Raw genomic sequence first — 72,089 nt, 5'->3', positions numbered from 1 at the left:
GCACTGAACACTGATAGCAAAACACCTGATGAGCTGTGGGAGGGCATCAAGAACATCATTCAAGACAAAATCTAAAGTTAATAAAAAAGACAAGAAATAAAAGATCTAAGTGCATGTCAGAAGAAAGTTTGAAACTTGCTCATAACTGTGAGTAGCTAAAGCAAATGGCTTCATCAGAAGCCAAAGAGGTTAATGGAAAATCTCAATGTGAGGTTCTAGAAGACAAAGCCAAATATTTCAGTGAAATGTGTAAGGACCTAGAATTAGAAAGCCAAAAGAGAAGAACCTCTAAGCATATCTTAAACTGAAAAAAATATTTTTTTAATTCAAGCCTCAAGTTGAAAGATTGAACAATTCTACAGGCAAGATGTGAATGATGTAAGAAACAGCAAAAAAGATAGAAAGAAAACACAGAGTAACTGTGCCCCCCAAAAATCTAATCAACATTTCATCTTTTCAGGAAGTAGCATTTGAGCAAGGACCAGTGATGATGAAAGATGAAATTCAAGCTGCACTGAAAATATTAGCCAAAAACAAAGATGCAGAAATTGATAGAACACCAATTGAAAAGTTTCAACAACAAGCTAATGAAGTACTGAAAGTATTCATTTGTCTATAGCAGGACATTTGGGAAGACATGTACTTGGCCAAGTAATTGGAAGGGATTCATATTTGTACCCATTTAAAAGAAAAATGACCCCACAGAATGCTCAAACTATAGAACAATATCACTGATGTCACATGCCATTAAAATTTTGCTGAATAACATCGAACAAAGGTTGCAGCAGTACCTTGGCAGAAAGCTGTCATACCCAAGGTGAATTGGCATGAGGCAGGCATGGAGTGGAGACCCAATGTCCATCTGTAGCTAATTGGATATCCCCTCACAGAGGGGTCACAGGGAAGAGATGAGTCAGTCAGGGTGCAGAATAGCACAGATGAAACACACAACTTTCCTCTAGTTCTTTGATGCTTCCTTCATCCCACTATCATGACCTCAATTCCGCCTTACAAATTTGATTAGACCAGAGCATGCACACTGCTACAGATAAGAGCCCGCAACACAGGGAATCCAGGATAGATAAACCCATCAGGTCCAACAGTGAGAATAGAGATATCAGTAGGATTAGAGGGTAGGGGACAGGGAGAGAAAGGGGGAATTGATCACAAGGATCAATCTAGAACCCCTCCCAGGGGGATGAATAAGAGAAAAATGGGTAAGGGGCAACAGAGGATGGTGTAAGATATGGAAATAATAATCTATAACTTATCAAGGGTCTGTGTGGGAGAGTGGTTAGGAGAGGGAGGTTAGAAGAAATGGGGAGATGATATCAGGGGCTCAAGTGGGAAGAGAATACTTTGAAATGATGATAGTGGCATATGTGCAATTGTGCTTGACACACTGGATAAATGTATGGATTTTTATAGGAGATGTAAGAGCCCCCAATAAAAGTATTTTTAAAAAGAGCCCCCCAAAAAGATTTGTTTTAATCCAGCAGGATTACTATTTAACTGGGGACATGACCAGGGAGATTGTAGAGAAATGGGAAGTTAACATCAATGAGTATGATAAAAAAGAAAAGGTTTTGATTGCTCACCTCTTCTTAATATAATTGAACTGTTATATACATGAAATGTGAATTAATTCCAATAAAGCTATTAAAAATAGTGGTGGTGGTTGAACAATATTATGACTATAATTGATGCCACTGAATTTTACACCTTAAATGGTTAACATCGCAAAATCTTGTATATTTTACAACAAATAAAATGTGAAATCAGAAAATAAATAATTTGGAAATTACTTTTCTTTTAATAGTTTTAGTTGTTCTAATTGTTAGATGCCTTTGAGTGGGTTTCTACGCACAGTGAATCACATGGCAGGAAACCCCATGGGGTTTTTCTAGGCTGTAATCTTTAGAGGAGCTGTTACCCTGGTCTTTATCTCAAAGAATACCTAAGTGGATTTGAACTGCCAGCCTTTCAGTTAACAGTCAAACACATAACCATTGTGCCACCGGGATCCTTTAAATAGTTCCTAAACTAGAGCAAATGCCTGATGAGTTCTTTAAAACCTTTTTGTTTTGTTTTTTAATGAGGAGCTGATACCAAGGCCTCAGGTAGAAAGAAAATGTTTTGAGAAAGATAATGGCAATAAATGTACAAATGTGATCAACACAATGGATGTGTGTATGGATTGTGATGAGAGTTGTAAGAGCCCCCAATAAAATATTTTTTAAAAAATCAAAAACTCTTTAATCATTTAATTGGGGACTCTTAAAATCACAGTCCACACATCCATTGTATCAAGCATATTTGTGCATATGTTACCATCCTTATTCTCTAATCATTTACTTTCTATTGAGACCTTGACATCAGTTCCTCTCCCCACCCCCACCCTCATTACCCCTTGATAAATTATAAATTATTATTATTTTCATATCTTACACTGACTGCTCTCTCCCTTCCCCCATGGTTTCTGTTGCTTGTTCTCCTGGGCGGGGTGGCGGGGGGCGGGGAGGCAGAGGAGTATGTGTCTATCATTGCAATTGGTTCCCCCTTCTCCCAACCTTCCCCTTACCCTCCTGGTATTGTTACTCCCATTCCTTTCCCTGGATTCCCTGTGTTGTGAGCTCTTATCTCTTATGTGTACCAGTGTACATGCTCCGGTCTAACCCACCGTGAAAGGCAGGACTGGGGTCATGATAGTGGGGGCGGGGTGAGTGAGGGGTAGCCTCAAAGAACCAGAGGAAAATTGTGTGTTTCATCAGTGCTCTACTGTGCCCTGGTTGACTCATCCCTTCCTTGTGACCCTTCTGTGAGGGGATGTCCCATTGTCTACAGATGCATTTTGGGTCTCTGCTCCTACCCCCTTCGTTCTCAGCAATATGGTTTTTGTAAGTTTGTTTGTGGTCTTCTGATGCCTGTTACCCAATCCCATCAACACCCCATGATCACACAGGCTGGTGTGCTTCTTCCATGTGGGCTTGTTTCTTCTCTGCTAAATGGCTGAGTGTTTATCTTCAAGCCTATAAGACCTCAGACACTATATCCTTTGATAACCAGGCACCATCAGCTTTCTTCACCACATTTGCTTATGGGTAAGGTTTTGACCTATATACATATATTGTAATACACTGAGGTAGTGGACAGATTATGGGCTTCTGCTCAAGCCCTCCCTCAATGCAAGAACATTTTGTTCTAACAACCAGCATTCTGTGATGTTCTTTAAAATGTCTGAGAAACAGATCATCCCTATGACAGGGCAAATATTTTGAAGCATTTAAAAACATGTAAACTAAAACCCGATCCCCCCAAAATTCTTTTTTAAGAATGACTATTAGTACTACAACTACACTTACTGTTCCACACACATACTGCAACTACACACAATTTACTACTACTACTACACACATGGAAGCGTATATACAGCTTTATAGAGAAGGAGGAGGATAGATTTTTGTCAAAAGATTTACAGTGAAAAAATTAATTGGAGTTTTGCTTTGTTTTTGTTTTTCCTAAAGGAAGTCAGAATCTCCAGTTGCTTGAAACCGTGAATCCGGGCACTGATATTCGGTGAAAGCAGATAGGCAGATTCAGGAAGCAATAGAAAATTACTGGGAACGAGATACATTTCAAAACTGAAAATGGCCATACAGACAGCTCTCAGTAACTTTTTGGCTGGAAACATATCCCTTTTCCCAGAGGCGATTTAAATGATTGGGAACCAACTTTTATCAGAACTGACTCATGACAGAAATGTTGGAACAAACCCTGTTGTAGTTGGGGACTACCTGTACTTGAAAAAGGGAAACTTAGAAGGCTTGGGAAACAATTCTACGTAATATAAGTGAAGCTTTCAAAACACAAGTAATGAGTTGCAATTCTGATGCATGGGGGCCCGTGTGCGTCAACATTGAACTGTGCTCTATACAGGTTGTAAAAACTGCATTTTTGCAAGTCATTTGCCAGGCCTCTCTACCACGTAGCTTTCTCAGGGGAATCAAACCTCCAACCTTTTGGTTAGTGGTTCCTCATGTTTACTATTTTCACCACCAGGACACTCTATATACATTGAGTCTCTACAGAGCTGCTCCATTTATTCCATTAATCCAAGAAGAAAGAAACAAATGAGAAAAATCAGTAGCTATGCAGATAACACTGTGGTCAGATTTCATGACTATAATCTCTATGGGAACAGATTGTCTCTGTCCTTCTCCGTGTAGCTGTTGGCTTTTGTTCAAATAATCAACCGTAACTATTGCATCACCGGAGCTCCTAGATATATATATGGCACACACTTCTCTGTCAGGCATTTGCGGACTACCCAAAAGACACTTCCTCCCCTTCTCAGCCTTTACCTTGCTATCTCAATGGACTTTGTTCACCTGCCTGGTTATTGCTTGATCTCAGGAAAAGTGGGCCTGATCCTTGAAATATAGGTAAGTTAATAACACATTCTGAGATGCAAAATATAAGTGAGGTATAAGAGGAAGTCTGGTGGCACAGGAAAGCCTTCTGTAAAATAGCCTGCATATGACGTAAGCATAAGAGGAGTGTCTGGCTTTGACATGATGCTTGGAGCTATTGTGGCAAACTTGCCGCCATAAAGCGGACACAGCTAATCATGGCAACAGCAACAGCACTAATCAGGGCCCAGACATGGGTGAGCTCCTAAACCAATGCTAGAAGAGCCCTACATTTGATATGTGAAAAAGAGGAAGGAAAACAGGCGGACATGTTGCTAAGTGCATGCGTAGTAAAGCAACTTCTCAAAGTCTAAAACATGACTGATACATTTCTCTCCATATGACATAATAAGATCTCATTGCTTGTGAAATAAATCCTGGTTCCAATGAGTACAGGGGGAGTATTTTTAGAAAGCTGGGTACTTTCCCTGAAGTCCTGAAATTGTATGACTTTTCCTAAGTTACTTAGGTTACTAACATCATTTTTCGGTTCGCAGGATATGTGTTATATAAACAGACCACCAGCATGGAGGCAAACCTGCAGAAATATTGAAAGCTCTTTACAAATAAAAATATAAAAAGGAAAAAATAACAAAAATAAAATTATGCAAATGCTGGCCACATACTTGACTACGTAAGCTATGCCTGCAGTGTAGAGAGGATATTCAACATTGTCAGAACTCAGGAATAGCTCATTATCACCACCAACACCATCCCAGGGACAAACAACTCACCTATTGTTCAGTCTAAGATCCTCTTATTAAACAAAGTTCATGCTTTTCATGAATCCTACTTCCAAAACGTCTTAGCCAAGTAAACTGTATCTCTGGCTGGAATTCTATTCCAGCTCGCTGCTATTTTAACCAGAAATTTGAATGTGGATAAAATATGGCACAGCAAAAACTATAAAGGTGTAATAAATCATTCTGAAAGCATGATTCATTAAAAACATGCCTACATGACCATTACGCCAGTAATGTACCTGTGGCTGTTCTTAATGGGTCGACAGTATTTCTGAAGGATTTGAAGAAGAAAGCTAAAGACTGACTCATGCTAACCAAGTCAGCTCAGCAGCTAAGTGAACAGTGAAATGCACCCACAGAAGAGTTATCACAAGTAAATCAACTATGGTGATGCCTAGTAATGCAAATTATACAAATCATGTGGCATGAGGACAATCATTCCCATTGAGCAGACACTATTATGTTTTAGTCCAAATTAGACATACCCACAAGCAGGCACATACACATACACACACACCACGTAAACCCACTGACACTCAAGGTAAAACTTATATGTATAAAATCCTAAGATTAAGGAATGTAAGTTGGAGTAAGACCTGACTATTCCATTGACTTTATTGTATTACATTTTAAAAGTCACCTCAACACTTTATTTCCTCTTCTATTTTCCTGAAGTATTTAATCACATGTAATTTTTTTACATATCTGTGCTTTTATCAATCTACCCCAGTAGAAATATGAGGAAGAAACATAGGGATATCTCTCACGTAGCACAGGATATGGTAGTGACTCAATGAAAATAATGAATAACTTAAACATTATTTTAAAAATCATTTTATTGGGGTTCTTACAGTTCTCATCACTATCCATACATACATCCATTCTGTCAATTTGTACATATGTTGCCATCATCATTTTCAAAACATTTTCTTTCTACTTGAGCCCTTGGTATCAGCTCATTTCCCCCCTCACCTACCCTCCCTCCCTCATGAACCCTTGATAATTTATAAATGATTATTTTTCATGTCTTACACTGACTGCTGTCTCCCTTTATCCTCTTTTCTGTTGTTCATCCCCCTGTGATGGGGTTACATGTAGATCATTGTTATCGGTTCTCCCTTTCACCCCCTACCTTTCCCTTACCCTCTTGGTATCACTACTCTCATTATGGGTACCGAAGGGTTTATGTGTCCTGGATTCCTTGTGTTTCCAGCTCTTATCTGTACCCATGTACATGCTCTGTTCTAGCCAGATTTGTAAGGAAGAGTTTGGGTCATGATAGTGGGGAGAAGGAAGCATTAGAGGAAAGTTGATTGTTTCATTGGTGCTATACTGCACCCTGACAGGCTCATCTCTTCTTTGTGAGGGAATCCACTTGTGTACAGATGGGCTTTTGGTCTCCTCTCTGCACTCCCCCTCATTCACATTGATAAGATTATTTTGTTCTGGTTCTATGATGCCTGATACCTGATCCCATTGACACCTCATGGTCACACAAGCTGGTGTGCTTCTTCCATGGGGCTTGGTTGCTTAAATATTACTAATGAAACTTATGATTGTTTTAAGAACTGAATGAGAGTACAGCTGTTTTCTAAAGAACTGGAAAAAAACGAACATTATTAGTCACTCATGTGTTTAAATCAATTCTTCCCACTTTACAAAGTATAAAATGAACTCTCACTAGTTCTATTACTGTACATAAGTCACTGAAATTCTTTAAACCATTGCTGAAATATCCTTAAATCGAGAATCCTATCTTCTGATGCTGTGAGGAGAGCATGAAATAATGCAGGTACAATCGGCTGAACTGAGGAATGTGACCTGAATATGACCAATGGAGTTCTGCCTCTAAGATCACTAACAGAGTTGAGGACCCTCATATGTGGTCATTATCCTGGACTTTCCGGGTTGGCTTGAGGTAATCCTAGGTATCTTGTTAATAGAGACACCAAAAAAGATATGTTGATGAAAGAGATTGAAGTTATATACCTTGAAGAGGTGGGGAAGGACCACTAGTCATTGAGAAACTAAAGGCAGACACTAGACATTAAAAATGGTAAAGTTTGGGCTTTCCTTTTTGAGCCTCCAAAGGAAACAGCCTTGCCAATATCTTCACTTTAGCCTAGTGAAACTGATTCCAGACTTCTGACATGCATAATTATAAGACAATACATTTTTATTACTGTAAGCAACTAAGCTTGTAGTTGATTTTAACTATGGAGCACTGTATGGTAATATTATACAAGGGTTTTAGATGCCTGGGGAACAGCTTAATGGGGTCTCTATTTCCAAAAGAGCAATGCCTCAGCTACTGAACTATTTAATATAATTGTAAAGGATTGAATGCTTAGACCTTTGAAACTGTTAGAACATTACTACAAGGACAATTTAAATCTCCACCTCTTTGAAAGTGGCCTTTTAGAATTATAAAGAAGGCCTCTGTATGTTTTCCTGCATGTATTTTGCACATCGGATCACTGAACTCTTACAACATCCCTTGTGGTCGGTATAATTATCCTCATGTCATATGTAAGAAAACCAGTGCAGAGAGATCAAGCAACTTGCTGAAGATAAAATAAGTCTATAAATAGTAGGACAATGACTGGAGAACAAGTGTGTTGGTTGTAATTTGATTTTGGAATTAGGAATGCTTCTACATATCAAGCTGAAAACCATAGAAAAGGCTGCTTTGTCCCGCTTCCTGCTCTATCGTTGACTATAAAGAGTCCTCCTGTGCTCTCTCCCTACAGTACCTTAACCAAATGGAATTGGATTTCTGTCTTGAATCACAGAGGTTCACTACAAAGTGTCAAAGATTGCAGATCTCTCTGTAATTAGCATGACAGCTATTTAATTACATAGAGAGCTTTTAATTCTATTCCATAGTTAAAATAATTCTTAAAGTGAGGATAAGAAACTCACCAGTAAATACACTCATTCTTCTTGAATTTTTTTATGTATATGGTTGATTTGGATAAACCAAGATATAATTTCCCATCTTCCTGTTTTTAGGGCGGTATCTCTCTGCTAGTTTGCAGGTGTGTAAAAATAAGCTTAACTTACAACTGGTCTATAATTGTTTTGTATTTAGTTCCAGGTATTCTTGGGAAACAGTACTGACCACAGGCCAAAATAGGTGTGAAATACACTAGTCGCTGACTTATATCTACTGTTTGAATCTGAATGTCAATGGACATACCCTAAACCAACTTGTCTCCATTGTTCATTGAGAATATGTGGACCGATGTTGTCCGTCCAATTCACTTGGCTACATAACCAATAGGATGTAAAAGATGTCTCAGCAAATACATGTTTGGGAACATGTGCTGCAATGGTTCACAATCCAAAGAGATCCTGGGAGATGACACTGACGGTTGCACCTGGCTGTATCAAATCTTCCTAATGTTTGCCCGTGCTCTCTTTCACCCTCCCTCGAGTGTGCCTTTTGTCTTTGCAGAAGTCTTCAGTACGAGTGTTTTGTAGAATATGATAAGTGTGTTCAATTACATGATCCTGTATAGGCACTGCAGTGTGTATTCTGGTCCAAAATAACAAAGCCCAGGAAAGCAATGGTTTTTGCATTGTTTAAAAGTGAGGGTAAAGAATGTGTTTCCTAGATGTCAGAAGATCAGAATGTAACACACAGTCAAAGAAATTCAAAGACAATGTCCTTCAATTCCCTTTCCAAAATTCAAAAAATTGAGTACTACTATATGTAAACATATACCTAACATTCAAAGAATCAATTCCCTGCCTTCTTTCTATAAATCTCTCCTCTATCATAAACACAAGTGAGCAAAATTTAAACTCAAGTACCATTCAATTAGCTGCAACCACATTTGAATCGTACCACATAACTGAATGCCATTTAATCACATATATTTTGTTCAATTCAAAGAAGCAAGTCTTTCAAGTTTAGGGATTTTTAAGCTGCCATCTTTTGTATTCTGTGAAATAGGGAGAGAAATTCCATTTTTTCCTACAAAATTATATTCCTTAACAAAATTGTTTCCTTTCAATTAGGTTGAACAAGTATTAGTCAATAAAATGAGGACCAGATATTGCTACATATATGTACTACAGCTATAGGTCATATTTCTTTAGCCCTTTGTGAACTGTGAGAAATGTTTTACCCACCAAAATTTCGGTCTCTTGGTTGTCTTAGAAAACTGCTATTCTAGTTGTGGTATTTGCTACTTCCTAGAGGGACCTGGAAAATGCATGAATCTGTAGAACTGGATCTCAACAGAGTCCACTTGGGACATATGTGTCCCACATAACAAAATACCTACTACCTCAGAATTTTTCTTTCACTTCAGCATAGCTTTCATTATTGAAAAACCATGGCATCAACAAGAATGTTCAAATAGAAAATAATGCAGTTATGGAATAGTTAAAGTACGAACACAACCAATACTGAGAAGACCAAGTAGTAGAACATGCTATCATTGGCATGTTGGAACGAAAGTCTCAGATAGTGGAACATGTTCACTGCTCCCTGCAAACAAGATATTTTTGTCACCAGGAACTCAACATGTATTAGTTCTTTTCTCTCCTTCTAGCCTTGTGTCTTCATACACACTTATTTTGTGACTCCAGACTAATGATAATAAACCACATTTTCATTCCTTCCCATGGTGTTTTCTCTTTTATTGTCATGTCAGTGCACATATTGTTCCTTTTGCCTAGAATACTATTCCTTACCATTTTGTCCTCGCATCTTCCTTCTAATTTACTCAGCAAACACCTATTTATATGAAGGTAAATGTAGTAGTTATATAATCTAGTTTCAATTTGGGATTAGAGAGGATTAAGAGTGAAGGGGTAGAGTCTGTCCTGTCAATCAAGATATAACCAAAGAGGCCTCTATCTGGGGATGGTCTTCTCCTGAGTATTCTGGGAACTCCTGTATTTCCTCCTTGGAGGTAGAAGATACTTCTTTATCTCGGTTCACTCCCTGAGAGATGCTCTACTGACAAGACACATGGCACTACACCCTGGGAGCTGGAGAAGCCCCATAGACCTAACCTGATGCCACCAGACCTCTGGCACCAGAGAAGTCATGTAGAGAACCCAGCCAGTGCTGAGAAACTTACAACGCACTGTATTCAGAAGACTTCCAACCCATTTGCCTGTGATCCTCCTTCATTCATCATCATTGCATGTGTTTCATGAGTCTGAAGAGGACTTTATATATTGGTATCGGACATATGAACTAATCTCGGACTTATGGACTTGATCAGGACTGGGCTGGACGTTTTCTCAATATTCAATTGCTCTTGTATGTAAACCTCTTTCTTATATACATATGGGTATCTATAAATTTGTTTCTCTAGTCTTCCCAGACTAACGCATTAATTTAAAACTTGTAACAATAAAATTGAAGAAACTTTCATTAAACAAAATATCAAATTGTGAAGCCATTGTTTTTCAACATAGTCTCCATCTAGATCTAGACACACCTGAAGATAGTGTTTCCATCTCTCTAACCAGTCCTCAAAAAGGTCTGTGCTCACCAGCCTGTCCTGACATGATCAGTGAAGAAAAGTGGGTGCATAAGTAAATGTGGTGAAGAAAGCTGATGCTGCCCAGCTATCAAAAGATATAGAGTCTGGGGTCTTTAAGGCTTGAATATAGACAAGCAGACATCTAGCCGAGAAACAACAAAACTCACCTGGAAGAAGCACACCAGCCTGTGTGATCATGATGTGTCAAAAGGGTCAGGTATCAGGCATCAAAGAACAAAAAAATCATATCATTGTAAATGAGGGAGAGTGCAGAATGGGGACCAAAGCCCATCTGTAGGCAATTGGACATCCCATTACAGAGGGAAATGGGGAGAAGATGAGCAAGTCAGGGTGCAGCATAGCAATGATGAAACATGCAACTTTCTTTAATACTTCCTCTCCGCCCACTATCATGATCCAAATTATACCTTACGAATCGGCTAGATGTACACTGGTATAGATTGGAACTGAAAACATAGGAAATCCAGGACAGATGAACCCCTCAGGACCAGTGGTGAGAGTGGTGATGCCAGGAGGGTGGAGGGTAGGTGAGGTAGAAAGGGGAAACAGTACAAGGATCTACATATAACCTCCTTCCTGGGGGACAGACAGTGGAGAAGTGGGTGAATGGAAATATCGGACGGTATAAGATATGACAAACTAATAATAATTTATAAACTATCAAGGGTTCATGAGGGAGGGGGGAGTAGTAGAAAAATGAGGAGCTGATACCAAGGGCTCAAATGGAAAGCAAATGTTTTGAGAATGATTATGGCAACAAATGTACAAATGTGGTTGACACAATGAATGGGTGTATGGATTGTGATAAGAGTTGTATAAGTCCCCAATAAAATTATTTTTTAAATAAATAAATAAAAGAATGCTTTCAAACAGACGGGGGAAAAGGTTTGGCTCTTCTATTTACATCACATTGAAATAACAGCCTGACATCCTTAAGAAACTCAAATTGTGTTCCTTTTCAACGTTGTTTGAGTTTGAGGAACAAACAGAAATCCTACAGAGAAAGATCTGAACAGTAGGGATGATGGAGTAAGGTTTCCCACCAAAATTATTATAGCACTGCCCTTGCTGCCCTCAAAATATAAGCTGTTGCATTACTGTGTTGGTAAAAAATTTTCCCAGTACAATTTTCCTGGCCTTTTGATCACTAATGAAGGTTTAATTTTCTTAAATATTCTTTATACTAAGCGACCTATCTCCTTCAAGAAAATCTATCAAGGTTACCTGTTTTGGAATCTGAGCTAGTTAGGTTTTGCATCAACTAGACTGGATCAGGATTCTCACAGTTTGACACTTAACACCTACTAAACCATAACCAGACATACTACAATGTAATCACAGTCAATCATTTATAATAAGATTAAGATGGGATTCAATACCCTTACTAAAGCCCTTGCTTTTTGCTGGGTCCAGAACCTGCACCTGGTTCATCAACTTCTCTTTCTTTGGACTTGAGAAAACAGCCCACCATACTGCTTGCCAAACCTAGGAGTCATCAGCAGCCTGCCATCTTACCTATCAACTTTGGATGCATTCATCTCTACAGCTACAATCCTAACCTGATGATCTTGGATTCATTTGCCTCTGCAGCCACCAGCCAAAGGTCTTCCTGCTCATCTTGAGTTCGTCAACTTATTTATGTGAGTTAGAAGAAATCTCTGGCCTAACTTGCCTGGATTTGGACTGGCTCACTTCTACAACAGTGTAAAATATATGTATCTATATATATCACTGTTTCTGCATATCAAGAATCCAGCCTAAGATGGAATTAAAAAACTAAAAAGTCATTATAAGCTTCAGAACTGATCTTTCTTTCACAAATTTTGTGCCCTTGATGTTCATCACTCTGCTTGCATTTCCATTTATACTCAATCCATTCTTTTTCCTGATAAATATTCTTTCTTCAATCACAATTCAAATGTAATCTCAATGAGGCATTTCTGTTATTCGTTGTTAGTCCACATTATTATAGGATTCTGGAATTCTTCTATCTTTGGTCATAAAAATCAAACTCGCCTCCAATGAGTTAATTCCAATTCTTAGCGCCATTTCTGAGGCTATAAATCCTAACAGAAGTAGAACACTTCACCTTTCTCTAATAGAATGGCTGGTAGTTACAAAATGCTTACCTAAAAATTACCAGGCTAATATATAGCCACTATACCACCAGGATTCCTTTGGACATGCTATACCATGATTGTGGTTAAACCAAAGTCTGTGTGAGCCTAATGGTAATTTTTCCAAAGGAGACTTAATTATTCCTGTAGCTGCATATAATCTAGCACAATATGTGTTACCTGATAGACAGTCAATACTCATAAATGTTGTTGAATGAATATAGAAAATAGTAGAACAAGGTATGCATTTTACTTCTTTCTAACTCCAGAGAAAGACGAAGGCATTAATACTGGGTTCTTGGTCTTCCGGGAAGATGGTGACTGAGTGACACATACCAGAGGGACGATGCAGAATTCAGCCCAGGAGAGTTCCTTAGAGGGAAATTCAATGCGGCTGGAATACCGGAGGAGCATCATAAAGATAAGTAGGCACAGACACACCGGGTTTTGAGGGGGCTTTGGCTTACCTCAGTGGAGGCTGGCTGGGGCTTGACCTTGACCTTGCCACTGTCTCTGCTGGATCCAGGACCAATTGGAGCCCATAGGGGGCTTGGTCTCAACACAGCCACAGTTGGCCACCACCTGCCTCTGGGCAGGGACTGGATCCTTGCAGCTCTACAGGCAGGGATTGGCGTTCTGCTACATTATTACTTTTATTTCCATCTCTTCTCTTTATCTGCCCACAGACTTGCAGGGCTGTGAATGGGCTTTGTCTCAACACAACACGGCTTGCTGCCACAGCCTCGGGGCAGGGACTGAACCATTGCAGCTCCATTTGTAGGATCAGGACTCAACTACATTGTTCCATCTGTTTCCATCTCTTCACTATATCCCTGCACAGGCTCAGTGGGCATGCTTTTTAATTTTTCCCCCTCCTCTTTGTCTCTTTCCTATTCTCTCACCCTCCATTGCTGACCTCCAGACTACTCCTCTTAGCCTAGGGCATTTATGCCTGCACCACAACCAGCTAGGTGAGCTCCACCCTGTGTAGCTAGTCCGAGGCTAAGCAAAGCCCTGCTGACCTCCACCAGGGGATACTCTGTCCAATTTCTTACCTGGGAATTGCTGCCTGTGTGCCTGGGGTCCTAAGGTAGTTTGGCCAACACTACTCAATATTCCAAGCTGCTACAGGAACCTCTGCCCAACATCCACAATACCAAAGCAACCCACCAGACTTCTGGGGCACTCCCCTGATAGGGAAGCCACAGGAGGATAAAGTGGTAGGTTAATTCTGTAGTGAAATTAGCTGTAGGCAGTTTGAAGAAGCATTCCTACAAGTCTCCCAGAGAGAGTCAGTGCTCTTAGACGCCCTGAAAAAATGGCACCTGGCTCCCCTAAAACAACTCAATGTAAACAGCATCAGCCCCAATGACCTCAATGAAAAAATGGGAGAAACAAAAGGCAATGGCAGAAGATATCCCGAACATAACAACATTCATAGAAGAAGCAGACATTGAACTGCCACAGAAAGAAATTTTCAGAATGCTACTTGGAGTCATACAGTATATGAGGGAAACAATACAGAAAAAGGATGAAATGATAGAGGAGAAAAAGGCCATACACCAAGGGGAAATACAGGAAATAAAAGCCAAACACCAAGCGAAACGAACTTAGGAGGAAATAACGAAAACCAGTAGCAGAAATATGGCCCTCGAGAATCGACTAGAGGAAGCAGAGAACTGCATCAATGACTTGGAGGATAGCCAAGCAGACTGACAAACATGAACAAAAATCTAATAAGATCATCAGAGAAGCTGAAGAAAACTTAACAGCTATGTTTGATGCTATGAAGCAGAACATTAGAATTATTGGCTTACTGGAGGAAGACACAACAAAGAAGTCATATGCAACAATAGTGAGAGAATTCTTGGAGGAAAACTTCCCCAAAGTAGTGAATGAAAACAGCTAGACTGAAAGAACACCAACTAGACTGAATCCCCAAAATAAGTCACCAAGGCACGTAATAGTTAAACTATCCAACTTTGAGGAAAAGGAGAAAATCATGAGAGCAGCTAGGGAAAAACCAGCAATCACATATAAAGGTTCCCAAATAAGAATATGCTGAGACCTGTCAGCAAAAACTATGAAGAAGAGGAGAGAGTGGAGTAACATATTCCAAAAGTTGAAGAAAAATAGTGCAACCAAAGAATACTCTACCAAGCAAAATTATCAATCAAAATAGATGGAGAAGTAAGAGTCTTCCCAGGGAAGGAAAAAGTCAAAGAATACATTAGAAGAAACCCAGCCCTACAAAAGATCCTTGCAGACCCAATATGGGCAGAAAAGCAACACTCACCAAGCATAAATAAGAGGCTGCCACATGGAATAACCTCACCCAGAAGGCAACAAGAACAAAGCAGACCCCAAGATAGCATTGGTTTAAGGATGGAAAGAAGTCAAGGTCCGCTGAGGTAAGCTTTAAAAAAATGCAAAAGAGGTATAGGGAAAAAGCTACTGTATACAAACATTCCTGGGTGAGGACCAGGTAATATGGCAGGGAGCAGACCAAATACAGGGATACACATGGTAGACAACTAAAAAGGAGGTGGGGAAAGGAAATAATAATAATAAAGAAATGGGTAGAGGGGGCACAGGGCACTAACCCACCCAAGGGGAGGGTATTGCTTATATCTCCACAGGGAAAGAGGGACCAGACTTCAACCCAGTGTTCTAAGATGTGAACGCAACATGCCAGCGTGGAGTAGGAAACAAGTGGAGAGGTCTGGGGGGCCGGCCCTAGCCCCAACTACTAAGTGGACACCTGCCCCTACCCCCAGAAGAATTTATTTCAAAGAACGGACGACATTAAATCGGCAGGTCCAGGAGAGGGACATATTTGATTGGAGCACATGGGAGCAGATGAAGGGGGAAGAGGAGAGAGTGGAGCACATACTGGCCCACCAGGCCGTGAGGACAATGTTTCCCAACTAGAGCAGCCAGTCCACAAAGAGACCGAATGAGACATGATGCCCCTCTCACTGACCCATAGCCCTATAGGGGACAACACCAGAGACACCGCGTGGAAATTACACCCAATGTGATCCCGCCACACCGAGGCAAAACATTAAGGGGGTGCAAGAAAACAGCAAGGGAATGAGGTGGCGAGATCCCCAGGGAATGCTGAAGGTGGACTTTGGGGCCAGGGCGTGGTGCCCCAACAGACTGGACTGGAACCAACAGACTAGACTAGAAACACCCCTAAAGGCCAACAAACAATCCTTGAACTAACTACAAGCTTTTCTTTCTTGTTGTGTTTTGGGGTTTTTTTTGTCATTGGTTTGTTGTATATTGTTGCTTGGTTTTGTTCTGTCTTGTTTTTATGCATATTATTTTCTCCGCAGGTCTGTCTAAATAAGATAGGTTGTATGAACACTCTGGAGGAGAAAACACCGGGACTGACAGTTCCAGGGGGACATGGGAGAGGCTGAGGTGGGGAGAAAAGAAGTGGTGTTAACAAGCCCAGGGATAAGGGAACAACAAGTGATCCAAATCAGTGGTGAGGAGGGTGCGGGAGGCCTGGTAGGGCATGATAAGGGTAATGTAACCAAGAGAAATTGTTGAAACCCTGGTGGGGACTGAGCATGATAGTGAGGCAGGAGGAAAGTCAAAGGAAATAGAGGCAAAGGGCATTTATAGAGGTCTAGATAAAGACATGTACATATGCAAATATATTTATATATGAGGATGGGGAAATAGATCTATATGCATATATTTATAGGTTTAGTATTAAGGTAGCACTCACATTGGGCCTCCACTCACATACTCCCTCAATGCAAGATTACTTTCTTCTATTAAATTGGCATTCTATGATGCTCACCTTCCCGGCACAACCGCTGAAGACAAAGTGAGTGAACAAGCAAATGTGATGAAGAAAGCTGATGGTGCCCGGCTATCAAGACATAGCATCTGGGGTCTTAAAGGCTTGAAGGTAAATAGGCGGGCCATGTAGCTCAGAAGCAACAAAGCCCACATGGAAGTTACACACCAGCCTGTGTGATCACAAGGTGTCAATGGGATCAGCTATCAGGCATCAAAGAAAGAAAAAGCATATCATTGTGTGCTCACCTACATGGTAAGATTACGAAAGACAAATGGGTCCATAAGGAAATGTGGTGACAAAAGCTGATTGTGCCCAGCTATCAAAAATATAGCATCTGGGGTCTTAAAGGCTTGAAGGTATACAAGCGGCCATCTAGCTCAGAAGCAATAAATCCCACATGGTAGAAGTACACTAGCCCATGTGATCATGAGGCATCGAAGGGATCAGGTATCAGGCATCATCAGAACAAAAAATCTTACCACAGTGAATGAGGGCGGGGAGTATGGAGTGGAGACCCAAAGCCCATTTCTAGCCACTGGACATCACCTTACAGAAGGGTCTCGGGGAGGAGACGAGCCAGTCAGGGTGCAATGTAGCAATAATGAAAAATACAACTTTCCTCTAGTTCCTAAATGCCTTCTCTGCCACCCTCCCCCTCTCCCCCCGCCCACACACACACACTATCAAGATCCCAATTCTACCTTCAAGTCTGGGTTGACCAGAGGATGGACACTGGTACAGATAGGAACAGGAAACACAGGAATCCAGGGAGGATGATCCCTTTAGGACCAGTGGTGTGAGTGGTGATATTGGCAGGGCAGAAGAAGGGTAGAATGGAAAGGGGGATCCGATTTCAAGTGTCTACATGTGACCTCCTCCCTGGGGGGGGACAACAGAAAAGTGGGTGAAGGGAGACATCAGACAGGGCAAGATATGATGAAATAAGAATTTATAAATTATCAAGGGTTCATGAGGGAGGGGGAAGCAGGGAGGGAAGGGAAAAATGAGGACCTGATGCCAGGGACTTAAGTGGAGAGCAAATCTTTTGAGAATGATGAGGGCAATGAATGTACAAATGTGCTTTACACAACTGATGTATGTATGGATTGTGATAAGAGTTGCATGTGCCCCGAATAAAATGATTATAAATAAATAAATAACAAAATGTAAAGTCACTAAAAACCATAGCACTGGGTTCTTAAATTATCTATCTTGTAATTTTTGTCCATTTGGATCTCAAGTCAATGACCTAAAAGGATTTTGACCATTCTTGTAGTGTTTCAAAAAAGTTTATCCATTGAAATCCAAAATGTTTATTTCTTTAAATATGCATTGTAAGCAATAAGTTGCAGCTGAAAGACCAAATGTGTTTCAAAATCATCAAAGAGCAGGAATGCAGTTATACATGTATGGGCTTATTTTATTCCTTCTCTGTGACAGCAAACTAAAAGCACTGGAGCACCACAATTTTCCTCTTTGAGATTAATGTCCATTGTCTATCAACTGAAGATGATGGATCCCGACCCCTGCCATTCTAGAATTATAATATACTACTCTATAGAATTACTGGAATGTTACCAATATATAAAATCAAGAAGATCTCACAAATAGGCATGTTTGACTACAGTAGACATCACTACACAGATGCAGAAGATTCATGTAAAACCATTTTAATTACAACATGTGATTCTGGCTGAAATCCCAGCAAATAAATGCAATGGTTTTAAGCATCCACAGGAGAAAAGAGATAAAACGAGATTGTTGGAGCTGTAAAATGTCTTAAGGAATGTGAATCCCAAAGGATTCAATCAAGTGACACAGAAAGGCAAAGAATGTAATTACTCAGAGGCAGCGGTTTCAAGGGACCTACTTATATCTTAATCCCCACCCCCATTCCTACCAATTTGGTGAAATTGGCACTTATGAAATATTCTGATTATATAATATCCAAGTCTTGCTTAAAATAATATTCCCTTTGTAGTCAAAACATGGACTCTTTCCTTCACTATTAAAAATGGAGACGAGTCAGGTAGAAAAGAATACAAGAGGCAGAATCACCCTGCCAAACTAGATCTATTTGCCAATCTCAAGAATTAGTTACACATCTAAAAATTTCTGGGTCAAATATTCTCACCTGAAGAGGTACATCAGTGTGTTTGTTGAGTCCCCACTCTCATTTCCCAAATACCATGCTCTGCTCCCCCAGCAGCTGCTCTGTTTTGCCACTCTAGTGGTTTCTAAGCTGTTCTGCCCATGGCCGGCTGCGATCGGAGAGGAGGGAGAACAGATCAACGATGAAGGGCGCACTAGAGCAAAGCAAAACAGCTGCCAGAGGAACGATGTGCCGCTGCTGCATGTGGAAAAGCAGAAACAAGAGAGGGAAAACTTTTCAAAGGGACTTTTCTAGAATAAAGATTGGGAACATATGCAAGGCAGGAAAACGGGGGAATTGGACACAAATTTGCAAGTCCATTATCACAAATTCTGTGTTCTAGTCATCTTTTTAAGAAAGATCATTTCATTCCAATTTAGTCAGAAGACAGATGTAATTCGTTAAAGTACCCAAGAATGCCAACAATGGGTTTTCCCCCCCAAGAGACAGTTTCCTATTTCTAAGTAAAAAAGTTTAGTCTTAAAATTCAAGAAAGAAAAACATTTTAACCTGAAATTCCAGAAGTGCATCATTTTGTACATAGTGTATTTTAATTGGTTAAAGGGCTTTGAACAAATATTTGGCCCCTGCTATTTCCTGGGAATCCTTGCACAAACAAAATGTTTACTCTTGAAAGGGAAATACATGTACAATAACATGAAAAGAACTAAGTGGCTCAATTATATCGGTTGTTGTTAGGTGCTGTTGAGTTGAACCTGACTCATAATGACCCTACGTACAAGAGAAAGAACCCCAGCCTCGTCCTGCACCATCTTCACAATGGTCACTCCATCTTGCTGTAAATCTTGCTCTTTTTGGCTGCCCCTCCTCTTTACCAAGAATGATGTCCTTCTGAAAATGAGGAGGGTTATTACTAAGTTCTTCTTATCCAATATTTTCAGAGAAAATACTATTTTGACATTTTAAGCAAACCTGAAAAATAAGAGGGTTGTTGTTGTTTGGTGCGGACTCAGCCCCAGGCACACCAGAAGGAACACTCCCTGGTGTGGGGCTAGCCTGCCAATGCTGCTTGGGTTTGAGCTCCTCTTTACAGCCACTGTGTCCATCCAGTGTACATGTTTAAAAGCAAGTGTCTATAAAGATTCCAAATGGGAATTCCCGGTGTTTTTATATGCAAATATAATGACATTTATATAAGGTTGCTAGAATCTACAAATGCCAACTTCATAACATATGGTTGGTTGGTTGTTGTTTTTTTTTTTTCTTTTTTCAAGAAATAAGCTATAATAATCCTTACCAATTTATTTTGTTTCTGTTGGGTTTTCCAGTGTGTGGAGCACAGAAGGTCTAGATAAGAACTCATGCAAGGTTTATTGGGGAGGTAGGGTTGGTGGGATGGGGGGTGAGGGGTGAGGGGAGCAAACAATATATGCGGGAGTGGGGAAGGAGCACTAGAAGTGATGGAGATTGTACAATTCATTTTAAAAATGAGTTAACCATGAGGGGTCAAAGTGTTCTAAAATTGATTGTGGTAATGGTTGTACAACTCTTCTTGACAAGATTGAACTACTGAATAGGTGGATTAAGTGCCAATAAAACTTTTTTAAAGGATATATTAGGGATTTAAAGTATGCATATTATCTTAAAACAGCATAATAAGCATATTCTCTATCTCAAAATCTTTTATAAAACTTCTAACTTCATTTAGCTTTAAAAAAATTAAATCAACTCACTCTCCAATCACACTAGCAGGTAGTATCATGGAGTAAAATAGGTGCTTAAATATGTAGTATACTTGAATGAAAGGGGGATCTCCAAGAATTCACCCTTGTTTTCTTCCCTTTACCTTAAGACCTAATATTGGCCTCAGTCCCAAACTAAAGATTGAAATCTTACCTGGAATTCTATATCATTTGTCTGGATTCATCAGGGTCTAGAACTTAAGTCTTGCTCTCATATCCATACTATTCATCAAAAATGAGTCATGAATGGTGTGGTAGTTACATGATCTGGTGTCAATTTGAGGATTCAGAGTGAAGGAGTGGAGTCTAGCCGATCACTCAGGTAGTAGCTTAATTACCTCATTTGGAGAATCTAAGGACATAAAGAGCTCGCTGGAGCAGGACACATACTCATCCCTGCCAGACATCCTGTGGAGAAGACACATGGAGAGAGGCTGATGGAGCCAGACCTCTGGAGCCAGAGAAGCCAAGTGGAGACCCCTGCCAGTGCTGAGATGCTTACAATGCCACTGGATCCACAAGACTTTCCACCCACAGGCCTGTGATCTTCCTGCATTCAGTGTCATTGCATGTGTTTCATAAGTTTGAATAGGACTTTATAGCTAGGTATCAGACATATGGGCTAATATCAGACTTATGGAGTTGATCTGGATTGCACTGGGATGTTTTCTCAATATTCAACTGCTCTTGTGAATAAAGATCTTTCTTCTACATATATGAGTCTCCCTGGATTTGTTTCTGTAGTCCACCTAGATTGACATAAATGGACATGCCAGAATGCACACAGTGTGATCACCCAGACCCTTACCCTACCTAACCTGGAAGAGCTTTGACTAAAGGAGCTCTCTGGTTTCAATAGTGATTGAAATGACATTGGCCAATACCTCATTGAATAACACTTTAGCAGCTAAGTCAGTTTCTGGAGACCCATGCAAATTTTAGCTCTATCTCCCGCATGAGCACCTGAGTACTTCTTCCTATGCACGAGTACTCAAATTATGAGAGAAAAACCATTTGATTGAAATTAAATCTATCATCTAATTGGTCCATCTCCCCATTGGCTTCTCATCTTTCTCGTGGTCTTATTGTCCAACTCTCTTCCCCAAAGATAGACAAGTAGGCTCATGAAAATTTGCACTAGCACACCCTGTGGTTCTGGTTATACAAAATGAGAGAGGCATTCGGAATATTTGGATTCAGATTTTCTTGAGGTAATTTTTAAAAAGAACTCACATGAGACAAGTCTGATTTATAGCAGCCCTTTAGGACAAAGTAAACTGCCCATTTGAGTTTCCGAGACTAAATCTTTAATAGAGGAGAAAGCCCTGTCTTTCTTCCATGGAGCAGCTGGTGGTTTCAAACTACTGACTTTGCAGTTAGGACCCCACCGGAGCTCCTCTGAGGTGCTTTGCACAGCAAATTAACTATGGAAATCCCAAGGCCACTGAAGAAGTCACTCTAGCTTCACATGTATAAATTGCCTAGATCAATAGATGCAATGGATAGGTAAGTTCAGCCCATTAAAGCATCTCCTCATCCAGATGGCCCCATTCTGCTCAATTAGCTTCTCTCTTAATATTGTTGCTTATTCCCAGCCACCCCCTACTTTAAGCCTATAGGCCAAATCCACCCTGTAGCCAAATTTAATCTTCCCACAAAGCTCTGACTTCCACAGCCCTTCCAGTCTGAGAATAAACAAAGGACATTGGTTCTGTGTTTTCCAGCATTCACAGCAAGGACTGACTAATACAACTAATGCAGAGGGATTAGCAGCCTGAAGAGAAAACTACAGCCAATGGAAAACAGGATATGATCACATAGAAACTGTCACACGAATCCATTACCCTCTATTTTCTTCTATCCTAATGGGGTTTTTCTAATACAAAGTAATTCCAGATGACCTCTCTGGAAATGTGTGACATGACTAAGCTGTGTTGCTCATAAGGATATAACCAGCTGAGCAGTACACTACTTTTTATTTCTTTCCTTCTCCCTTGTCGTTCTTTCCTCCCCCTCAGATTGCTAGGCTCAATTAAGCACTAGCATGTAAATTTTATGTCAGGATCATATATATATATATATATATATCAGGAAATGTATGCATAAGGGGTGATATCCTTTCAAGATATTTATTCAATTTGTATGCTGAGCAAATAATAATATGAGATACTGAACTATAAGAAGATGGTATCACTATTAGAGATAAGATTATTAATAATCTTCAAAATGTTTACAACACAATTGTGCTTGCTGAAGCCAGGAGGATTAGAAGTACTTGCTGATGAAGAACAAAGACTGCAGTCTTCAGTATGTGTGATCATTATGTTTTGTTTTGGTTTTTGTGCCAACATGGCACCTGCAAAAAGATGCAAAAAGATCTGGGTTGAATTTATTCTATCAAACTTGATGACTTCATTTGCAGGTGCCACCAAGGTAAATGGCTCTCTGGAGGCATGCCATTCTCTCTATCTGCCTTTACCATCCTATTGATGAGCCATGCTGAGACGTGCTAGAATCCTGGAGATGCGTTCACCACCAATGGATTTTCAAGGCTTTGCACCTACCACCTGGTGATAGTCCCACATTTGGTATTATTGCCTGTGACTGTGTGAGTCTGAAGAGGGACTGATGGACTAGTATCAGACTTGTGCATTTGAGTTGGATGGGGCTAGGATGTTTTCCTGAAGTACAATTATTTCTTGATATAATATTTCTTTCTTATACATATATGAGCGTCTCTGGGTTTGTTTCTCTAGGCAACCCAGCCTAAGCCATTATGGTACCTTGGGAGTGGGGTAGTAGAGAAACAAATCATGAAGATGGAGAGTGGATGCTTGTCTGACCTCTGCCTTATGGTAGTTTTTCTTCTTTCGCTAGACAGAGGTCAGATAGAGCCACGCTGTTTACTGGATTATTTTCTGGAAAGGACATGGGAAGTGAAGGTTTTGAGTCCTAGAAGTTTTCTTTGGTTATGCCTGTCTGAAATGGTGAAATGAATGTGATAAATGTACATTTTGAGTTCTGGGGGGGTCCACATTGCCCCCTTGAACTTCTCTTCTGAGACCATGCTGCTTAGTCAAAATAGCTGACAAAAGACCTGGCCCTAAGGTCATATTGCATATGCATTGGATAGTTAAGGTAAGAAAGGGTTGAATCTCAGTTTTAAGAATAGAGTTTAGGATCTGGCTGTACTAGATTTATACTGATTTCTTCTGCTTTTTGTTATTGTTATAATATGTGATAGAAATGATTGTTGAAAAATATGAAAATAGAGTATAAGTCCACTGCCTTCATAAATAAATTGGATCTTTAAATGGGTATAGGACACACCTGCAAAGAAGGCTCTGAAAAGATCAGCCCCACCCAATGTCTTGAGTGCTCAGGACATTTGTATTTGAAAAGACTGACAGAGCTACTGGCAGAGTGGAAGGGGAAAAAGGGTAAAAAGAAAAAATTTTACCATTTTGAATTTTGAACTAGAGGTTTGCTCCTGAAGCTTCAAAAAAATCTAGAGCCCTGAATCCAGGATAGATGACTCCTTCAGGACAAGTGGTGAGAGTGTAAATGCCTGGAGGGAGGAGAGAATGTGGGGTAGAAAGGGGGAACTGATTGTAAGAATCTATGTATAGCCTCCTCCCTGGGGGAGGGACAGCAGAGAAGAAGGCAGGGTGGGGGGAGACATCGGACAGTGTAATATATGACAAAATAATAAGAATTTATGAATGATGAAGGGTTCATGAGGTAGGGAGGATTCGAGAGGGAGGGGGAAAATGAGCAGCAAATATTAAGGGCTCAAGTGGAAGGCAAATGTTTTGAGAATGATGATGGCAACAAATGTACATATGTTCTTGACACAATGGATGTATGTATGGATTGTGATAAGAATTTTATGAGCCCCCAATAAAATGATTTTAAAAAAAGAACTAGAGGAAAGTTATGGTGAACCTGAGCCTATGGCATGATCTAGCCCAAGGGGGCTAGGGTTGCTGAGAATATGGGAAGGGGCCCATGGTCAAAAGGTGAGGCATTCAATGGGCACCCTTTGTGAGGCTAAGCAAAGCAGCCCACATTGAGTTGACCATAACCCTAGTAGATGAAGATAAAATGTTTGAGCCTGTGACTTGGTGCATATTGCTGCTGACTTTATGGTCAAACTGTCCTGATTTTGACTTTGTTAGTGGATGCAGACTCACAAACTTCCAATTGGAATGAAGATTCTTCATATCAAAGAACATGCTTGTCTCCTCAGAGTAGTAGGCTGATAGAAATGGGCAATAAATTAGATACCCAAAATTGGGGTAGGGAAGAGGCATGAAGTGGTTGGCTTACAAACTTTCATGGGTGGGGAAATATTTTGATAGGATTATAGTGTAGGTGTTCACATAATTGCAATTGCTAAGTATGGAATATTTCTGTTTTATTCACTTATGGACTATTATGTTTAAATGGGGCTGTAGGCATTTTAGTTTTATTCTGTTAAGCATAAATATGATTTTACTATTTTCTTTGTTTTAAAAATCATATATGGCTAAATAACTGTGTATAAGTGCCAAGTTGGCAAGGAGTGGACTGTGATAGTTAGGATTTTTTTGGGTGTGTGCCAACATGGTACCTGTAAGGAGATACTGGTGGAGCTTGACCTGTCAATCAAGTCACACTTTGATGACTTCATTTTCAGGTGCCACCAAGGTAAATGGCTGTCTGGTGGGTCACTTTCTCTCTATACCTTCACCTTCCTGTTGAAAAGCCACACTGAGACCTGCCAGAAACCTGGAAATGTGTCCACCACCATTGGATCCATATGACTTTGCATCCACTGGTTACTGATATTCCTGCATTAGCATCATTGCTTGTGATTGAGTGAGTCAGAAGAGAGACTTTTGGACTAGTACCAGACTTAAGGGCTTGAGTTGTACTAGACTGGGATATTTTCCTGATGTACAATTGCTTCTTGATATACAGCTCCTTTTTATACCTCTATCAGTGTTTCTGGATCTATTTCTCTAGTCAACCTGGCCTAATACAGTATTGATTTCAACTCAATGTAAAACACCCAATCCTCACAACTGCATTAATAGACAACATTATAATAAATGGAGAAAAGATTGAAGTTGTCAAGGATTTCATCTTGCTTGTATCCACATCAATGCTCATGGAAACAGCAGTCAGGATATCAAAAGATATATTTCAGTGGGCAAATCTGCTCTAAGTGTGAAGAGCAAGAATGGCACTTTGGCAACTAAGGTGCCCAGGACCCAAGCCATGGTCTTTTCAACCACATCATATGCACATGAAAGGAGGACAATGAGCAAGGAAGACTGCAGAAGAATTGAAGCATTTGAATTATGGTAATGACAAAGAAAACAGAAAATACCATAGATGACCAGAACAAGCCTATTGGTCTACAACCAGAATATTATCAGTCAGAGTGACCAGTCCCTGGAAAAGGACATCATGCACAGTAAAGTAGAAGGTCAATAAAGAAGAGGAAGATCATCAAGAAGATAGATTGATACATTGACTTCAAGGATGGGCTCAAACATAACAATGGTTTTGAAGATGTCCCAAGACTCAGCAGTGTTTAGTTCTGTGGTTTATAGTATTTCTATTACTCAGAATGGATTCTCTGGTACCTAACATATATCTATACCTATATGTATATCTATGTATACCTACAGCTATAGCTATAGTTTTAGCTATATTATACTTATAGGTATATATATGAATCTGTGCCAAATTCAGGAAGTTTTCTGTATCTGTCACTGTCTGTGGTCATGCCCGTGCCTATATCCATATCTCTGTCTCTATCTGTATAACTAGATAAAGAGAAAGATAGATCAATAAACACAATCCTGACTCCTGCCTTTCAAACAAGAAAGAGCACACTCAGATTTGCACACTCTCCAAAAAAAATCTCCAAACTCACTGCCATTAAGTAGATTCTGACTCATAGTGCCCCTGTAGGGCAGAGTAGAACTGCACACTGGGATGTTTGAGGGTCTAAATATTCACAGGAGCAGGAAGCTTCATCTTTCTCCCAAGGAGAAGCTGATGGGTTCGAACTGCTAGCCTTGCAGTTTGCAGTACAACAAGTAACATACTGTGCTATAAGGGCTCATTTTGCACACTCTTGGAAGGAGATATTACTCCTTTCAACATTTGATTAGAAACTTCTTTTGTAGAAATTGCAATTTATTATTACTGCTTGCCCTCCCATATGTATCTTCCTCACCTCCCATTGAACCCAAAAAATACCTCAATGTAGTCAGATATGAAGAAGCATCATTTTGATCAATTTAATCTAACTAATGCACATGAATGATTAGTGTGAAGAACTAAACACCTAATCAGATGCAACAAAATCCTTTTTCAAACTCATAATAAAAATTAATATTTTAAATTCCAAGTTATTTCCTTTGAAATTCATTTCAATATGCCCATTGCTCTAAAAACTAAAGAGGACATAACTTTGAGAATGTTTCCTGTAATTTCTCTAATCATGTTTGATAACAATCTTAAATTTTGACACTTCATTTTACATGCTAAGGTGTTTTCTTCAAGAAGATAAGGGGGCAGATCATGACCTTCCTGATAAATTTTATATATGTGAGAAGATTCAAAAAGTTTGTGGAAGAACTGGAATTAAAGGATAACAAAATTAATAATTCTACTACCTTTTTGAAGCCCTCTCCTTTATGTAATCCTAAATTATTTTTCCGAGATTAAAGAGTTGACCATGCTCCTAATCCAGTACCTACGACAGCCTTAGAAATTCTACTTACTATAAAGTGTGAGCTTGGCTTCACGCGTATAAGGCCACTGCTTAGTAAATGTATCCCCTTGGGATTAAAATAGCCGCCAAGTAGAAAATCACAGCAGCACTATCAAAGCAGCAGAAGTCGGCTGATAAATTAGAAATGGAGGAGAAGAAGAATTAATTTGAAAGGAGAATTTCAGTTCCTAAAAATTTGGGCTGTAATCTCTTCCAAACTTTAATTAAATTCTCCCAAGGTTTATAATCTTAAAATAAATTTCTTTAAAATTTACTCTCTTGTCAGAAAGATTTACTTAAGCTATTTCCTGCTCTCATGTGTTTCATTTTACAGGGACTGATTGTAATCATTGTCCCTCTCCCTCCAATGATGGAAAGTCTCTTAAAACTGACTCTTGGGAAACTTGCTATTAAAAAAAAAAAAAGACTCTTCCACTGTTGGTGAGAATGCACAACCATTAACAAGCATCACGGGCAGTCTCTATGTTACAAATGAGGTGTGTTTCTAACTCTAATTATGCTTTTAAGTCTTTTATAATTTGTATTAGAGCTGGAAAAGGTGTACATGTTTTTCATTTAACTTTACTGTTGTCCGAGAAAAAAAGGATCCTTAGTGGTTCAATAGGTTTAGTATTGGTCTATAACCTCAAGGTTGGCGGTTTGAACACACGAACAACTCCATAGGAGAAAGATAAAGCAGTCTGCTTCCATAAAGATTTGCAACTTCATAAATCCTATGGAATCATTCTATTCAGATATGCCTACATAACCATGAGGTTAATTCACAAAAATATTCAAAGTCTTCTCAATCCTTTAAACAGTACACAAGCAGAAATTGAAGGTGATTTTGATAAAGGAATTGTTGCTATCAGGAATTGGTGCAGTAATTTTATGAGAGCAAATGTATTTAACTTCAACAAGCAAGTAGAAGTGTCTGTAAGTCAGACATATGCTTGCAACTGCCTGTACTCAGTAAAGTTGACCCTAGACATACCCTGTAAATCTACTCCTAAGTGGCATCAAGAAATTAGTGTGTATGCGCACCAGGCAACAGCCACAAGACAGCTCATAGCATCACTGCTCATAATAACCAAAAAAATGGAAACACTTAAAATATATCCACAATAAAATGGATGGATAGATTACAATATAATCAAATTTGTGATACAATAAAGTGATCCATAGAGATAGTAACTATATTAACAATTGTTTAGAATTAAGGCAGGGGTGGTGGTGTAATAATGGAAAGCTAATAATAATGAGTTCTAAAGTTGATTGTGGTGATGATTGCACTACTTTAAATATATTTAAAACATTGAATTATAAAGTACATTAGTTGTATGCCAACAATGCTGTTCTTAAAAACAGCTCATTGTAGCACTATTTAAAATAGTCAAAAGTGTACACCATCCATTAAATAAATAGAAAAAGTGAGATGCATACATACTTTGAAATATTATTCTGCTATAAAGAGAAATGAAGTCTTGATGTAAGTCATAACATGGACCTTTAAAACATGTTCTGAGGAAATAAAACAATTGTGAACGAACAACAAAAGGGGTTCTTTTTAAAAACTTCATTGAAAACTTTTTTATCTATTATAAAATCTCTTAATTTAAAGACAATCAGCCCTGATGGCATAGTGCTAATTGTTTAGCTACTAACTGAAAGGACAGCAGTTTCAAACCACAAACTGCTCCAAAGGAGAAAGTGCAAGCTTGCTGAAACACATTGCCATCCCCCAGTTCTTTAATATTTACTCCCCTTACTATTATGTTTTTACCTCATTAATCACATTAGACTTGTGTATGATCATTTGTGTAATTCAGGTCGTTTGATACATGAAAGCCAAGATAGATAACCCTTCAGAAATAGTTAGTGGGGTAATGGTTTCCTGAGGGAATGGGAAATGTGTGTGTCTGTGTGGGACTGAGGGTAAGGGGGAGCTGATGGCATTGCTGATTGTATAACCCCACTTTAGAGGAGCAAACAACAGAACTGTATGTGAATGGCTATATTGGATGGTGTAAGATGCAGCAAAAATAAAGAAATAGAAAAGAGTTCCTGGGGGGAGTAGGGAAGAGGAAAGGGATAAGGGTAGCTGATATCAAGAGCTCAAAAAGAAAGACAATATTTGGGGGCTGACTGTGGTAGCAAGCATATAATACCGCTTGATGTGATTGAACAAGGGAATGTTATGATACCTGTAAGAGCTCCCAATAAAATAAATAAAATACTGTGAAGGGTTAAAAAAAGAGTTACAGTCTTGAAAACAGTTCTACCCCATCCTATAAAATCACTGTGAGTTGGAATTGATTCAAAAGCAGCGAGTTTATATTTTAAATAAATGTTGGATGGACATTTGAAAAAAATCGGTAATTTAATATAGCAAGGAAATGGATAAACTATAGGCACATATCAATATGCAAGAATATAAACCTCATATCAAAAACAGTGAGTGTGTTAGGCAGGGTTCTCTAGAGAAACAAAACCAGGACACCTCTGTACATATAGCAAGAAGGAAAAGAAAGGATAATTAGTTCACACAGCATTACAGAAGGCTCAGTTCAACTTACTTTCATGGAACAGTTAATATATGGAAGGTCCTTCAATTCACATGGACTGCTTTCCAATGTAAGGAAGCAGAAAGCAGAGTCTGCCTTCAGGCAAGATAGGCAGGGTGGGACAGCAATAGTCAGTAGCAAGGGAGTATAGAAAAGCAGGCCCTGATGGGGTCTCTAGCTCCAGTGATGTACTCAGGTCAACAACAATCACCGCAGCTTGGCGAAACAAGTCTAGAAGGAGGGACATAATCCATGGGTTGGTTCAACCCATGGGTAATACACCACACGGCTGAGGCAAAGAACTAATTCAAGCAGCAGGTATGCTAGTCCAATTAGCAAGGAGAAAGAGAGAAGGCCCCCAGCCTTGGAAAGCCATTTATCTCATCATCCTCCAATCAAGCTATGACCTGATTAAACTCCCCCCACATGTTCCTACTGAAGCCTAGTTAGCACAATAAACCTATCATAGTCCACCCCCTGCCAACTTTAAACTTTCACACAGTTCTTTAGCCATATGTAATTGCTAGACATTAATGAAACCAGAGTTATACCTAACATCATATGTATTGATCATATATATATATATATATGAAATACTGATAACCACAAAGTTTGCTTTTATAATTGATCACTTGTTCATAACTGATAGGTAGAACTACCTTCTTCCACCACCCATTCTGTATTTCCTCTACCCTCATCCATCCAGCACCCCAACTGATCATGGTTCTTTGTCCGGTGGGGAGACCCAGACATTCATTCCTGAGCGATCTGGATCATTATCAGTCCTGACAGAATTGAGTTGCTGTAGTTCACCATTTACTTTAATCACAGGGCATGGTAGTATTAAGAGATGGCCTAGGGAATCTCCTGGATTTCTGACATACTCTCCTTTGCCTCCATTATGTAGCACCAGTCCAATTTTGCCTTGGTAATCAGGATCAATCACACCACTCAGTAAAATGACACCCTTCCTGACCTGTTGATACAAAGGCATGAGGAGACCAAAATGGCCAGGGGGCATTTGAGCTGCCAATTCGATGGAATCCATCCTGTGTTTCCAGGAGGGAGAGTTCCTTCCTTTGGAACCAGGACCTCCAGGCCTGAGGAACACAGGGTTGCTGGAACAGGAAGCAAAAGTGCTGCAATTAGATCACTAGGAGTAATAGTGAGTGGTGCCACTCCAGCTTCCACCCCTTGGTTCCTGGATCCATGAATCCTGGCTATTGGAGAAATAGAGCACTCACAGCCTCCTGGAGAACATTCCCCCAAACCTGAGAAGTGTTGCCCCTAGCTGGCACCATAAGTGAGTCTTTAGACTCACTTCTATCAAGCCAGCTGCTTCAGGATAATGAGGAACATGATATGACCCATAGTTCCATGGGCATGGGCCCATTGCCGCACTGCATTTGAGGTGAAGTACGTTCCTTGATCTGAAGCAATGCTATGTGGGATGTGATGCTGGTGGATGAGGCATTCTGTAAGTCCACAAATGGTAGGTTTGGCAGAAGCATTGCATGCAGGGAAAGCAAAACCATATCCAGAGTAGGTGTCTATTCCAGTAAGAACACAATGCTGCCCCATCCAGGATGCAAGTGCCCTACGTAATCAACCTGCCACCAAGTTGCTGGTTGATCTCCAGAGGAATGGTCCCATATCTTGAACTCAATGTTGACTTCTGCTGCTGTTAGATGGGGCACTCAGCAGTGGCAGTGGCCAAGTCAGCCTTGCTTAGTGGAAGTCCATGTTGCTGCATTTGTATATAACCTCCATCACTGTCACCATGTCCACTTTGGTCATGTGCCCATTGGGCAATGACAGGAGTGGCAGAGGAAAGAGGAGGACTAGTGTCCATAGTGCATGTCATCTTACCACTTGATCATTAAAATCCTGCTCTTCAGAGGTAACCCTTGGGTGAGCATTCACATGAGACATGATTATCTTTACTTTCCTGGTGCATTCACAGAGGTCTATCCACATAACTCTTCCCCACACCTCCCTGTCACCAATTTCCCAATTATGTTCCTTCCAATTCCCTAACCATCCAGCCAAAACCATTAGCCACAGCCCATGAATCAACATACAGTCTCATAGTTAGCCATTCATCCTTCCAGGCAAACTGAATGGCCAGGTGCACTGCTCAAATTTCTGCCCTCTGGAAGAATTTCCCTTCACCACTTAGGGAGGGCCCAGAAAGGGATCACACTATAGATACGTATATACACATAATGCTTAAAGATCAAAATGAAGCAAAATAAGTAAAATCTAGTGAAGGGATATAAAACACTGAAGAACCACAAATGAAGGATTAACAAAAAATTCAGAAGATAGGTAAGTTCCAAGAAAAAGAAAGGAAAACTCAGAAGACTTCTAAGATCCATGATCTATTTGATTTGGGTGTGGATAAATGGAGACTTATTATATTATAATTATTTAAACTCTGAGCACATATTCATTTGGATTCACACAATGTTTCATGTATATTTCATATTTTATCTCCAATAAATCTTTATTTCCATATTCACCTTGGCATCTATTTCTTGAAAGACCCGAAGTAATTCACTTGCTAAAATCCAGCATTCTTAGTAAATACATTGTACTACCTTCCAAGTTACATGGGTAATTTTAGGAAATGTTTCCCTGTTTTCAGCCCACATATAAGCATACAAAGAAAACTAAACCTTCATAAGACTGTACCAAGGTGAGAGGGGAGAAAGGAGGGCATTCATTGTGACTGGGGGGTCCTAGTTAGGGGTGGGGGATGACAGAAACAAAGACTGTACCAAGGTAAACCCATTAGCTCCTCTATTTGGCTAAACAACAACCTCTGAATTTTTAGTTTTGAGTGAGACTCTGCCCAGAACTTCAAGAAGACCAGCACTGTTGACCCTCCCTTCATTCATTCATTCATTTTGCATTAAATCATATCACTCAATCAATATTTACTGAACACCTACAATGTAAAACATAGTCTCCTAGACCATGAGTATGTGGTGGCGTACAAAATAGGCAACCTTTCTGCTGTAAGGTAGCTTATAAAATGGCAGAAATAGATATACTAAATAAGTAAGCACACACATATATCATGACAAATTGCAAAGGTTGAATGGGAAAAAAAGAACAGGGTGCCATGAGGAAGGCTAAGAAGAAGAAGAAGCAATTTGGAGATTACATACTAAGAGGCCCTCAGAAGGGATGTTTAATCTACGACTAAAGGGGAAAATAAGCCAGCCATGTGAATGTTTGGGGAAGAACAGCTCAGGCAGGGACACGGCATGGGAAGGCCCTGAGTGGGAAAGAGTTTGGGGACTTAGGCATCAGGATTGAGAAGTTCGAATTGGAAAGATCAATGTCAGATCATTCAATATCTCAAGGGCAGCATTTAGGAGTTCGATTTTATGAAGCCATTGAAAAAGGGGCATAGAGCACAAGAGACTGGGGTGGACCTCCAATAATGGGGACACAATGAGACCTAAGTGTAGTGTGTCAGGAAAATGAACAGTGAGCAAACACATACGACTCAGGGCCCCTGGAGGAATCCACACGCCAATGGCACATTTGGATGCTGATCACATGGACAGACAGCAGCAACCATCTCAGAGGGGACTACAGCCACAGTCAGCTCAGGGTTCCCTCTCATTCCTCTACGCCCCAATACGCCAAACACCCGCAAAGCAAGATCTAGAGAAGGCAGGAGGAACGACTTAAACGGTGGTTTTCAAATGTGCCTCAGCCCTCACAATAGAATAAGCTTCATCTGGGAACTTGTGAGAAATACAAATTCTCAGTCTCCTCTGCAAACCGATTTAATCAGAAACTCTGGGGTAAGAGCCCAGTGCTTGGTGTTTTTTAATTGCACCCCCACACCTGCTCCCTGCCAACTGAAAAGACCCCTGCTGACTGATGCTTACATACATGTCTGCTAACTGGTGGTTCAAACCCACCAGCAGCTCCACGGGAGTAAACACCTGTTGATCTACTTCGATTACGATTCCAGTATAGGAAACGCTACAGGGCAGTTATAGTCTGTCATATAGAATTACCATAATTTGTCATCAACTAACAGGAACACCACAATAGCAACCACAATATGACCTCCAGGTGATTCTGATACATGCTAACATTTGAGGGTCATTTATATAGAGCTTTGCTGAATATGGAAGTTTCAAACTGGACTGGAGTGAGTTTTAATAACTTTAAAATTACCTGACAGTTGTTAGATCTGCCTGAAAAATCATTCCAAACCAAACTCACTGGCATCAAGTCAATCCCGACTCATAGCGACCCAACAAAACAGTATAGAACTGCCCCCTGTGAGTTCCTGAGACGGTAAAACTTTACAGGAGTAGAAAGGCTCATCTTCTTCTCTCAGAGCGGTTGGTGGTTTCAAACTGCTGACCTTGCAATTAGCTGCCCAATGCATATCCACTCCACCACCACCTCTGAAAAGTCATTAGTGGATAGAAAGGGGAGATTAGACAGGACCAGTTGAAAGCTCAAGAAAAATAAGATCATTTCATAATTGTACCTGAATGATTAGTAAGCTACATTTTATTTTCTCCTTCAAGGGCACTGACGAGAACTGCATTTAGTATTCTAGATTTAGAAATACCCATTCGATTGAAGTGGGGCAGTGTTTTTGTTTCATGGACAATATTAAATGTGATCCAGTATGCAAGTATTTTTCACTCCTAACTGTGGACTCAGAATAACACATCTCTCCAGAGAGAAAGTAGAGACTACCCAGAGTGTTAGCAGGAGAAGCTCGAAATGTGGGACTTCTCCCTTCCCACTTCCTGTCACCTTTGTTAAAAGAATTCAAGTGGGGGATAGAAGACTCCTCAGGTAAGGAAGCTTTTTATCAGGAAAGGAGTGTACTTGGCAAAACGCACAAGCAGGTGACACAGCTAGCCTGAGATCCCTGCCTGCTGGGGGACTTGGGGGCTTTATACCCAGTTACAGGCTTTCAACTCCCCTCACTCTGAATATTAGTGAAACACGGTGAGTCTAGTCTAGACCTCCTATTTCAATCTCTTCCCCGAACTGTTGAGGTATCTGAGAATTTTGTTCTGTCAATGTCATAAATGCCAACATCTTTGTTCTGTGGTTGGGGAAATGATTTCCTTGTAAGTTTTGCTGCTTCCCCTTGCTCAGGTATTGATCTATCCTGACTAATATTTCCCCCTCAGGTGACACTATCCAAATGCTTTCGGGGTATTGAGGGCAGGTGATCAGCCTTTTGTGTCTGCTTCCTGCAGATGGAGCTGGTTTGGGGATGGAATGCTTTGTTTCCATTCTGCACGGTTTAGGGCAGGATCAAAAATGCGATTTTTCAACTACTTGATCTAAAGAGGGCTGTGGGGACGATTCAAATACCCTGACTGTACAAGCATTTGCAAGTAAGTGGTTTCTAGCCTGTAAGAGGACTAAAGGTCGTAGAGAAGCATTTGGACCTAGGAAAGGCAGCAATTACAGCCTGGGCCAGGAATTTATCCTTGTTGGGCCTGAGGGAGAGTTGTCTGGTGGGAGTACCTAGGAAATTACAAATAAGTTCTCGCAACTGACGAGATCAGTTGGCCCTGAAATAGCATGCTTCTTGAAATCATAGTTCAAATCCCCCCTTCCCCTGCACAGCTGCCAGCTTATCTAGACTTCTATTTTGGAGAGTGACTAATGCCAAGGAATTTATTGGAGTTTGTAGGGTAAAATGAAAGGAGGGCGTGAGGGAATTGAGCTGGGCCATTTCAGGAGACAAGTTAGCATAAATTCACCCGGATGAAATGGCCTCACTGGTTCCTGCAGCTGTTCCAACTCTACCTGCTGTAGTGCTGACTCCCGACGTACTTGGGAACTCAGGGTCCCATGCTTCTTGTGAGCGGTGCTTAAGGGAATGGGTATGGGAGCCATCACATTGGCTTCATGTATAGGGAGTAGGGTATACCCTAAGGTACAAAGGTGGGTCTAATTAGTGGGTAGACATACATAAGCAGATTTTCTACAAACACAATATAACCCTTTCGGGGAGTGAGGACCCCTGATACGTGATCGATGACAACTGCAATCTTATCATTCTGACCTCCTGTGTAAGTATGTTTAGAAAATTAGGTGCTTGAAAAAGCTGGGGCAGTTCAGGGCTGCAACAAGGAGTGTGGTTTGGACGATTTTTGTTGTTTTGATTTGGTTTGGACGTTTTACTGTCTAGGTTTTCCCTGAACATAATGCATTGGTTTGTCTCAATGGAAGCTCTCTCTTTAGAAGTGTTAGGTAAGAGAGAACAGCTCCTATTTTCCCCGGTAGGAGATGGTCATTGGTTCCTGGTGCTTGCAGAACCCTCCTAGATAGGTTTCTTTATATTGAACAGAGTAATTACTGGGGTTGAGAAACATTTAAGGGGTGGCAGGGGGGACCTGGAGGAGGGGAAAGGATTTAGTTGTTTGTTGGTGAACAGTAAATTGACAAGCCGAATTCCTTGAAGCCCCCCATGGGGAGTCCTGGAATGAATGTGGAGGAGTGAAAAATGAATGTGGGTGTTAAATTTGATACCAGTGAATAGAGGTTCCATTACATGGTGGGTAGGCCTCTCTTTGTGCTGGCTATGTATAAGTTCTGGTACCGGGCGCAGGGTTGAATAATGCATAAATCCGCCCATTCAGGCCCAGAGCTGCAAAAGGGCTGCCTGACTAGACTTCACTGGACAGGCCTGGGCTTTTACGCATATCCAACCAACGAGAGTGGAGAGGTCTGATAAAAGGAAAACTGTGCAGCATATGTTTGTGATAAAGTCACAGACAAAATAGAATCTATGAAATAGTCCTAATTAAGGTTGGTATCAGTTTTGTTATAAGAGAAAGTTCAAACTTTCCTGGGATTTTTGAAAATTAGCCACAGGTCTTCTATGGGTTCAAGGGTCCAGTTGTTGTTTTCAGATGCCAGTCTCTGATTAAGTTGGATGGTCTGGTTTTACCTTAGAATTATGAATCCAACTTATTCCTCTGAGAACCTGAACTACATGGATACAGAGCGTATAAAGGTATAAGGTCCCTTATATGAAATGCCTTTCTTCCCAGTCTTAGTCAATACTCATGATCTAGGCCCTTACAAGGGAGTTGAGGAGGTTGGGGCAGGACTCTTATTTCTAGGTCTTGGATTGCTTTATGGAACTTGGCGGAGCTGGTCCAGTTCTTTATCTAATAGAATGTCAACAGTTAAAAGCCTAGCACAGTTTCCAAGGAGCTAAGGCCTAGTCACAGAGCTGGCTGATCCATTTCCTTAATAATGGGCTGGATAACATTTGTTTCCAATTTTGGTGAATTTCTTGACATAGGGTTGTTATCATCCTTCTAATTGTTTTGTTGGCTCTTTTGCCTTTCTCCAATGATTGCCACCTCCGTGCCAAATGTAAGTGCCAACGAATTCTCAGGCCCCTACTGACTTTTGAGCTGTGTCTGAAGCAAAACCTGGACCATTACTACTTTGGAAAGAGGGGGCAAGTCCAAATTAGGGATTATTTCTTTTAGCTGTACCTTAACCACCTCTTGTGCTTATTTTGTTCCAGTGGGATATACTTCTACCAATCCTGTCAAGGTGTCTATAAACATTAATAAATACTGGTACATGGCAGCACTTGGTATTCTCAAGCTGCCAGTCTTCTCCAGGGTCAGTGCCCCTCCTTTGAGTTGTCACTGCCAATTGGAGACATCTTGACCCCTGAGGATTGTTAAGCACGAAGAGGAAAGCTTTGGCTTGGTTGATAACTTTTGCTGACCCTTTTCCGGTAAATATCTGTCTACACATCTGGGTTAGGTTCTCTCAAGTAGCAGGAATCATGTAGCCTCCTGACCACTTGTCACTGAATTCCTTGTGGGAGGTGTACTACTCCTTCTCTCTGCTAGCACCTTTGTCTATCTTTTCTATACCCATGATGTTCCACCCAATTTGTTTCTTCCTGAGTAAACCCCGGGGAGCAATCTGTTTACGTCTATACTGGGGGTGAAGGCTCTTGGGGCATTCACTTCTTTTGTGACTGCTTCTCTGGCCATATGGTCTACAAAATTATTCCCTTGGGTGATCTCATCTTTCACTGTTTGATGTCTCCTACAATGAGTTACCTATTTTTGAGGCAGTCTTTCTGCCTCTAAGAGCGGTGAAATGTGGGGCCCAGCCTTTATGGGTCCTTATTTGGCATTCAAACACCCTTTTTCCTTCCATATAAATACATACACATGAAAAATTCAAATGTATGTGTAAAGTCTATATATATATATATTTAACTTCTTATTTTTTCCCCAGTTCTAAGGTTTGGAAAATTGCTCTGAGTCTCAGGGGACAAGGACTATGAATCCACTACATCACAATGAGAGACTTGCATATCATACTCCTTCTTTTTTTAAAGATACTTCATCTGAGAACCAAACCTCATTTGGGTCTTAAAGTGATCATTTAAGTTTGGCTTGCTATCATACACTTGGTCTGTAGCCAGAGGGTTATCATGTATAATCCCCATGTCTGGTTGGCATCCGAGTAGCAGGGTTTAGCACAGAGCAGTTCTCAACCCTTACCTGAGGGCTCTCTACTAAGGTAATATGCTAATGCAATGTGCTACTTTATGTAAGTAAGTTGGGTCCCTTTGTGTTAAGTGACAGAGAAATATAGAGGGAAGTATATAGGGTAATGTCTTGCTCTAAGAATATTTTAAATGGTTCTAAGAGTAGTGTTATAGCTTCCATCACCTTGAGACAATGGGCCATCTTGTGCTACTGTATCTACCGTAATTCCTTTGAGAAGCAGCTCGTGGGCCTCTCCATTGGGTCTAAGGACTTAAGTCAAGACTCATTGTGCTACTCCTTGTTTTTCAGTAACATATCATTGAAAAAGCCTTTCCAATTCTGGCCAGCTCACAGCGGGTGCCTGGGTGAGGGCTGCCTTCCATTGTTAAGCTCTCTGCTGTTCTTTTTTCCCAGGATAGGTTAGTTCTTCCTTGTTGCCTGCTTTCTTTCAAACCTTGATTTAGGGGGTTGACTTTTTATCCATATCCTAGGATCCGTAGCCTGCAGTATTCTGCCAGTCCTTAAAAGGCTTGAAGCTGTTTTTGACGTATGGGTTCTGGGAAGCCTAGAAAATCCTGTACCTTTTATGAGGACAGCATTCTTATCCTGGGGTCAAAATAAGGCCTAGGTAATCTACCTTCTGATGTAATACGTGTGTCTCCATTTTGGATACTGTGTTAGGCAGATTCCTCTAAAGAAACAAAACCAGGACACTTATGAAGATAGATACATATAGCTAGATAGCTAGATAGCTAGATAGCTAGATAGCTAGATAGCTAGATAGCTAGATAGCTAGATAGCTAGATAGCTAGATAGCTAGATAGCTAGATAGCTAGATAGCTAGATAGCTAGATAGCTAGATAGCTAGATAGCTAGATAGATAGATAGATAGATAGATAGATAGATAGATAGATAGATAGATAGATTTACACAGCAAGAAGGAATCGAACCGCTAACTACTACACACAGCACTACAGAAGGCTCAGTTCAACTCACTTTCATGGAACAGTTAATACACTGAAGGTCCTTAATCTCACATTGAATGCTCCGTCCAAGATCAAGGAAGCAGAAATCAGAATCTGTCCTCAAGCAAGACAGGCAAGGCTGGGAGGGGCAGCAATAGTCAGTTGCACTGGGAGCTTATGGAAGCAGTCCCTGATAGGATCTCAAACTCAAGCGATGTACGCATCAGCAACACAACAAAGCAGGTCAAGCCTCTAGTTCTAGCAACATGATACATGGGTTGGCTCAGCCCACATGTAGTGCAGCACACAGTTGAGACAAAGAACTAACTCGATCAGAAGCTTGTTGGTCCTATCACCAAGGAGGAAGAGAAAGGGAGTTCCCAGAATCCTCATGAGAAGGCCACAACCACAGGAGGCATCATCAGCCTGTAACCTGATTAACAAGCTAGACTCCACTCCTAGATTTATTTATCAAGTTGACATGAAATTATTAACTACCACAGATACATTATATCCCTAATTTGCCAGGAAGTTTAAGGTTTGGATTATCTTCTTCCAACCCAGTCCTTCTGTGGAGAGCAAATAAGCAGGTCTTCTACATATTGGAAAATCTGATTACCTCTCTCAAATGATATTTTTTTTTTTGCTAAGTCTTGCCCAAATAAATGTAGGTTGTTCCTAAATCCATGGTGGAGTATTGTCCAAATCCATCTGTGTTTAATTCCTTGGGTCCCTGTTTACTCATAGACAAATGAAAATTGACCTGCAGGATGCAAAAGAAGGCATCTTTTATTGAAAACTATTGGGTATGTGAAGGAATTTGTCCCAGGATAGTGTAAGATACTTCAATATGTATTGAGATTACAGCCTCATTGATAGCTCTGAGATCGTGGACCATACCATATGCTCTATCTTTTTAAAGAGGTAATATAGGGGAGACACAGTGTGGGAATTGCACCCAATCTGATCCTGCCTCACTAAGGCAAAACACTAAAGGGGTGCAACAGAACAGCAAGGGAATGGAGCTGTGAGGTCCTCAGGGAATGCTGAAGGTGGACTTTGGGGCCAGGGTGTGGTGCCCCAACAGACTGGACTGGAAAACATTCCTAAAGGCCAACAAGCGATCCTTTAACTAACTACAAACTTTTCTTTCTTGTTGTGTTTTTTTTTCTTTGTCATTGGTTTGTTGTTGATGATGTTTTGTTGTATATTGTTGCTTTGGTTTTCTCTGTCTTGTTTTTGTGCATGTAGTTATCTCCACCATTCTGTCTAAATAAGATAGGCTGGATGAACAATCTGGAGGAGAAAACACCGGGACTGACAGTTATGGGGAGACAAGGAGGAAGTGTGGGGAAAGGTAGTGGTGTTAACAAACCCAGGGACAAGGGAACAATAAGTGATCCAAATCAGTGGTGAGGAGGGTGTAGAAGGCCTGGTAGGGCATGATCAAAGGTAATGTAACCAAGAGGAATTACTGAAACCCAAATGAAGACTGAGCATGAGAGTGGGACAAGAGGAAAGTCAAAGGAAATAGAGGAAAGAGCTAGGAGGCAAAGGGCATTTATAGAAGTCTTAAAAAGGCATGTACACTTGCAAATATATTCATACATGAGGATGGGGAAATAGATATATGTGCATATATTTATAGGTTTAGTATTAAGGTAGCAGGACATTGGTCCTCCACTCAAGTACTCCCTCAATACAAGAATACTTTCTTCTCCCGACACAACAGCTGGAGCCAAAGTGTGTGAACAAGTAAATGTGGTGAAGAAAGCTGATGGTGCCCGGCTATCAAAAGAGATAGTGACTGGAGTCTTAAAGGCTTGAAGATAAACAAGCGGCCATCTAGCTCAGAAGCAACAAAGTCCACATGGAAGAACACACCAGCCTGAGTGAGCGAGTGGTCCCAAAGGGATCAGTTACCAGGCATCAAAGAACAAAAAATCATATCATTGACTGCACACCTCCATGATAGGATCGCTGAAGACAAATGGGTGCATAGGCAAATGTGGTGAAGAAAGCTGATGGTGCCCGGCTATCAAAAGAGATAGTGTCTGGGGTCTTAAAGGCTTGAGGGTGAACAAGTGGCCATCTAGCTCAGAAGCAAATAAGCCCACGTGGAAGAAGCACACCGGCCAGTGCGATCACGAGGTGCCCAAGGGACCAGGTATAAGGCATCATGCAAAAAAAAAAAAGATATAAGTGTGTGTATGCATGTGTATATATGTGTATATGTATATATGTATGTATATATATGTATATATATATCATATTAAATGAAGGGGGAAGTGCAGAGTGGAGACCCAAGGCCCAAGTGTCGACCAATGGAGATCCCCTCATAGAGGGGTTTAGGAGAGGAGATGGGTTAATTAGGGTGTGAGGTAGTATCGATGAAGAACACAGCTTTCCCCCAGATCCTGGATGCTTCCTCCCCCCAACTACCATGATCTGAATTCTACCTTGCAGGGCTGGATAGGACAGAGGCTGTACACTGGTGCATATGAGGGTTGGAGGTACAGGGAATCCAGGGTGGATGATACCTTCAGGACCAAGGGTGTGAGGGACGATGCTGGGAGAGTGGAGGGTGAGTGGGTTGGAAAGGGGGAACTGATTACAAGGATCCACATGTGACCTCTTCCCTGGGAGAGGGACAGCAGAGAAGGGGGGAAGGGAGACTCCGGATAGGGCAAGATATGACAAAACAACGATGTATAAATTACCAAGGGCATATGAGGGAGGGGGGAATGGGGAGGGAGGAGCGGAAAAAAAAGAGGACCTGATGCAAGGGGCTTAAGTGGAGAGCAAATGCCTTGAGAATGATTGGGGCAGGGAATGTATGGATGTGCTTTATACAATTGATGTATGTATATGTATGGATTGTGGTAAGAGTTGTATGAGTCCCTTATAAAATGTAAAAGAAGAAAAGAGAAAAAAATGATTAGGGCAAAGACTGTACAGATGTGCTTTATACAATTGATGTATGTATATATATGAACTGTGAAAAGAATTGTATGAGCCCCAATAAATTGTTAAAATTTAAAAAAAATTAAAAAAAATAAATTAAAAAAAAAGAATACTTTCTTCTATTAAATTGGCATTCTATGATGCTCACCTTCCCGGCATAACTGCTGAAGACAAAGCAGGTGAATAAGCAAATGTGGCGAAGGAAACTGATGTTGCCTGGCTATCAAAATATATGCACCTGGTGTCTTAAAGGCTTGAAGGTAAACAAGCGGCCATCTAGTTCATAAGCAAAAAAGTCCACATGGAAGAAGCACACCAACCTGTGTGATCACGAGGTGCCAAAGGGATCAATTATCAGGCATCAAAGAACAAAAAAATCATATCATTGTGTGCTTACCTCCATGATATGATCGTTGAAGACAAATGGGTATATAAGCAAATGTGGTGAAGAAAGCTGATGGTTCCTGGCTACCAAAAGATATAGCATCTGAGGTCTTAAAGGCTTGAAGGTAGACAAGCGGCCATCTAGCTCAGAATAAACAAAGCCCACATAATAGAAGTACACCAGTCTATGCAATCAGTAGGTGTCGAAGGGATCAGGTATCAGGCAACATCAGAACAAAAAAAAATCTTACCATAGTGAATGCGGGTGTGAGTGTGAAGTGAAGAGCCAAAGACCCTCTGTAGGCCACTGAACATCCCCTTATAGAAGGGTTGAGGGGAGGAGATGAGCCAGTCAGGGTGTGATGTAGCAACGATGAAACATACAACTTTCCTCTAGTTCTAAATGCTTCCTCCTCCCCCACTATCATGATCCCAATTCTACCACACAATTTTGGGTAGACCAGAGGATGCACACTGGTACAGATAGGAACTGGAAACACAGGGAATCCAGGGTGGATGATCCCTTCAGGACCAGTGGTGTGTGTGAGTGGTGATACTGGGAGGGTGGAGGGAGGGTGAGTTGGAAAGGGGGAACTAATTACAAGGATTTGCATGTGACCTCCTCCCTAGGGGACGAACAGCAGAAACGTGGGTAAAGGGAGATGTCAGATAGGGAAAGGTATGACAAAATAATAATTTGTAAACTTCCAAGAGTTCATGGGGGAATAGGGATTGGGGAGGGAGGGGTAAATATGAGGAGCTGATGCCAGGGGCTTGGGTGGAGAGCAAATCTTTTGAGAATGATGAGGGCAATGAATGTACAAATATGCTTTACACAATTGATATATGTATGGTTTGTGATAAGAGTTGTATGAGCCCCTAATAGAACAATACAAAACAAGGTAATATGGGGTTGTTTCATGGTAAATTTCAGCTTACAGACACTTTATGGTTAAGAAAGGTAATAAAAATGTCTCAGTCTCCTGTTTCCAACTGTATAGTGCTGCCTTATATTGTGATGATTAGTTGGGTCTTTCAACCTGATCATAACTGAGTTGGCTTTGAGAACTCATTCTGGCTTTGCTATCACCCCTATTCTATAGACACTTCCTGCTCTAAGTCTGTATCCACCCCAATGCAGCCTTTAAAACAAATAACTCATAATAGAAACAGGTTCTTCAGTGGCCATTGAGAAAATTACCCTTGTCTTGACTTTACTTAAAATATCTGTGTAATAACAGAACAGGGTACTTGGGCATGACTAAAAATTGGTGGACAAACATAGTGATATTACTGCAACAATTCATGTCTGGCATAAAACAGATAGCCCTACGTAGACCATCTAATTCCCTCCTTCCTAATTAGAGATCAGCAAAGAGAAGTCACCGCCTATGTCCAAAAGAAAATTAACAGGCCTTCCTGCTACACCAAGGATTACCCTCAGCTATATAACAGCCCAATTATAGTGATGTCCTTAGCTGGACCATCCAGAGTGAAGGCCCCCATCAGTTCAAAGCCACAGTTCTTGAGGAAGCTGACCAGATTTCTCTTTGGCCCTCAATGCAGTCTCTCTTCTAATTGGTGAGGCTGTAGGCAGCTGGGACATAATTTTCCTTTGAGTCCCATTCCAGGCCATTTTCATTTCCAGTGCCCAGGCTTCTCATACTTGTGGCAATTGTCGGGAAAGACACTTTGGGGCTTCTATCTTAGTGAACCTTGAGTCCGTCTTCCTTGCAGGGCAGCTTGTCTCTTCTTGTATTTTTCCGTTTCCTGAGTTCTCTTTCTTTCGCCTATGATGTGGCTGTGTAAGAAATTAGGAAAGGCAGCTTCCTCACTCTTGCAGCAATTCCTAACTCCCATAGTTTCTTCCTGATGTCTGGGACTGTGTTTTAAACTTAGCTTTGAGTGCAATTTTCCCAGCAAGATCCTCAGGAACCAGATTCGTATGTTTTATTGCAGCTTCCAGGGTTTTTAAAAGACTGCAAGGTTCTCTTCAAAACCTTGCAGCCAGTTTCTTATAAATGATTGGTTTCTTTTAAGAACTCTTCATTCTCTGTAAAAGACAGAACAAGCTGTGGCCCCCTGGCCACCTCCCATTCTATGTGTCATAGGTTCACTGGAGATCTGTAGAAAATATAGCCTCTATTCCTGGTGGGTAATTGTTATTCCATATATGTTCTTCATTGCCATAAACTGCCTTTCCTCTTTCACTTTCTGATCTGGTTCCTGAGGATCTTGCTGGGAAAATTGCACTCAAAGCTAAGTTTAAAACACAGTCAGTCCCAGACATCAGGAAAAAATTATGGAAGTAAGAAATTGGTGCAGCAAGACTGAGGAAGTTGCCTTTACTAATTTCTTGGAAGATCAGGTTAATGTCTATACAGGATGCATCAAAGGTCAAAGTTGTCTTCCTTTATTCTGAGGTCATCTGTAAAATGTCCCAGTTTTGCTTTAATACACCTCAAAAACTCACTGTCATCAAGTCAATGCTGATCCATAGTGACCCGATAGGACAAGGCAGGGCTGCCCCGGTGAGTTTCTAAGACTGTAACTGTTTAAAGGAATAGAAAGCCTCATCTTTCTCCCTGGGATCTAACTGGTGGTTTTGACCTGCCAACCTTGTGATTAGCAGCACCATGTATAACCACTATGCCACCAGGACTCCTGAATGAGATCGAGACCCTAACTATTTTATCAGGTCCTGAAGCCTCCCAAAGAGGAAAAATCTGAGGAGATGCTGCTTCAACCGGGAATTTGTGTGTTTTCTCTGGATTCATAATCTTTCCTTCCCTTTCCTCTATAGATTTGGTATAAGGTGGAGATTGGTCTATGGCACATTCTAGGGATGAGAGTCACACATTTTTGTGAGGCCATAGGTAGAGACACAGGATTTTTTTTAACTGTTTCTTTGTGTTTAGAATCCTCATGACTGCTGGCAGAGCAGACTCTATCCTATATTTTTTGCATAATTCAGGGCCATTTAGTGCCATAGAGGCTTATACATATGAAACTTGTATCTATTTCCCTTTTCTCCTCCAAAGCTGATCCAGTTGTGTTGTGCCAGGAGGAGATCGATTAACCCACATGCTACTTTAATTAAAACTAGTAAGCCTTTATTAGCCGGCAGTCCTGGAGCAGCCAGAGCCTAATTCTCCCAAGACCATGAGTGCTCAAAGTGGGAGATTTTTATACTAGGGAGAAAACAAGACAGGGTGTCCTTACATTGTATGGAGAAAAAGGGAAACATGGATACCAAGGCTTAGGAGGCAGGTGGTGACTCAAATTAGGGAGATATTGGGGAACTTGGAGCAGGGGTTTAGACACTTATCAGCAATTTCAAAACAGAATGGCACAATTCAGCAGTTACAAGAGGAATACAGGATTTTCAAATTGACCATACTTGGGTCAGCACAAAATGGCTATACTCAGGCTAGTTAATTTAATAATAGGGGGACCCAAAAAAACTGAAAAATAGCTCTGCTGTGCAAAGCTATCATAGTAAACATCTTTCCTGCTATGTGAGCATCAAGCAACTCCCTCTGAGTTAGTGCACCCAGTGGCATCACCTGGGGAGATTCTCTCTGGTCACAGTGAATATTTTCATAAAGGCAGTTTTGCTCAAACCTTGCTTTTTGTGATGGCCAATTTAAGAGAAGAGCATGCGGCTTTGAAATTTTGTTTCCTGCTTGAGAAAAATGCCACAGAAACTGTTGTGATGTTGAACACAGCTTACAAGGACAGTGCTATGGGAAAAAACTCAAGCATACAAGGGTTTTTCTAATTTCAAAAAAGGTGAAATGTCAATTGATGACAAACCTCATTCTGAACATCCATCAACTTCCTGAATGGATGAAAAGGTCAACAAAATTAGATTGTATAACAGTGTGCAACAAAGAAGATCTGATTTTTTGTGCAGACGGGACAGGTTTTGCCACCACAACAATGTACGTGCTCACATAGCCATCTTATTGCACCAGTTTTGGGCAAAACACAACAGGCCTCTCTTGTCCAATGTACCCTAGTCACCTGACCTTGCTCCATAGAGCTTTCTGTTTCTGCTAATGAAGAGGGTCATGAAAGGACAGCAATTTTACGATGGAGAAGGGGGGAAGAAAAAATGAGGGAGGTGTTGTCAGCCACTGAAAAATGTTTCCAAGAATGGAATTGCAGATTTGACAAATGTATTCAATGTAATGGAGAGTACTTTGAAGGTGATAAGGTTGTTCTATTAAAAAAATTAAATACGCAGCTTTGAAAAAAATATGTTTTTTGTGGGGGAAGTACCCCCTCATATGTTTAAATTGGGGTTAATTGTGATGGGTTACTACAGTTGTAAGATGTTAATATAATCTAGGCTATCATTCTCAGGCCCAATTTCACTGTCTCCTCATTTACATTAGGCCCAAGCTGTATTGCAGAAAACATTCATCTCTTTTTCTTTAAGGTCTGTGGGTCAAAATTGTCCCAATTCTTAAGGGTACATCCAACGGGTATGTCTTGAGGTATTGAGCCTTGGTCCCCCATCTGCTCATAGGAGAGTCTGGCCATCTTCTACTCCTCTGCCCATGTTTCACATCATCCAAGGCAGGCATCTCCTCTTGGTCATGGGTTTCCAGAATTAATTCATCTTAGGGGGTAACCCTTAGCTTCTCATCTGATGTCTGGTACGGCCCTGTCCTCCTTTCATCTTTCTCAAGGAGAGACTCAGCTCCTCTGCTGCCTTTGGTCCTGCTATGGAAGAGTCCTGAAGAGGCTTCTGACAACCTGGGGTGGACTCCTTCCTCAAATATGTGATAAAGTTCTAAACTGTAGGCCCCAGTCAGCGGCAGGATCCTATGTTGCGATGGTGATCAAAGTAGAGAAATGGTGGCTAGCCTCTGGCATGAACACATTCCTCAAGTTTCTCGGATTATTTCTAGATTTCTCTTAAAGCTGCATATCCAATAAATATGATCACTCAAAGGCTTAAACTCCTACTAAGGCATCTGCATAGTTCAATCTTATGGAACCTCTGGGGTCGAACACATTAGATGCCTAAATAAGTGTGATATTCCCTTCTGGATCCACATACAAAGGAGCAGGTCCTCAAAGTCTCTTAAATTTGCTTCAAACTTTTGGGAACAGAGATGATATTCCTGAATATCCCAGTCAGGTTTGTCTGTAATGCTAATAAAATTATACTTTTGTAGCAACATTTGAGATAAGGACTCTCATGGGTTACAGAAAGGAGGTATCTTGATTCCATTTGCTCCAAAATCAAGATTGGGACATCCTTTGAGTCAAAGGGGGTGGAGTACAAAGGGTACAACGCTATGAACATTCTAACAAACAATCTTAAATTTATTTTCCCTCTTTTTGACCAAGCAATGTCTGCCTGGGTATCCTTGGCCACAAATAATAATCAGATGTCAACTTAATAGACTAGTGTTTTCCTCTCCAATGATTTAAAAGACAGCCTAAAATAGGAACTTCTGGATTTGGGGGGCAATTCTGTTGGACACCGCTGGGCCTTGAATGCTCCTTTCCTATGCTGCCTGAAGAATGCAATGATGTTCCCCACACAATTGCAACAAGGTGGGTACCAATGCAAATAAAACTCCCCAAAGTGGTGCCAGACAGAGCCGCACAACTGACTAACTGCTATTTGAGAACTCAAACTGGATCTTCTCTTATGCATGTTCTGGAGACAGAACTCAGTGGCATTTTTGTGGTGGGTCTACGTGTAGCTAGTACTTGTGGTTAGGACTCTCAGGGAATGTCACACCCCTGGTTGTTTCTCTCCAGAGTATCTAAGACACTCAGGAGGATTCAGAGCACTGGGTGACTAAGCCTTCTAGATGGGTTCCTGAATGAGTCAATAAGTTCTTTTCACAGTCGAAGGGCATCCCTATGGGGCCCTGACCATCCTGGGAACTAACCCCTGACACCTCCATTAGGGTTTCCATAAGAGTGGAAACATTCACGTCTCTGAACCCAAGGAAGGGAATATCCCTTTAGTCGTTGGAATTCGGGCAAACCTGAACACTCACGCAGAGTCTGTGTATTGCTGAGCATGCACCTCACTTTAGCCTTCAATCCTGCTGCATTCCTCTCCTCAGAACCTCACATTAACAGGGAAACAGAGAAAAGGAAGAGAAAGACCGAGAGTAACCTATTCCAATGTGAAGGAACAGGAGAGAAATGTCCCCAGAGGCACAACATTCCCTTTGATCGTCCCTGGGTCCAGACTGAAAGTGGAGACTTGAACATCACCGAAAGGTGTTAACAGAAGTCCCAGATTTGTGATGACTCCCTTCCTGGTTGTCACTCTCATAAGAAACATTTCAAGCAGGAAAGAGCACACTCAGGTAAGGAGATTTGTTGTTGTTGTTGTTTTGGGGAAAGTAATAATGCAATTGGTACTATCCGAGCGCCCAGCCTGCTGGGAGCTGCAGGAGGTCTCTATCCTCAGTTGCAAGTTTTCAAGTGTCCCCACTCTGGATATCAGATAAGCACACTGAGTTCCATGCCTTCCATTTGTGTCTTTTCCTATAACGGTTGAGGCATCTGGTAATCTTGTCTGGCTGGTACCAGAACTGCCGAGTTCTTTGTTCTGTGGTTAGGGAAATGATTTTATCACTTCCATGGATGCTTCCTCCTGCCTGGGTGAGTATCTAGCCTGCCTACCAATGCCACAGATTAAGTACCTCTTCGCAACCCAACAGACAACATCACCGCAGATTCCACTGGAATAATGCAAACAGCTTCTTTGAAGACACCCAGAGTGATCAGGATGAGCATTGGTCAATTCTTTATACACAAGCTGTACTACACATTTATATCTTTACCTTAGCACATATTGTTTTCATTGTACATACTAACATCCATTCAGTGTTTAGCATGTTCCAGGCTCTGATAAGCAAGTGAATGTATTTCCTTTTTCTCTGTCAAAATGCATGAAGTACCAACAAACTCAAAACCAGACCTACTGCCATGACTTCAGTTGCAACTCATAGTGACCCTGTGACCCCAACATAGAACTTTTCCTATGTGTTTTCGAGATTGCGAGACTTTCCTGGAACAGAAAACCCCATCTTTCTCCCACAGAGTGGCTGCTGGTGAGTTCTGACTACTGACCTTGTGGTTTGCAGCTCAAACTGAAAGGCATTCTGCCAGCAAGGCTCCCTGCATGAGCTACAGCAGACTACATGGGTGTGCTCCTTGAACATCAAATCCAGAATAGATGCTAAAAGTAGGCTTCTGGATCATAATTATGAAAATAATCATAAAAGTTTACCAAAAAAAACTTGTCTACCATGATTGCCAACACCCAGAGAGGGGAAGCAAACCTATTGCATTGTCACTCTTTAATTCCATCTCAAAACTACTGAAATGCTAACTGCAGAGCTGGTAGGTTTCTTATAATGTTAATTATTGTTCTTAATATTGAGAATTACATATACTAAGCAATGTACCCTGCCAGTGCAGTCAAGCACTCAGCTGCTAACCAAAAGATGGGCACTAGAAGACAGGGATGGCAGTCTGCCTCGGTGGAGATTCAAAACCCACTGTCCTCCAGTCAATGCCAACGCACAGTGACTCTGTCTGTACATGGTTTCCGGGACCGTAAATCTTTACAGGAGAAGATACCTTGTCCTTCTCCCATGGAGCGGCTGAGGAGCTTGAACCAATGACCTTGAGGTTAGCAATTGAACACCTAACCCACAATATCCCCAGGACTCCTTCTGTAATGGCTTGGAAACCCTGCTCTGTCATTAGGGTCCCAATGAGTCAGAATCCAGTGGATGGCAATGAGATCCTTAACTTCACTATGGACTCTGCACATGTTAACTCATTCAAGCTTCAAAACAAACCTTCTTTATCAAAAGGGCCACATCCACTTTACAACTAGGAAAAGTGAAGGTCAGGGATGTTAAGTATACTGCTGAATGAAAGCCCCAAGTAAACTCTCGATGTAAAGAGTCCACGATTGACTGGGTCTTGACCACTATAAGATACCATCAGACCGCTAAGCATAAAGTTGACAGGTCAAACCCACCAACCACTCTGAGAGAGAAAGATGAAGCTGTCCGTTCCACAAAGATTCACAGCCTCAAAATAAAACCTTATAAGGGCACTATGAGTCTGAGTCAACTCAATGACATTGGTTAGTGTAGCATTCCTAGTTCTGAATGTACCATTTAGAGGAGGGAAGCATCACAGGCTACCAACATACCCTCAGGGGAAGGCATGATATTGCTGCCACCGGACCAGTGCCCCATAAAGAGCTACCAGGAGTAGGGAAAGAGGTGGCAACTGAGAGTCTACGCGCAAAAGGACCGCCTTTCTTCCCTTGAATGTATAAACCTGCGATTTAATGGTTTGGAGCTGCCTAGCCTCTAACTTGGGAGCCCAGCCCTGGTGACGTAGTGATTCCATGTTGGGTGCTACCCACAAGGTCAGCAATTTGAAAACGCCAGGTGCTCCCCAAGAGAAAGATGAGGCTTTCTGCTCCCACAAAGAGGGACAGTGGCTGAAACACTTCGCACAGTTTTACCCTGTCTACAGGGTCACAGTGGGTCAGGACTGGGGGAGTGTGGGGTTTGGGGAGCCTCTAACTTGAGATGAGTAATCAAGACAAATGCCTGCTATCTTTATCTCAGGGACTCTACTACACTTTTAGCATATGGCAGTGTTTGGAAATAACAAATATTTGGAAATAAATATGAAATATTCCAACAAAGTTAAAAAATAATCCATATCATCTTCAGCGCGACTCCATGGCAGTGAACTTGGCTTTGATTTCTAAGGACAGGGAGACAGGAGAGCAGTGGAAACCCGTTAGAAAGATTACAACAACTCTCACACAGGCCTTGAGACATAGTAAAAGAATGGTAATTGGGTCACTTTAAGAATTGTTTTATTTGAATTTATTTTTCAAATAGATGTGTTGCCACAGAGGGGAAGTTGTCATATTCAAACTTCACTGAGCCCAGCTCCTGAAAAAATAAAAGAAAAACCTGTGCTTCTATTTGTGTTTCACAGCGGTGACATCTAGTGGCTAACTTCTGAACTGTCTCTGCAGGGAGAAAAAAATGGGTAAGTACTTTTGGAACCCTCCCCCATTCACTGTCTGTGGGGTTATAATATGGTATGTTCTCTGAGGAAAACCAGTGTTCGTTCCCAACAAGTTAACATAGAATGACCAACTGACCCCGCAATCCGGGTCCTAAGTCGATTCTTCAAAAGCCGGAAAGCGGGTACTTGTAGACAGTGTTCATTGCAACACTACTGACAACTGCCAAAGGATGAAAACCACTTAAATGCTCAACTGCGGAAAGGATAAACAAAATGGACTGACACACGTCATACAACAAAATTATGCCCTACTACATGCCTTAACATGGAGGAACCTCGAAAACATCGTGCTGAATGAAATCAATCAAAAGTTAAACAAATATGATTTTCCCCTTATATTAAAGGCCTAGAATGGATCATTACATAGAGATCAAAATGTATGAGTCGTTCCCAGGAGTATATGAGGGAGGGGCAAAGAAGAACGAAGTGCTTAGGGGACAGTTAGCTTCTGCTAAAGCTGATGTTAAAATCTGAGAACAGATAGGAGTTAGGGTTGAATCTGATAAAAATAATATCATGGAATTGTACACAAGAAGATAGTTGGAATGTCAATTTGCCGGAGTTTTGTTACATATCTGTGGTACTTACATAATCTGTTGTCAATTGAGACTTACGGGTGAAGGGGTGGTATCTACCCTGTCAATCAGGTTGTCGCTTGATGACCTCATTTGGAGGGACTAAGTAGGTAAATAGCTCCCTGGAGGCAGGACACTCGCTCACTCCCTGGTAGAATTTTCTGAGGAAAGGCCACATAAAGATACCCTGATGCAGCCAGAGTCTGGGAGCTTGAGGAGCCACATGGAGATCCCTCAAAAAGATCCTTCTACCTCCACTGGATCCACAAGACTTTCCACCTACTGGCCTATGATCTTCCTGCATTTGGCATCATTGCATATGTTTCATCAAGTCTAAAGAGGAATTATTTTTTAATCATTTTATGATTAAATGGGACTTGTACAACTCTTATCACAATCCATAAATCCATCATTGTGTCAAGCACATCTGTACATTTGTTGCCATCATCATTCTCAAAACATTTGCTTTCTACTTGAGCCCTTGGTATCAGCTTCTCATTTTTCCACTCCTTCCCCCACCACCCTATCTCCCTCATGAATTCTTGATAATTTATAAATTATTATTATTTTTCCATGTCTCCCTTCACCCACTTTTCTGTTGTCCGTCCCACAGGGAGGGGGTTATATGTAGATCATTGTGATCAGGTCTCCCTTTCTTCCACCACCTTTCCCTTCCCCTCCTGGTATCGCTACTGTCTTTATTAGTCCTGAGGGGTTTATCTGTCCTGCGTTACCTGTGTTTCCAGTTCTTATCTGTACCAGTGTACATGCTATGGTCTAGCCGGATTTGTAAGGTAGAATTAGGATCATGATAGTGAGGGGGAGGAAGCATTAAAGAACTAGAGGAAACTTATGTTTCATTGGTGCTATACTGCACCCTGACTGAATTGTCTCCTCCCTGTGACCCTTCTGTAAAGGGATGTCTAGTTGCCTACAGATGGGCTTTGAGTCTCCACTCGACACTGCCCCTCATTCACAATGATATGATATTTTGTTCTTTGTTTTTTTAAAGGACATGGTATTGCCACCGGCAGCCTTTGCACTGCATTTACAGGGTCAATTATCTGACGCTGTGTCATTTGGTGAGGGGGCTGGGAATGAACCAAGGAGAAAGGCTGATGAGTCTCTAGGGTTGATGTGTCTCACCCGACAGAATCATCTTTTGGTTGTGGTCACTGAAACATTGGCTCAAATCCCCATGCCACACAGGCAAGAAGTGCAGAATCTTTGCGAGGCCCCCTACTCATACTTCCAGATGACCCTTGTCTGGCTTAAATTTCCTGTGTTTGCCTTTTCCCATTATATCCTACCTCTGCTAAATTATCTTTAGTTCTGGCTACCTGCAGCTCTAACTCACTCACCCTGTCAATAGATCAGAAAATACAGAGCGGGGCCCTTTCTGACTTGCTCGCCACACATTTCCCAGCTGAGAGAGCAGCAATCTGGCATGTGGTCATCGCAAAACCCTCTTATCTCTTCATTCCTAGCATCCAATCATTGCTTTTTCTCCTCTCTCCTTCCAGACCATGCCGTGGGCCTCATCTTTCCACACTCGGTGGCTCTTCACAGCGATTTATTGAAACAAGGGATCCTTCCATATGAGCAATCTCATCACCAGCGTTTTCTCTCTAGTCCTTGTACGATGAGTTTCAAGCCCGTCTAAACAGAGTGGGTTGACATATCAGAAATTAAATTGTACTTCTTCGATGCAAGAAACTGTCAGTCACACACTGCATCATGAAAGACAGAAAGTCACCCTGGAGCCAATCTTGAAAATCCCATTGTTGAAAGCACGGCCCCCACCCTTATAGTGATCAATGTCTGGGGCACACGTCAGCGCAGAAGGCTTCGGAGCCTGAGTTCCCGCCAGAGGAAAGCAGTGGTGTGCTAGTCAGTTTGAACAGCCAGCTCTCTGTGTTCAGGTTTAAAGGTCAGTTGGTCTTTTTGTGTGCATGAATTAAGAAGAAGGAACAAAATGAACAACGGTGATGTACGTTGGAACTTCCTTCACTTTCCAGTGATTTGAGTGATATACTGAGGAATAGTTTTTCAACACAAAAATAAGGTTTTCACAATTTAATGAGCTACACATAATGTAAAAGCTACAGGCACTATTAGGTTTAATATGCACTAACACTTTGAAGGATGCTGTATTGTGCTCGTGCAGAACTTGTACACGATCAGGTGACAGTTGTTCAAACAGAACAAGGAAATGCTGCATGGTGTAAGATCAGGAAAGGTGTGATTCAGGGTTGTATACTAAGCAAATAATCAGAGAAACTGGATTATATGAAGAATTCAGCATCAAGACTGGAGGAATGCTTATTTAACAGCCTGCAATGTGAGATGACACAACCTTGCTTGATGAAAGTGAAGATGACTTGAAGGACTTGCTGATGAAGATCAAGGATTGCAGCCTTCAGTGTGATGGCCTTCACTGTCAATGAAAAGACCCACATAGGTGAAGGAGACCAGTAGGTAACATCGGGGGGATGGCGCAGGACCAGGCAGAGTTTTGCTCTGTTGTCACATGATGTCGATGGCACCTACCTACAACCCAACAACACTTTCTTACATTCTTAAGGAGTCACCAAACTGTAACTTACAGGCAAAACACATCCTGACACCTATTTTTTTAATAAAAGTTTTTTTAAGGATATAGTATTGCCACCAGCAGTTTTTGCACTGCATTTACAGGGTCAAGTAACTGTTGTAGAGACAACATGTATCTTCTGTCCTTTCCCAGAAAAAGTTCCCGACCTATTTTATACTCTCAATTTCTGATATTTAGTCATGTGCTCTGACTGATAAAGTTTCCTGCTACTTCCACCACCACCAATAACTGCTTCCATCACCCCCTGTTCCCCCTTGCCTCCATAAAACCTCTACATTGGATAATTATTTCATGGTAAATTTTGACTATGCGACACAATCTTCCTGCTTTTAAAAAGAATACCTTATGAAAGAATTAAAATGTTAATGGAGTAGTGTCTGAAGGTCATTAATATGTTTATGGCTCTACCAGCCACGTTATTGTCTTCTCAACCTCTATCCCAGACTCCCCAGGGAAGAATATTATAGACAGGCAGTCAGAGCCAACCCTACCTTGCAGGACCCGTTTCTGAAAGGAAGTTATTGTCCATCAATTCTCTGGGGTAAGGATCAGAGAGTACATCTGCCTTAAATACTTTTATGTTAAATATAATTTATACCCATACATCTTCTTTGTAAGTCATCTTTTACCTCTATATTCCTCTAACTTATGAGTAAAGATTTTAGTATTGATATTCAGATATTGTATTATTTTTATAACCTTTGATAAATTTGTCTATCACTCAAGTTTTCATAACTTAAGGATCCCATTAAAATATTTAAGTTACCGTACATATTTGTGCATAAGCCGAGTTTTTCAGCACATTTTTAATGCAGCTTTTGTGGTAAAATTCAGGTCGACTTATACTTGAGTGTAAAAGGTATATTATAAATTTTTCTACTTAATTATGGTTGTTACTTTTTGAAAAAGAATATTGTTTATTATAGAAATATTTATTTGATAGACTTACTGAAAAAATTAACTGAAAGTATTGTTAAATAGCTGAATAAATAAATGGTATGTTCCGTGTATATGTTTTAAAGTTTTGCAATCATATAGCCAAATTTGTTCTTCTGTAATATTATATTTATTGACTATTTAATGTGTGATTAGAAACTTGGTGGTGCAGTACATTATGTGTTGGGCTGCTAACCACAAGGTCAAAAGTTCAAAGCCACAAGCCCATTCCTCAAGAGAAAGATGAGACTTTCTCTTCTGTAAAGACTTACAGTCTCAGAAACCCACAAGGCCAACACACTATGAGTCAAAATGGACTCGTTGACATTGAGTTTGGGCTTGCATTTGGGTTTTGAAGGTTTTGTTGCATAGTTAGACCATACATTCAATAAATAGTTTTATATGAGTTAATTAACATTTAAAACTATAATTAGCATCACTTCAATAAGCATTTTTGGCACCCTCCATAACTATTAAACCATATCGGAGAAGTGAAACTCCCTTTAGAGAAGCGGTTCTCAAACTGTGGGGTACATATTTCTGATGGTCTTAGGAACTGAGACACTGCTTCTCTATCCGTCTCCAGGTGGGCTCACCCACATGCAGATATACCCACATATGAGTACCCAACGTGATTATATCATCACACAAGCCCCATCACATACACCCCATACAAATACAGGTGCACGTGAGAGGGTTGGTGCCATAATGTACTTATGCAGACCAGTCACACATGTGTAGAGAGCATTACTGTGTAGAAAGCAGCTGCTGTGTTTAAAGCAGCTATTCTGTTAAAAGCAGCTACTGTGTTGAAAGTAGCAGTATTGGAGGTAAAATGACACTTCATGAATTATGATTACTGAGTAAACGCTTTAATTAATGCTTTAATCACTATGCTTTAAATATGTTCAATTTGTAACAATGAAAATGCATCCTGCATAATAGATATTTACATTATGATTCATAACAGTAGCAAAATTACAGTTATGAAGTAGCAACGAAAATAATTTTATGTTTGGGGGTCACTACAACATGAGCAACTGTATTAAAGGCTTGCAGCATTAGGAAGGTTGAGAACCACTGCTCCCAAGGCTTTCCAAGACTGTACATCTTTAGGAGAGCAGACTGCCACATATTTATTCTGTGGAACAGCTGATGGATTCAAACCACCAACTCTCAGCTAGAAGAATGGGTAACCTCTGCTCTACCAAGACAATGCTATATTTTAATGAAATAACATATGTATAACGCATTTTGCCAACCCATGGAATCCTTAACCCTGTGAATTATTTTCATAAGCATTCTGTGGTGTGCTTTATGAATCGGTGTGTTATTACTGGTGAAGATATGGTAATGATCTCTGTTGTAAAATTATGGTGGATATAATTGCATTTTTATTATTTATCTGCATTTCCTTTATTTCTTACAATAAGTCAGTTAAGCTATACAGGATATTTCAGATATTCCATCTTTATCTGTGTAGAATGGCAAAGAAATAGAAGAAGTCATAGGCTTATGGAACAATGTTAGAAATCATAGGCTTATGGAACAATGACCTTTTATTTGATAGAATTACTAAAAATTAACTGAAAGTATTGTTAAATAGCTGAATAAATAAATGGTATGTTCTGTGTGTATGTTTTAAAGTTTTACAATCATATAGCCAAATTTGCTATTTTTAACCTGTAGGTGCCTTTCTCTGACACATAAATGAGACAATTTTCCTTTCTACCAATTAATTTAATTTTCTGAATATGCTTAAGTGTTTCCTGTCTTATTTCATTACCAGAAGTAACAACCTACTTCAGCCACCTCTCAAATGACAATTTTCATTACAGAGATAAGAAAAGACATTACATTTAGAAACTCGACATCTCAGGTATAACTCCTTGGTGAATATTTCCATCAGTTTCTCTCATTTTCCTGCTCAACATTAATCACCTCTTTCCCTATAAATATGCTATGTTTCATTTAGAGATAACATTTTAAGTTAATTAACTGTCTACATCATTATTTTGCTTTCAGGAAATACACACACATACACATACACTAAGGAACACTAATATTAAAGCTGTAATTGTATTTCTTAATGAATTTACAGTGATACTGCATTAATTTAGAGCTCTTTGATATGAAAGAAGCCAAATAATAACAACAGGCCCACATATGCTTAAAGCATCCTATAAAAACAATCACATCAAACAGGGGTTTTCTTAGTACAGTTTGAAGAAAGCAAGGAAACACACAAGAAAGGTATTTGGAATAATAGAAAGACTTAATAAAGTATAAATGTACAAGATCAATATGTAAAAATCAACTATATATTCTCTACATTAACAATGAGAACTCTGAAAAGGAAATCAAGAAAACAATAAAATTTATAATAGCCCTGAAAATAATAAAATACCTTGAAAAATCTACCACGGTACATAAAATAGTTATATAAGGAAAACCATAAAGCTCTACCACAATAAAACTAAAAGAGATCTACATAAATTGAAAATATTCCGTGTACATGACTCAGCGTTGTGAAAATGTCAATTCTACCAAAAGTGATCTACAGATATATTGCAACCCTGATCCAAGTTACAACAATATTCTTTCATGAGATGGGAAAACTAATCTCTGATTTTACATAGAAAGTAAAGGGACCCTGAATGAATATGCAATATTGAAGAACAGCAAAGTAGGGAGACTCCCACTATGGAAAGCTGGTTTTCTTTTCTATTTTAATCATTTTATTGGGGGCCCATAAAATTCTTATCAAATCCATACATACATCCATGTATCAAGCACATTTGTACTTTTGTTGCCATCATTCTCAAATTTGCTTTCTACTTGAACCCTTGGTATCAGCTCCTCAAAAATTATTTCGTCATGTCTTACACTGTCCAGCATCTCCCTTCACCCACATTTCTGTTGTCCGTACCCCAGGGAGGGAGTTATATGTAGATTCTTGTGATTGATTCCCTGTTGCTACACCACCTTCCCTTCACCCTCCAGGTATCTACACTCCCATCACTGGTCCTGAAGGGATCATCCGTCCCGGATTCCCTGTGTTTCCATTTCCTATCTGTACCAGTGTACATCCTCTGGTCTAGCCAGATTGTAAGATAGAATTGGGATCATGATAGTGGTAGGGAGGAAACATTTAAGAACTAGAGGAAAATTGTATGTTTCTTCAGTGCTATACTATACCCGGGTTGGCTCATCTCCCCATGACCCTTCTGTAAGGGAATGTCCAGTTGCCTACAGATGGACTTTGGGTCCACACTCCGCACTCCCCCTCACTCACAATGATAGGATTTTTTGTTCTTTGATGCCTGATACCTGATCTCATCAACATATCATGATCACACAGGCTGGTGTGCTTCTTCCATGTGGGATTTGTTGCTTCTTAGCTAGATGGCCGCTTGTCTATCTTCAAACCTTTTAGACCCTAGATGCTATAGCTTTTGATAACCAGGTACCGTCAGCTTTCTTTACCACATCTGCTTATGTACCTGCTTTGTCTTCAGTAATTGTGTCAGGAAGGTGAGAATCATGGAATGCCAGTTTAATAGAACAAAGTATACTTGTATTGAGGGAGTACTTGAATAGAGGCCCAATGTTCATCTGCTACCTATAAATATATGCACATAGATCTATTTCCCCATCATCATATATAAATATATTTACAATTGTACATGCCTGTATTTAGACCTCTATAAATGCCCTTTGTCTCCTAGTTCTTTCCTATTTTTCCTTTTACATTCCTCTTGTGCCACTATCAGGCTCAGCCTTCATTTGAGTTTCAATAATTCCTCTCGGTTACATTGTCCTTGATCAAGCCCTACCAGGCCTCTTAAAACTTCCTCGCCATAGGTTTTGGATCACTTTTTGTTCCCTTATCCCTGGGTTTGTTAACACCACTTTCTTTCCCCCACCTACCCCTCTCCCATGTCCCCCATGGACTGTCGGTCCCATTGTTTTCTCCTCCATATTGTGTATACCACTTATCTAGATAGACCTGCAGAGATAATAATATGCAAATAAATAAGAGAGCAAAACAAAGCAACAAAACAACAACAAAAGCAAAAATACAATGACATTTTTAAAAGCCTGTAAATAGTTCGAGGTCTGTTTGTTGACCTTTAGGGGTGTTTTCCAGTCAAGTCTGATGGGGTGCCACCCCCTAGCCCCAAAGTCTATTTTTGGTATTCCCTCAGGACTTCCTTGCTCTTCTGTTGCACGCCCTTAGTGTTTTGCCTCAGTGTGGTGGGGTCATATCGTGTTCAATTCCCACACTATGTCTCCAGTATTGTCCCTTGTAGGGCTATGGGTCAGTGAGGGATGTTGTGTCTCATAGTAGGGTCAGCCACATGGTCCTCTCTGTGCATTGGCTGCTCTGAGCAGGAAAAACCTCCTCAAGGCTTGGTGGGCCAGGATGCATTCCACTCTCTCTTCCTCCCCCCTTCATTACTTCCATGTGCTCTGATCACACATGTCCCTCTTCCTGAGCTGTAGCTTCAGTGCTGTCCTCTGAAGTAAATTCTTCTGAGGTGAGGGGCGGCCAACCACATAGTTGGGATTGGGGCTGGCCCCTCAGACCTCTCTACTGGTTCCCTGCTTCATGCTGGCATGGTGCACTGACAACTTAGAGCACCAGATTGAAGTCTGGTCCCTCTTTCCCTGTGGAGATATAAACAATACCCTCCCTTGGGTGGGTTAGTGCCCTGTTCCCCCGCTACCCATTTCTTTTTCTTTGTTTTCCCCTCTGTTTTAGTTGGCTACCATATGTATGCCTGGATTTGATCTGGCCCATGCCATACTACCTGGACCTCACACCAGGAATGTATGTATACAGTAGCGTTATCCCGATGCCCCTTTTGCATTTTTTTAAAGCTTACCTCTGTGGACTCAGATTGTACTTGTCCTTGTGTGCTTGCCTTACTCTATTTAGCATAATTCCCTTCAGTTCTTCCCATGCAGTGATGTACTTCATGCATTCATCACTACTTTTAAGCAATGCATAGTACTCCATTGTATGTATGTACCACAGTTTTTTAATCCATTCATCTGTTGATGGAAATTTGGGTAGTTTCCAACTCCTTGAAACTGTGAACTGTGCCACGATGAAGAGTGGAGCACAGATGCCTGGCTGTGGTTTGTTTCTTGCCTCTTCTGGGTACTCAATTTCCATCTGTTTTAGATATTGCCAGATTGATTCCCATAGTGGTCGTACATACTTAGAAGTCCACCAGCAGTGGACGAGAGTTCCTGTCTCCCCACAGCCCCTCCAAAGCTTGTTGCTTTCTGATTTTTTGAAATAGGCTATCTTTGAGGGTGTTATGTGGTACCTCATTATTGTTTTAATTTGCATTTTTATGACTAATGATCGAGAACATTTTCTCATATGTCCATTCGGATTTCCACCCCTGTGAAACTTTTGTTCAGGTCCTTTGCCCACCTCCTCAGTGGGAAATTAGGTTTTTTTTCTTTTTGGAAGCTAGCAGAGTATTATAGACTTTAGTAATAAGGCTTTTGTCTAATGTGTCATTGCTAAATATGTTTTCCCAGTTCGTGGACTCTTTTATTACTCTCTTGGTTAATTATTTTGATATACACAGGTGTTTTCTCCTAAGTATATCCCACTTTTCAACTTGTGACTCATCTGTATTTGTGTCCTTCCCTGTTTCTGAGAGCCTATATATTCCCTGTGCCAAAGTTCTCAGGTTTGTCCCAATTCCCTCACTGATAACCCTTATAGCCTGGGGTTTACCTCAAGGTCTGTGATCTACTTGAGTTTATTCTTGTGGATGGAGTGAGATAAGGGCCTTGCTTTATTTGTCTGTAGGTAGATATCCATTTTTCCTAACACCCCTTGCTGAAGTGGGACTCTACTTCGCATGTAATATTTTGGGGCCCTTATCAAATATCAGTTGTTTGTATACTGATGATTTTATTTCTGGGTTTTCAGTTCTTTTCTATTGGTCTTAGTTTTGACAACTGTGGCTGTATAATATGGACTAAAGTCAGGTAAAGCAAGCCCTCCTACTCTCCTTCTTGAGAAGTTCTCTGCTAATTTGGGGCTTCTTCCCTCTCCATATGAAGTTGGTAATCAGTTCTTCCATTTTTTTGAAGAAAGATGAGGCTAATTGTATCAGGATTGCATTAAACTTATATAGTGCCTTATGCAGAACTAGCATTTTATGTGGCGCTCTCTAATTTATTGGTGAGTGCTGGTCTTCTGCCCACACGGGATTGGCAAGGATCTTTCATAGGGCTGGGTTTCTTCTAATATATTCTTTGAGATTGTCCTTGTCTGGGAAGACTCTTACTTCTCCATCTATCTTGACAGATAATTTGGCTGGGTAGAGTATTCTTGAGTTTGTGTTATTTTCTTTCAATTTTTGGAATATGTTCTTCCACTCTCTCTTCTTCTTCACAGTGTCTGCTGATAGGTCTGAGCATATTCCTTTTTGAGAACCTTTCTATGTGATTGCTTGTTTTTCCCTAGCTGCTCTCATGGTTTTCTCCATCTCCTCTAAGTTGGATAGTTTTAGTCTTGATGACTTCTTCTTGGGATTCAGTCTAGCTGATGTTCTTTCAGCCTCCTGAAGGGCCGCCTGGTTTTCATTCATTAAGCTGGTGAAGTATTCCTCCAGTAATTCTCTCATTGTTGCAGATGATTTCTTTGTTAAGTCTTCCTCTGGTAATTCAATTATTTTGATGTTGATCCTCTTTATAGCATCAGACATACCTCTTAGATTTTCTTCATCTTCTCTGATGATCTTATTAAAATTTTGTTCACATTTGTTAAAGTCGGCTTGGGTGTACCCTAGGTCACTGGTGTGGTTCTCTGCCTCCTCCAGTCTATTGGCAAAATCTGTGAGTCTGCTATTGGTTTTTGTTATCTCATACCTAAACTCTTGTATTTCCCTTTGATGTATGATCTTTATCTCCCCTATCATTTCATCCTTTTTCTGTATTGTTTCCCTCATATTCTGTATGACTCCAAGCAGCATTCTAAAAATTTCTTTCTATGGCAAATCAATGTCTACTCCTTCTATGCATGCCATTAGGTTCAGAATATCTGTTGTCATTGCCTTTTTCTCGTGTCTTTCATTGAGGACACTGGGGCTGGTTGCTATTTGCATTGCGTTGTTTTAGAGGAGCCAAGTACCATTTTCCAAGGAATAAAAGAGCACTGGCTATCTCTGAGAGACTCATAGGAAAGCTTCTTTGAACTGCCTGCAGCTAATTTCACTATGGAATTGGCCTACCACTTTATCCTCCTGTGACTTCACTGTTTCCCTAGTCAACCAGTATTCTGTTATTTGGAGGGCAAGTTGGATGGTTCTCTTAGAGGACGCTTGTTGGGTTGTTGTGGACCCACAAGGATGGTGCTGCACTGGGTGATCTTGCTGTGATGGTGTGACCTATGGAAGCTTGGAGCGCCACAGAGGGTGTGGGGGGGGGGTACCCGCTCTAATGGAAGTGCCACAGAAGGCTAGTGGATTACCCACTTTCGTGTAGAGCACTGCAAATGGTGGGTGGAATTGCCCTGGTCAGGTATATAGCTGTGAAGGTTGGACTGAGGTTCCTGCAGCAGCATGAAACATTAGCGAGTGTTAGCCAAGCAGCCTCAGACTGGGTGAGGCACTACAGCAGGTGGGAGAATGTTCCCTCAGTAATGTGGGACCACAAAGGATTGATAGGAGCTCTCCCAGTCACACAGGCAGGGTTTCCTCCAAAGAAGGTGGGCAGGATTTCCCCAGCCAAGTGTTAAGGGCTTCAGAGGGTGGGAAGGCTGAATTTTCCTGGGAAGAATTTGTGTGGGATATCTCCTGGTGGAGGGTGGGTGGGCTGGTCTTCCCCAGCCTCGGGTTATGCTGCAGAGGATGAAGCTTTCCCAGCTGGGTGTAGGGCAGGTATAAATGCCCTAGGCTAAAGGGAGTGGTCTGGAGGACAGTAGGGGCTTGTGGGAGAAAATGGAAGAGAAAAAGAAAAATAATCCAACTAAGCCCGCTGAGACTGTGGGGGGATAGAGAAAAGAGAGGAAAATAAAAGTAACAATAGAGCTGTGCCTTGATCCCTGACTGTGGGGCTGGAGTGGTTTAATCCCTCCCCTGAGGTAGTGGCAAACTGTGGCTGTGTTGAAATTAAGTCCCTGCACTGGCTCCAAATGATCCCGGCTCTGGCCAAGACAGAGACAGGGCTAAGGTCAAACCCTAGCCAGCCTCCAATGTGATAAACCAAAAGCCCTCAGCTCCTCAAAACCTAGTGGATCTGTGTCTACTTATCTTTATGATGCTCCTCCTGCAACCTGGCAGTGTGGAATTTCCCCTTAGTAACTCTCCTGTGCTGATTTCTGCAGAGTCCTTCTGATATGTGTTACTCCATCATCATCTTCCCAGAAGTCTCTTAGACAGCTGATTTTCTACAAAAGATCAAAGCCCATTCCATGGGGAAGAAGCTGTTCCTATAATAAGTGGTACTAGCAAACCAGGATTTCCATATGCAGAAAAATGATTCGGGATCCAGTCACATCATGCACAGAAACTAACTCAAAGACTTAAATGTTAAAACTGAAAATATAAAGTTCCTAGACCATAACATAAGGTTAAGCAAAAGTAAAAATATACAAACAATAGAAAAGGAATTAGACAAATGGAACCTCCTAAAATTTAAATACCTATGCTTATCAAAAGACTTCATCAAGGACCTACAAACTGGAATAAAATCATTGTGGGAAATATACCTTATAAAGATCGACTCTCTAAAATTTAATTTTTGAAATAACAACAAGAAAATAACCCAACCCAAAACAATCAAATCCCAAAATTGGCAGAGGACATGAACAGTTTCCTAAAGAGGTCATTCAGGCAGCCAACATGAAAAGAGCTCATGATAATGAGCTATTACAAAAATGCAAATCAAAACTGCAATGGCATGTTATATCATTCCGGCAAAACTGGCAAATGATTTTTTTTTAAGGAAGAAAGATAAAATTTAAAATAACAAAGGCTGGTGGTATTGGGCTTGGGACAGGGTTGGAATTGTTTTACACTACTGATGGGAAAGTAAAATGTTATAATCACTGAAACTGACTATGTGTCCTCAAAGAACTGGAAATTGAAACACCTTATATAACCCAGCAGTACGACTCCTTCTTTCCTATCCCAGAAACAGAAGAGCAGATATGTGGGGGGGGGGGGAGAAGAATACCTATGTTCATTGCAGCATTCTTCACAAATAGCAAAAAGATAAAACCTATCTGCATGTATATATATGTACAGAGATATAGATATATGCATAGGTGGCACAGATAGTGATACTAACAAGATATAACCTAATCTCACGGGATTATTTTTACTCCATTGGAAGGCTTTGGAACTGAGACTTGCAAGGTAACTTTATTAACTGGGATAAAATAATTCATAAAGATAATGTTCTACACACTAGTTGATGAGTAGTATTTGTGATCTTAAAGGATTATGAGCAGCCATCTAAGATACAATTATTGGTCTCTTCCCAATAGTTGGAGCAGAGGAAAGTAGAGAAAACCAAAGTCTCAAGGAAGATATTGGTCTACAAACTAATGGCCCATGAGAACAACAGTGACTTCTAGCCTGAGACCAGATGGTGGCCACCAACCATTCTCACCAGGGACATAATAGAAAATCCCCATTCGAATCTGAGAAAAATGTATAACAAAACTCAGTTCTTACAAAGGGCCAGGCTTACTTAACCAGTAGAGACTGACAAAGCCCATAGACCATCACCATGAGATTCCCTTGGAACCTGGAATGCAACTACTCCCAGTGATCACTGTTCATCCAAATAATAGACTTGCTTATAAAATAAGTAGTATCACTTATAGATACTGTGCTCTCTGGAATTAAGCACTTATGTAAGACCAAAGGATTAATAATTTCCATAAAACAAAGATGAGAAGCCAAGGAGGGAAGGAACCTAGAATTTTTTAAACAGACACAAGGAATAAAAACAGGAGAATGTTGACACATTGTGAAAACTGTTCCCGGCTATCCAAAGATATAGCATCTGGGATATTAAAGGCTTGAAGATAAACAAGCGACCATCTAGCTCAGAAGCAACAAAGCCCACATGGAAGAAGCACACCAGCCTGTGTGATCATGAGGCGTCGATGGGATCAGTTATCAGGCATCTAAGACCCAGGATAATACCATTCCCAAGTGAATGGGGATGGGAGCATTGAGTGGAGACCCAATGGCCATCTGTAGATGATTGGACATTCCCCTACAGAGGGGCACAGGGAAGAAATGAGCCAGTCAGGGTGAAGTATAGCATCAAAGAAACAAACCATTTTCCTCTAGTTCTTTGGTGCTTCCTTCCCCCAACGATCATGACAATTCTACCTTATGAATCAGATTAGACCAGTACATGCACACTACTACAGATAAAAGCCACAACACAGGGAATCCAAGATAGATACGCCCCCCAGGGCCAACAATAAGAGTAGAGCTACTAGGAGGAGGCTTGGAGGTGGAGAGAGAAAGGGAGAATCAATCACAAGGATCAACCAAGAACCCCCTTTCAGGGGTCGAACAATGGAAAAGTGGGTGAGGGGCGGTAGAGGATGATGTAAGATATGAAAATAATAATCTATAACTTATCAAGGGTTTATAAGGAAAGGTGAAGAAATGGGGAGCTGATATCGAGGGCTCAAGCGGGAAGAGAGTGCTTTGAAAATGATGATGGCAGCACATGTGCAAATGTGCTTGACACACTGGATGAATGTATGGATAGTGATGAGATGTAAGAGCCCCCAATAAAAATCGTTATTAAAAATACTAACCAATTTTATGAAATGAGTTGTGGAAATTTTTGTTAAATAGAAACCTAGTTTGCATGTGAATTTTAAACTTTTAATTGACACAATTATGCATATAAAATAGAAAAAAGGGAGCAAAGGAGCTCATTGTTCATGGGACATGGGGTATTTGGGCTGCAGTTACTGAAGCTACACAGAATGGTTCCAATCTGATCATTTTCATTAAATATCCGGACCTTTAATACCACAGGAAATTCAAAATAGCATCATTGATTTTCCAACGTAATGACAGTTTCTGGACTTTAGTATCCATGTCGCCTTTCCTATGAGTGATATCAGCATGTTACAGAAGTTCCACCAGATCAGACAGATTCTTCAAGGTGTTCCTATGGGCGGCATGAAAACTTAAATTAAAGAGAACAGTGTTGTGAAGGATCAGTGTGCTCCATGTTTTTTCATTCAACAAATATTTACTGAAGCGTTACTAAATGCAAGGCAATATGTTGTGTGGTGAGTAACATTCCAGTTTGTTCCTTGTAGACAGTAACTCCTACGACACTTCATTCTCTCTGAAATTACTATTACCTTTTAATACTTGGACACTCAGTTCCTTGATATGGTTTTCTGTAATTCGGGGTCCAAGGTAAGAGCATAGATTCAGGTAGTTTATTTGATAGATTAGTCCCAGAAATAACACCAAGAAGCATGATGAGTGATGTAGGTTTGGGATTAAGTTAAGGATTAGGTTTGAGTGCAGGTGTTCAATTAGTTTCCACAGAAAGCAACAGAGATTCAATTTCACTGGAGACCCTCACAGGAACTATAAACCTATATATGATAGGTTTATATATAGAGATGGAATATAACAGCTAATTAGTTCACACAGCAGTACAGAGACCTCAGTTCAACTCACCTCAATGGCACATTTAATATACTGAAGGTCCTTCAACTCATGCCAACTGCTGGTTCAAGGTCAAGGAAGCAGACAGTGGAATCTTCCCTCAGGTAAGACAAGAGTCAATCATAGGCAGCAGATGGCAGAGTGAGGCATCAATAACTAGTGAAGCATTTCCTGATGGAGCCTCAAGCTCTACCAATGCATACATGGTCACACAATCCACCAGCAGCATGGCAAAGCAGGTCTCAATGGAGCCGCAAGCTCTAGCGATGCATGGTAAGGCAACACGATCCATGGGTTGACTCGGCCCACAGGTAGCAGCACAGGGTTGAGGCAAAGGACTAGTTCAAGCAGCAGCACACTGGTTGGTCCAACCACCAGGGAGAAGGAAGGAGAGGCCAGCTTTGCAGAACCATTTATCTTGGTCACCCTCCAATCAAGCTTCAACCTGATTATTAAATTCCACCCACATATTCCTATGGAAGCATAATAGCACAGTAAACTTATCACAGGAACCATGCAGAGTGAACCTCAGAACTTCCCTTCCAGAGGAAGGAGAGCTGAAGCACTATCCATCCATCCTTGTTCCCAACTGGTTTAGATGTGTTGCCAATATGTAAACTCCTCCATGCTTTCATAGATGGAGGGAGCTATTGGGATTTCGGAAAATGACCTAAAGCATAAAGGCAGGGACAAACAGTGTCTGGGGTAAAAAAAAAAAAGGAGAGGGAAAAGCGCTACTGATAAAGTTAAAGATGAGCCACAGAGTAATGACCCAGTGTAAATAATTGCCTTTATATCAATGACCTTATTTACCACCTGTGATTGTTCTGTTTCATATTCCTTGCAGAGAATAGACAGTTTCTATGCAAATACAATACATAAAACTCTCTTTGGAATTGGTTAATTGCTATGCAAATTATGTGACTGTGTTAGACAGGATTCTCTAGAGAGACAAAACCAGATTGCTAATAATTTGTATATGTATATATTTATATAGATAGATATATAACACAAGAAATGAACAGTTAAATTATAAAGCAGTACAAATGGCTCAGTGCGACTCACTCCCATGAGGGAGTTGTGAGACACTGGCAGTCCTTCAAGTGTTGAGGGCCACCGTGTAGTCCTCTGTAGACAGAATTCCAGCTATCTGAGCACAGGCAGCAAACGGAAAGGCAGGTCACCAACTGTCAGCCAGGTCACCAACAGTCAGTCCCCAGCTCAAGAGATGGAAATGCCAATTGTGTGGCGAAGCAGGTCTTGAAGGAACCTCAAATTACAGCAACACAGTCCACAGGTTAGGTGTCCCACAGGTAGTGTAGCCTGCAAATTGAGGCACAGAACAAGCAAGGCAGCTGCACACTGGTCCGATGATCAAAGAGCGAGAGACAAGAAAGGGGAGGCTCGCCGAGCAATTCATCTCTCTGCCCTTCAATTAATCCCACATGTGTTTATCGACCAGGCTGGCACACCTGTGATTGGTCTGTTTGATATTCCTTGCAGAGAATAGACAGTGTCTATGCAAATCTGGTACGTAAAACTCTCTTTGGAATTGGTTAATTGCTATGCAAATTATGTGACTATGACCTATTGAAAGATTGGTCATTTTATAATCTTGGTTGGAAGACAAGGCTTATACAAAGGTCAAACCCACAGACGATATTGTGGGGGGGTGGGGAAGGGGCTCACTGCCAACAAGAAGAAGAGCCTGGTGCAGAGCACCTGGTTTGAATCCAGAATACTTGCCTGGACAGCCTTTTAAACATAGGAGAGAGAGACAGGTGTAACCATGAAGACGGCAGAAAGTGGCCACAAGCACTGCAGAGTTTAGCAGGATAGAAACATCAGCAGCACTGTGAGCAAGGGGACCTAGGAGAGGAGCACAGTCAGCTGCAGTGGGCTTGTCAATCCAGAGTGAACAAATAAGAGCTGAGATACTTTGGGCAGGAGGTTTGCTGGTAGAGTGGAGTGTCCTGAGCACTTGCTGCCAGTTATCGCGCTTGCTTGAGCAGAGCAGAGGCCAAAAGAAGGCTGGTCTGCAGGCACAGTCAAGAAGAAGCTGAGATATGTTTTGGTTAGATGCTGTCCTAATTGAAGAACTTTGTTCCGGCTCCTGGGCTATACCCATTGAGTTCCAGCTTGATACTGAATCTGAGTTAAAGCCTATCATTTCTGTAATAAACTATATGCTTAGAAGTCTGGTCTGTGAGTTCTGTATGGCCGTTTCAACAAATTATCAAACCAGAATCTAAGGAGAGGGCTCCATGGCAATGACAGCATCAATCAGGTATACAGTGAGGCATAAAATAATCACAGGGGTCACTTCCATTAGAAGACACAACAATCCTTAGCATATATGCACCTAACAAAAGAGCATCAAAATACATGAGGCAAAAACAATAGAAAGTCAAAGACTAATAAAAAAAGACTTCAGCACCTATAAATAATTGGCAGAACCAGAAGATAGGATATAGTTGAATTGAATAGCAGCATCAATCAACTGGATCCAATTGGCATCAATAAATCACTACATCCAACAACAACAGAATACACAGTCTTCTTTGGCTCATCAACATTAACAAAACACATCACATTCTAGGCCCTAAAAGATCTGAACAATTATTTTAAAAACAAGAGCTCATGTAAGTATGCTCTCAGACCACAATGAAATTAAACTGGAAGTTGATAAAAAATATATAGCTAGGGACACTCAAAATAGTTTTAAATCAAACAGTATACTGGTAAGTAATACAAGGACTAAAATAGAAGTCCAATAGATATTGTAAAATATTTTTCACTATATAATTATGGAATCTTTTTCAACAAACAATATGTCCCTTTTCTGTAAATTTGCTGACCAATCCCCCCCACTGGGGAACATAACTCAATAACTATCTGTCAGTCTTCCCTGACCACAGTACACTAGCCCCCAGCTTAAAATGTATTCAAGTTGCAGTGAACTGTACTTGTAACCATCACCATGTCCAAAACAGTACATCTTCCTGGAAGGATGTTACAAGCTAATGCACGCATGAGATATGGCAACAAACTGCTGAGTTATGTGAACATGCTTCAAGCATTTTATCAGATTGGTGTGAAAATAATCCTTATGGTGAGAACACTGTGTTCAGAACTTGATGTTGCAATAGGGCCCAGATCATATATCTTGCAGAAGAGGAACTGGCAGGAAAGGACTTTATTGATTTTGAAGAGGAAAGAAATGCTGGGGTAGAAAGAAATAATGAAGAAGGAGAGAAAATTATTTTTAAAATATAAAATGAAAGAATTAACTGGAATTTATTCTGAACTCAATCCAGAGACACATTGCTTGAAAACATGGCCCCAAACACTGTTTTTTTCACTGTAGTAGGTAGACAGAATCGGGAAGCGTGTTACTGCTTGTAGATGGGGGGGGGGGGGAGGATCTGTTAACAACTAGCCCTAGTTTTATGCCTAAACATGTCATCCCCATTCCCAGGGATAAACCAGAATACCCAAAACCTTCCATAAATGGAAGTATTACTACAACTAACAAAATATCAGCATCACCCAGCTCTTTATCAATGAGAAAAGTGTCGGGTTTTGCGTATTTTTATGTATGTTAGTATTAAAGCATACCTCTAAAATTATCTGAAATATTTCCAGCCTGCAGAGGCAAATTAAGATAGAATTTATGAAGACTTTAGTCCAGGTTGACTAAAGAAACAAATCTAGAGACACTCGTGTGTGTACGAGAGAGCTTTATATCAAAGAGCAATTGTATATTGAGAAAACATCACCGCCCAGTTCAGATCAGGTCCATAAGTCTCAAATTAGCCTATATGTCCAACACTAGTCCATAAATTCCTCTTGAGACTCACACAGAACATATAGTGATGCCAAATGCAGGAAGATCACAGGCAAGTGGATGGAAAGTCTTGTGGATCCAGTGGTGGTGGAAGCATCATGCTGGTACAGGTCTCCATGTGGCTCCTCCAGCTTCAGGGCTCTGGCTGCCATCAGCATGCCTCCATGTGTCTTGTCAACAGGAATGTGAAAGCATAGGGTGAGTGTGGTCCACCTCCCCAGAGAAAGAGGAAGTTCCCAAAGTCCTCATGAGAAGGTCACACCCACAAGGAGGCATGATGAGGCTGTGACCTGATTGACAGGCTAGAGTTCACACCTTCATTCTTATTATCCTCAAGTTGACATGTGATTTCGCAGCTACCACACTTGATAACAAAGGCAATAATTATGAAAACTTGAAAGAAAAGCAACTTGCATCAGAGCTGACTTACAACAGAATCATTAAAATAGAACCCATCACAAGTAGAAGAATGTCTTATAATTGCAAATCTTTCACTGTTCCTTAGCCATCTTTCTTGTATTATTTTTTCTGTTCCACTTATCCTATATGCTTATTGCCTGTCTCCTTCCCTGAAAAT

The sequence above is a fragment of the Tenrec ecaudatus genome, chromosome 5, assembly GCF_050624435.1.
Source record: "Tenrec ecaudatus isolate mTenEca1 chromosome 5, mTenEca1.hap1, whole genome shotgun sequence".
Taxonomy (NCBI): domain Eukaryota; kingdom Metazoa; phylum Chordata; class Mammalia; order Afrosoricida; family Tenrecidae; genus Tenrec; species Tenrec ecaudatus.
Note: the sequence above shows the minus strand (reverse complement) of the source record.